The sequence below is a fragment of the Urtica dioica genome, chromosome 8, assembly GCF_054948205.1.
Source record: "Urtica dioica subsp. dioica isolate 48M chromosome 8, U.dioica_male_clone48M_v1_H2, whole genome shotgun sequence".
Lineage (NCBI taxonomy): Eukaryota > Viridiplantae > Streptophyta > Magnoliopsida > Rosales > Urticaceae > Urtica > Urtica dioica.
This window is the reverse complement of record NC_142763.1, coordinates 31220367-31271502: the sequence shown is the minus strand read 5'-3', so window position 1 is coordinate 31271502 and position 51136 is coordinate 31220367. Positions and strand designations below refer to the sequence as shown.

At 36.5% G+C, this 51136-nt stretch overlaps 3 protein-coding genes and 1 pseudogene across 3 annotated transcripts in view; 2 read left to right on the top strand and 2 right to left on the bottom strand.

Annotated features, from left to right (window-relative positions):
- Positions 1-19338: 19338 nt before the first annotated feature.
- LOC149389186 (transcription factor MYB44 pseudogene) lies at positions 19339-20500 on the top strand (annotated as a pseudogene).
- Positions 20501-27451: 6951 nt separating this feature from the next.
- LOC149389185 (UNC-50 family protein) lies at positions 27452-32646 on the top strand. The gene is made up of 10 exons (XM_089624779.1): positions 27452-27690; positions 28896-28963; positions 29157-29182; positions 29935-30025; positions 30575-30670; positions 30946-31014; positions 31217-31275; positions 31383-31505; positions 31981-32052; positions 32154-32646. The coding sequence occupies exons 1-10, from the start codon at positions 27577-27579 to the stop codon at positions 32216-32218; spliced, it is 783 nt and encodes a 260-aa protein (XP_089480905.1). The 5' UTR covers positions 27452-27576; the 3' UTR covers positions 32219-32646.
- An 8940-nt stretch (positions 32647-41586) lies between these two features.
- ATCAD4 (GroES-like zinc-binding alcohol dehydrogenase family protein) lies at positions 41587-44842 on the bottom strand. Its single transcript, XM_089621943.1, has 4 exons — positions 44651-44842; positions 44226-44567; positions 43293-43732; positions 41587-41997 (listed from the first exon to the last, which is right to left on the bottom strand). Exons 1-4 carry the CDS (start codon positions 44740-44742, stop codon positions 41774-41776), a joined length of 1098 nt encoding a protein of 365 aa, XP_089478069.1. The 5' UTR covers positions 44743-44842; the 3' UTR covers positions 41587-41773.
- A 5632-nt stretch (positions 44843-50474) lies between these two features.
- LOC149389183 (Pseudouridine synthase family protein) overlaps positions 50475-51136 on the bottom strand; it is a 3886-nt gene continuing 3224 nt past the window's right edge. The window contains exon 10 of the mRNA XM_089621576.1: positions 50475-51136. This exon is cut by the window's right edge and continues 19 nt beyond it. Coding sequence (XP_089477702.1) covers positions 50781-51136 — 356 coding nt within the window. The 3' untranslated portion in view covers positions 50475-50780.

Here is a 51136-nt window from a genome sequence, read left to right as displayed (position 1 = left end):
TCTCGGTCAAGGGGTTGGCCCGGGCTGTCGCGACCGGCGGAACTGGTTACCTCGTCGAGCTACAAATCGCGGATTCGGGCAGCGACACGGCCGACAAGACAGCTGCAGGTGTTGTTAGTCTGATCGAGCATTTTGGGGAAGTTTTTGACATGCCAATAGGATTACCTCCGCAGCGGGGACATGATCACGCTATTCCCTTGAAGAGAGGAAGCCAACCAATCAGCGTCAGGCCCTACAGGTACCCGCAGATTCAGAAGGACGAGGTAGAGCGGCTAGTCCGCGAGATGATGGAGGCCGGAATCATTCGACCGAGTCAGAGCCCCTACTCTAGCCCGATACTTCTCGTCAAGAAGAAAGACGGAAGTTGGCAATTCTGTATCGATTACCGAGCACTTAATAAGGCAACAATACTCGATAAATTTCCGATTCCCGTCATCGATGAGTTGTTGGACGAGCTGCACGGCGCCACCATTTTTTCAAAAATCGACCTCAAGTCGGGGTACCATCAGATCCGGATGAAACCTTCGGACGTGGAAAAGACGGCTTTCCGCACACACGAGGGACACTACGAATTCCTCGTTATGCCTTTCGGCTTGACCAACGCTCCGGCCACCTTTCAGTCGCTTATGAATGATGTTTTCCGGCCCTATCTACGCAGGTTTGTCTTGGTATTTTTTTATGACATTCTAGTCTACAGTCGGGACGGGTTGGAGCATTTACGACGCTTGGAAGAAGTTCTCCGCACGCTGGCCGATCATCAGCTTTACGCGAACCGGAAGAAGTGCTTATTCGGACAGTCGCAAGTGGAGTATCTTGGGCACATCGTCTCAGGGTCGGGTATGGGCACAGACCCCGAGAAAGTATCGGCCATGCTCGATTGGGCTGAACTCAAAACGCTGCGGGAATTACGGGGTTCCTCGACTTGTGCGGGTATTACCGGAGGTTTGTTAAAGGGTACGGGTCGATAGCCCAACCTCTCACCGATTAGTTGAAAAATGATAATTTCCTTTGGGGTACGGAAGCATCTGAGGCGTTCGTGAAGCTCAAGACGGCAATGTCGAGGGCACCCGTTTTGGCGCTGCCCGACTTTGACCGCCCCTTCGAAGTCGAGACCGATGCCTCGGGGTATGGGTTGGGGGCTGTTTTGATGCAGGCAAAAAGACCGATCGCCTATTTCAATCAGACTTTATCCGGGTGCAACAGGCTTAAATCGGTGTACGAACGTGAATTAATGGCCATCGTCTTGGCGGTGCAGAAGTGGCGGCCGTACCTCTTAGGCCGACATTTCATCATCCGCACCGACCAGAGGAGCCTCAAATTCCTTCTCGATCAGCGTATGGTTACCGAGGAGCATCAGCGGTGGCTCTCGAAAATTTTGGGATACGATTTCGAGATCCAATACCACCCCGGAATCGAGAATAAAACTGCCGACGCACTTTCTCGCAAGATTGAAGAGCCCATTTTGAGTGCAGTTTCTGTTCCATTCACGCTCGACACCGAGAGGCTGCTTCGGGAAGCCGCGGAAAACGACGAGCTCGCATCGATTCGCGCGGATCTGTTGCGGGGATCACGAGAATGGCCCGGGTATGCTATTGTAGGGCAACGGCTGCTTTTCCAAGGACGCCTCGTCCTTCCGCGCAAGTCAGCTTACATCCCTCAACTACTTCAGGAATTTCACGAGAGCGCAGTTGGGGGTCACGCGGGGATGAACAAGACGTATCAACGGCTCGCGGCGGAGTTGTATTGGGTCGGAATGAGGAAAGACGTGGAAGCAATGGTCGCGGCTTGTGACGTCTGCCAACGCAACAAGTATATGGCACAAGCACCGGCGGGATTATTGCAGCCATTGGCACTTCCCGATTTGGTTTGGCAGGAGGTGTCGATGGATTTCATTGACTTCCGCGTTCCGATGGCAACACGGTCATCTTGGTTGTAGTAGACCGGCTCAGCAAGTACTTCCATTTCATCGCTCTCCGGCATCCGTATACGGCAGTGACAGTGGCAGCCGCTTTTCTACGGGAGATTGTACGCCTCTACGGCATTCCGGAGTCCATTGTGTCGGATCGGGACAAGGTGTTCTTGAGCATCTTCTGGCGTGAGCTCTTTCGTGCTCAGAAATCGATGTTGAAGTGGAGTATGGCGTACCACCCCCAGACCGACGGGCAGACCGAGGTGGTCAACCGAAGCATCGAAACTTACCTTCGGTGCTTCGCGTCCGACACCCCGAAGGCGTGGGCGAAATGGTTACCGTGGGCGGAGTACTGGTACAATACTTCATACCACCGCGGCATGAAAACCACGCCTTTCAAGATCTTGTATGGTCGTGACCCTCCTCGCCTCATCCACTACGAGCACGGGTCATCGCCGGTCTCCGAGGTGGAGCAGTATTTGGAAGAGCGCGACCGGACCCTCGAAGAGCTGAAAGGACACTTGACACGCGCTCGAGAGATTATGAAGCGACAAGCGGACTCCCACCGTCGTGATGTGACTTTTGACATCGGCGACCGGGTCTACTTGAAGCTGAGGCCGTACCGACAACGGTCCCTCGCCCAGCGGAGGAATGAAAAGCTTGCTGCACGTTACTTCGGGCCATACTTGGTGGAGGCACGGATCGGACCTGTCGCTTACTGGTTGACACTTCCGACCGAAACGACGATCCACAAGGTTTTCCACGTCTCGTAGTTGAGGCGCGCAATCGGCGACCACGAGGCTTCGTTGGAGCTGTCCCCGACCCTACAGGATAATATGGAGCTGATCATGGAGCCGGGTGCGATTGAAGGCCGGCGGACAGGGGCAGATGGCGGAGAGGAACTGCTAATTTCGTGGAAGAATTTGCCCGGCTACGAAGCCACGTGGGAGAGTCGCGAAATGCTGCAGCAACAGTTTCCGGAATTCAACCTTGACGACAAGGTTGTCGCTGCGAGGGGGAGTAATGATAGAGTCGCAGGCCTGGTGTATCGAAGAAGGAATCGGGCCTAGCGGGCTTAATTAATATTAAGCCTTTTTATTATTTATTTAATTAATTCAGCAATTAGAAATAAAGCCTATAATCATCTGTTTAGGCCTTTTAATTATTAATTAGGAATGAGTCCATAAAATAAAGCCCGTAGGTCTAAAATTGACCTATAGGTTGCTCCTATTATGCTTAGGAGGGTTTTCAGTTTTGATTTGCTTGGTTTAGCCGTCGAGACTCTTGGAGAACATTGTCCGTGTTCTCGAAGGTTCGGACGAGACTTTGTTTGTTGATTTCTATTCAATTATTATTAACGGGGTTTACGATTTGTGGATTCCCGTCGGCATATCCTTCGCTGCGTTTTATTGTGTTTATCGATTTGAGATACATCATTTTCACACGCAATCAATGTGAGACTTTTTCACTTCAACACTGAGTACAATTTAATGGAGCATCATTGAGCCCATCCATCCTCGACCGTTGTGACGAGGGTGGCTATTTAATGGAGCATCATTGAGCCCATCCATCCTCGACCGTTGTGACGAGGGTGGCTATCTTCCACTATGCATCCTCGACTGTTACGGAGTTACAGTTCAGCGAGTGACCTTCCAAGAGAAAGTAGGACATATTTACGAAAGCAACACTTCATATTCTCCAATTACATGGGTAACGCGACTCTGTTGTTGTCAATATAACACAAAAAACACGATTTAGTACTTGCACTAGGGGCTTTTTTTTCCGTAAAACTTAATCATAATAACCGAAAAATTGAAACTAGAGATGTGCCTTGTAAAGTTAAAGATAAAAGACAACTAATGGCATTCCAAAGTGTAAGTCCTCTTCCATATATAAAAAGAAATATAGGAGTTTATACTCGGGTCCCATGAAAGAGTCACATTTTTTGTTGAGACTCATTTTTTTTTTGGGTCGAGTTTTGTCCTCCTTATATCATAATATTGATTCTAAGTTATTATATTTGTTTTTAAAAAAAAATTCTCATTGACAAAGCTATAGCCGTTCAAAGATTTCGGACAGAGGTCGGTACCTCATTCAACAATCAAATGTCCTTAAATAAAAATGAGAAGTAAAAGACACTAACATTAATAACAAGGATCCATTAGATAAATAACTACATTTACAGTTTGACATTTTTAAATATTTAACGTTTCGTAAATCTTATATAAATAACCAATCTCATAAATTTACTGACCTAATCTTAGGTAAATAGTCACTTCTATTTTGTAGGTCACGTCATCTTTATAACTATTTACTTAAAATTTACGAAATGTTGTTTTTATAGCAATTTCAAACATGACTATTTACTTAATTTTTTGTAATAACAATGGTGTGTGATCCCTAAACGACACTGTTCTGTTGGCGGCGGCATGAGAAAGAGAAATGACAATGACATTGTGACTCATGCAAACAAAATACAATTTAGATAGATCTGCATCTTGTTACGTACTTCTGAATCAATTTGTATGGGTTTAATGTAAATAAAGCTGCACATCATATTTTTGTAAAATATCTTGACAAATCTCGAATAGGTCCAATCATACGTTTAGGCCTCGACTTCTTCAGCAGTGTCATATTTAGGTGGTCTAATTTGAGTAGGTTATGTGAAATTCTATTTATTTAACTATTCATTAGTTTATTACATTTTGTTTAATAAAATGTATAAATCATCAATGCTTCTCGATAATTATATAATTCTAGTCGACCAAATTTAACAAGTTCTGAGTAGAGTTGATTCACGCTTTTTATATTTCTTTCTTAAAGTAGACTATTTAGTCCGAACCCCGATCTTCTATCCTCTTTTGGTGTTTCCATTGGTGTCCCTCCAATCAAATAAGTCATGTCATCATTATATTTAATTATTCATTTATATTTATTTAAAAATAAATTAAAATAATTAAATTGGTTTATTTTGATTAAAAGGACACCAAAGGAAGCACCTAAAAAGGACAGATGAGTTGGATTCATTTAGTCTCCCGCTCAATCTATAAAAGAATGTATTTATAAATGAAAATCTAAGTTTTATTTTTCAATCATATTTAGTTCCCGCTACTACAATAAAGTTCGTGGGACTATTCATTAATTTATCACATTTTGTTTAATAAAATATATAAATCATCAATGCTTCTCGATAATTATATAATTCTAGTCGACCAGATTTAACAAGTTCTGAGTAGAGTTGATTCACGATTTTATATTTCTTTCCCAAAGTAGACTATTTATTCCGAACCCGGATCTTCTATCCTCTTTTGATGTTTTCATTGGTGTCCCTCCAATCAAATAAGTCATGTCATCATTATATTTAATTATTCATTTATATTTATTTAAAAATAAATTAAAATAATTAAATAGGCTTATTTTGATTAAAATGACACCAAAAAAAGCACCTAAAAAGGACAGACTACAAGAAATTATAAGAACAGTCACTACATATGGAGTCGCTATTTCATACGGAAGTAGTCGCTGTTGGGAATCAGCGACAGCGGCGACTACATTTGTAGTCGCTGATTCCTTGTCGCGCTTTCATACAGTGACTACAATTGTAGTCGCTGTTGGTTTTTTGTTTTTTTTAATAATATCGATTTTTAATAACAACTGATCTTGAAAATATAAATGATAATAAAAAATAACTGATATTCATAATCATTCACAATTAAAAATATGAACAAGTAACCAAAATATGTCTTGAAAGCTAAAAATCTCCTACATAGTCAATGGTGTTTTGTTAAGTGTGAAACAAAAAAATTCATAGATTATAGAACTTAAAAGAAAGCTAACCACATTTGAAACGAACCCTAATCGTCGTCTTCCTCGTCATTGTCTCCTAATGGGTGTTGAGGCGAGGTCGACTCGATATCTGTTCTTTCAAAAAGAAAATTTGGATCAATCGACTTCAAGTATGCCCCAATCTTCTCTACGTTTGATGCCACCTTTCGAAGACCATCGATCATGAAAGATGAATTCTCATGCGTCGGCATAGATGCTCCATCACCACGTGTATAAAGGAGAACCTTCGCTGGCAACTTTGGTCCGATTCCCTTGGTGTACGAGCGGCCAGATTTCAATATTTGACTCATGATTTCTTTATCTGTGGTGTGATCGTTCGGATCAGTATCGCGTTGTTGTCGGACCCTGTCCATGTGTTCCTGAGGAAAATTCAACACCTTAATTATTTTTCATTCAAAAATACTAAATAAAATATCATCAATGCACATTCAAAAACCAAAATGTAGCTATCATCTCTAAGGAGGAGTTAAAAGCATATATCAACGTTTGATTAAAGCCCTGCTCAACATTCTCAACTGTTAAACTTAGAATCATAGGAACATACAAACAATTTTGCTTAGAATTCTATGAACGCGATGGAAATTTCAACATATCTCCCTGGCTGTGTAATACATTGTGAATCATGTATAATATATCATTACTTGTCCATCATGAAATTAAGTGCATTACCATATATTCTCTACTCCAGCTACATTACTCTTTGATTTTTTTCCTGTTTGCCTTTTGCATTGAAAGAGTCCTACACAAATTAATAGAATGCAGGTGCCAAGAATTGCCCTAATCCAAACTCTGACTAGGTCTCAGTAAGAACTTCAGTTTTTTTTTTTTTTTTTTTTGCTACTGATAAATAACACCTAATAACAGGGAGTTCAATATATCAACTAGAAACTTACATAAGCAGTGTGGGCAGCGATCGAAGTCCACTTCGATTCTTTAAAAGGTAAATTTCTCCACGCATCAATTGGACTTGCCCATTCACCTGTCTCCATATTACGCTGTAACATGTGTTCAAAATTAAAGAGCACAATGATATGCATAATTAGCTCAAGCAGGGCAAAAGAAGATTTCCATAAAATTTCGAAAGACAGCAGTAGATACTCTTATAATTACCATGCTATATCGATACTGCGCAATGGATTGTGACCCTTGCCGACTTTGAACGGCCACACAAGACCGATTTCTGGAATAAATTGCTGACCTTGCCTTCGTATATAGATAATCAGTGTGTTAGACAATATCTTCTTATATACGTGTTAAACATAAACGAAAAAAAAAGTAATTACTCGAGTTATTGGACTCTCCATCCATTTCAAGAAGTCCTCCCATTGTTCCTTGTTGCGACATTGGTCGGGTTTGTGTTCTCTGGCTTTCTCTTCACATTCTCTTGAACTTGTTCAAGCCACTTACTCTTCAAATCGTTCTTCCAATTACAAACCACCTTTGCTGCTTGTCGATGAAGCTGCACTATAAGTTCTTTGTTCTCTGGCATGATAAACACGTCCTACACAGTATGCAGTGTGGAACCCAAAGTCTATTATGTGTGCTTGTGTCGAGAGTGTATGCCATACCCTATTCACGCACTTTTTACACGGACACTTCACGCACATTTCTTTGTTAAGATGTTCCCGAGCAATATTAAAAAACTCTCGAGTTCCACGCCAATACTCCACTGAGGTCCGATGGGTTAGAAATATCCAGCTCTTATCAATTGCCATTTTTTTAATCACGCCTACAAAACACTCCAGTTCATAGACTACATTTTTACTACAATACATAATATAAGTAAATTAGTTACTATTTGTAACAAAATTCCTTAAATCTATAGTACAATAGCTATTAGATACTAAAATTGACTGAACTAGAACTTCTACTCAAGCTTATTGACCACTATACGTATTAGTTATAAAATCTCACTATGCAAATAAACATTATGTATTAAAGATCCAGGATTGCAGCAAAAAAAAAGGAGTAAAATAGAGTCTGGCATACTAGTTTCCAGGAGTTGATCTTGTTGTTGATGGCAAGTTTGTGATCTTTTGGAGATACTAATGGGAATGTTTTTTGTTGTTGTGGTGCTTGCTGCAATTCGATATCAGTCACACAGAGGGTCATTAACAAAGATATACAGGTTTGAAGAAATTAAGAAAACCAAAACGTAAAAGATCTTATGTATAAAAGATCTAGGATTGCAGTAAAAAATTAAAATTTCCAACTACAATTATCAAAATTTGGAGTAAAATCCAATTCCAATTTCATCTATGTACATGGAATTTTAGTTAATGCCCTGTTACAGTAATCAAAGACAAAGATATATAGAGATAAGCTAATGGTATGCAATTTTGCTGAACCACTCACTTTTTTTCCCCTACAAATGCATTTTAAGTAAAAAAAAATGTTCATCTGCTAGTGAGATTAAAATATCATTTAGAGGTAGATGATATGTCTTTAAAATATCATTTACAGGTAGATGATATGTCTTTAAAAAAAAGATCGAGGATTGCAGCAAAAAAAAGGAGTTAAATAGAGTCTGACATACTAGTTTCCAGGAGTTGATCTTGTTGTTGATGGCAAGTTTGTGATCTTTTGGAGATACTAATGAGAATGTTTTCTTTGTTGTGGTGCTTGTTGCAATTCGATATCAGTCACACAGAGGGTCATTAACAAAGATATACAGGTTTAAAGAAATTAAGAAAACCAAAACGTAAAAGATCTTATGTATAAAAGATCTAGGATTGCAGCAAAAAATAAAAATTTCCAACTACAATTATCAAAATTTGGAGCAAAATCCAATTCCAATTTCATCTATGTACATGGAATTTTAGTTAATGCCCTGTTAAAGTAATCAAAGACAAAGATATATAGAGATAAGCTAATGATATACAATTTTGTTGAACCACTCACTTTTTTCCCCTACAAATGCATTTTAAGTAAAAAAAAATAATGTTCATCTGCTAGTGAGATTAAAATATCATTTAGAGGTAGATGATATGTCTTTAAAAAATTTCTTCATAATGTAAGATTGAAAACAGATTAAATGAAAACCTGTGAAGCAGAATAAGAAGCGTTTGGGTGTCGGGGACGAAATCGAAACACCGAAATCAGTATCCTCGTCGTTGCGGTCTGCGAAATCGTCGGAGAAAATCCTTTATTTGCAGCAATATGGTTCAGTTTTGATTAGCAACGTTTCATAAAACAAAGAGTCAATTTAAAATGACAATTATCCAGAAAATCATATAAGAAAAACTCATAAGAACAACAAGTACCAATTCAGCGTAAACTGAATTTCCAACTACAGTTTGAGTATGTTATAATTTAATCAGCCCCCAAATAAAAAAAAACCCTAAATATATAAAATCCCCTAATGAGCAAGATATGTGGAAAAAGCTGAAAATCTCTTGACTTCCGGCAACGTCAAAGATGAAACGACAATCAACTATCACAAATAAAAAAAAAATCAAGGTGAATTCCAATTATGATTTTCTGTGACTCAAATTTATAAGCAAATTCCAATTCTGATTTCAAAAACATAAACATGAATCCATAGAAATAACTAGTTATGGAGACATAATCTCTATCAGCCGTAATAGCAAAATCAATTAAGGAAACAAAAACCTGTGAATGGGAAGAAGGAGTCTGGTCGTCAGCGGGGAAGGAACCAAAAGCTGAAAGCGAAATCCTCGTCGTCGTGGTCTGGGCAATCGCCAAAGAGAAATCCAAAGAGCTCTGAGAATCTTTGTCCGCGTGAGAGATGCAGAGGTTGGTCCCGTCGCCAGAGTTAAGGCGAGGGAGTCGAACGACCGAGAGGAGTATTCACTACGGCGGAGCGGAGAGGCCACGGAGATGCGCTCGTCAAAAATTTGTTCTCCGTCGTCAATTGAATTCAAGACCCATTGAATTCATAGGTCGAGAAAACGCGGGGAATGAATTGTTTATGTGTTTACGGGGCTAAAACGCGGGTGCAGTTGAAATTCAACTATATTTGGGCGAGGTGGGGTTTAGTCTTTAGTGGGTCGAAATTTTACAGCAACTACATATGTAGTCGCCACAGCTTAAATGTAGTCGCCGCTGCTTAAAAATAACCGGCGACTACATTTGTAGTCGCTGTTGGGTTTACGCACAGTGTACTTGCTAGAAGTGATATTTCTTGGATTCATTTAGTCCCTGCCCAATCTATAAACGAATGTATTTACAAACAAAAAGTTAAAATTTATTTTTTCAATCATATTTAGCTCCCACTATAATAAAGTTTGTGGGACTAATTCATGAAGAGACAATGCATGATTTTAGGAAGACTTTTCTCTTCTTATTGTTTTTTCGTCACATAATCATAATAAATATTTACTTAAATTTATAAAAAGTTGAATGTTCAACCAATTTCCAAATTTTGATGGTTTAGGTTATGGACATCCAACATATATATATATATATATATATATATATATATATATATATATATATATATATATTTCTGAAGGACACGATTTATTCACGGCAGGTTGATCATCAAAAGTACACATTTTTATATATGACGAAACATCCTCGTGTCTTCACAACCACGTGCAAATCGTTTTTAATTGCTATCATAATCTTAACCCACAATCCACTGCAATTTTTTTTTTATAACTGATAGTGATAACACATACCTAATTAAACTTCTTTTTTCTAATAAACAAAAGAGGCTTAGCTTATGCAGAATGCTTAGGACACGTCATCATAAAATGGGAACTCAAAGTTCAAACAAAAAGTAATTTTATAATAGTTCTTTGCCTTGGATACGATCAACTTGATTATAGTTTACATATTCGTAATTAGCCAAACATGTGCAAATGCCTTGGAAAAACACATTATTTCATTTGTTTAATACTTATGATTTGTATCACGACTCACAAATCTGCAGAGGCTTATTATTCATTCTCATCTACATTTGATCTACTATTATCTACCACATGCAACACACAGAATCTACGAGGCATTGTTTGTTTATTCATTGTTATAAATTATTCCTATAGGCTTGCTTTGCGTAATGGTGTTTCATAGTTCTTATCCCGTTACGGAATTTTTGTTTTATATTTTAGGGAATATCTCGAACCAACCACCTCTTCCAACACTATTTTTTTTTCTTAAGCTACGAAAAGATGTTAGCTGAAAAATCATGATGGAATCAACTTGCTATAAGCAAGTAAAGTCGATGCTTAAGACCTCCGATTGAGCTAAGCTCCAAAATTTTAAATCATGAAACTCAAAGATCATGAATTTTTTTTTTTACTTGATATGAAAAAATTTCGAATTTTCAGTCTTATATTATCATTGAAGGGCCCCAAAATAGTAATTCGCCTAGGGTCCTTAATGAATTTAGGCCGACCATGGGTAGGGTTGGAGGTGGGCTGGAGGCCGTCTGTCGGAGGATGGGGAATTGAGACTGTAAATGTGAGAGAAGATAGTGATAAAAGATAATGGTGGAGAGTGAGAGGGGCAAAATTGATTTTGATCTAATTATTAGACACACCAGTATCATGTCTGTCTTTTCAACTTAACGAATTAGCCTCGGCACTTTCGTGTGTAATAAGGATGGGGCAAAAATTTCAACACTAAAAAATTCTGCCGAAATTCGAGTGAAATATACGGGACTAGGTCACGTATAAATCATTATATAAATGGTGGTAGTAAATCAGTCCTAAGTCAGAGTGTCGCGCCTGGTACGTCTTTATTTTCATTTTTCGATAAAATGCTTTGTGCGGGATTTATCGCGTATAATACCTTCACGTCTAAAAACTATATGTAGATAACTATAATAATAGCCAAGTAGCAGTTAAAATAACATATTTTTTTTATTTTTGTAAAAAACTTCCGAAACAATTCGAACATTTTTTTTTTATTTCTTCTAGTAAAAGGTTTTTAATAATATCATTAGGCCCCTTGTTTAAAATGTATAAACATAGCCTTAAAAACATAAATAAGTATAACTAAATCACTTTGTTATAAATTATATAATAAAATTATTAGCGTATATTCACTTCATAATATTTATATATATATATATATATATATATATATATATATGTATATATGTTATATAGATGGATACATACTAAAATCACTTTTTATTTCCTAACTATTTAACTTCTTCGCGGGTCAAATACACAAGTAACACGCCTCTAAACAGAATGAAATGTGATGGAAACAAAGGGAATGAAATGTGATGGAAGCGAAAGATTGAAATATGGATTAATTTTCATTGAATCCGATCAGAAGCATAATTAAACACTCTTGATTAATCTATATTTTAGTCACTAGTTAGCGTGACGGTTATATACATAGGAAGCAAACTGAAACGAAAAAATGTCATTATATGATAAATCTTTCTTAAGGACAAGCTGTTACTAAAGTATTTGATAAAATAATAAGAAATTTGTAATTAACTAAGCCATCTTAATCTTAACGTTTGAAATTACGCATCGTTTAAAAAGTTGTGGGAAAATAGCCAAATGTATGAGGTGACAATTGGAGTAATGAGTTAAAATTCCAAAAGTGTCCTTAAATCAATTTAGCGGGGGGTTTTTTTTTTTAGATTCGTGACTTTCTCTCTCTCTCTTTTGATTTTGAATTCGTCACTTTCTCTCTCCTATTTTTTTTCAAACATTTTTTGTTTCCATTTTAACTTCAAAACTCCATATCTATCTCATATGAACTTGAAATCTTAAAAAATAGACCCATTGTGTCGGTTGAAAAATAATTTTAATGTCATAGATGTAGAAAAATCACGTTACTGTTATAGATATGGAAATAACTGAAAATTTTCGGAAATTATCTGAAAATAAATAGAAATTTATTGAATAATTTTAGAAAAGTCATTACAAATACACGTAAACATGACACATTAAACATGATTTTTCATCAAACACAATGGAGCTATTTTTCAAGATCTCGGTGCCACGAATCCGTAGGATTTAAAATCAATCAATTTCGAGTTCATATGAGATATATATGAATTTTTGAAGTTTTTATGAAAAAAAAATGTAGGAAAGAAAGTAGAAGAGAGAAAGTGACGAATTTAAAAAGCTAATATCATAAAAGTAATTTTTATTACTTATCACTTATGCCACATAGGCTGTTTGACTATTTTTCTAAAAGTTTGCAAACATTTACTATTTTCAAAATATGAATATTTTTGTTGACCATTAAACTACAATGCCCAAATAATAATTTGTTAGATTACAACGACCGACCACTAAACATGTTTATCTTTTCAGTCACCATTGATTGAATTCGAGGTTATTATTTTATTAACCTTTAATATAATGATTCATTAGATCAGTTGTGTTAGATCATCTCCAATGAAAACACTAAATTTGATGTAATTTTCACACCAAGTTTAATGTAACTTTTAAATAAAATATAATTTTTTTGCTCTAATGTATTACACTATATCGTACACTAAAAAGAATATTCTAATAATATTCTTTTTGAGTAGGCTCTTTAATCTAAATGCTTTTAGATTAAGTGTCTTAATTTTATTAGTTATTTATAATGTCTAATTAGGTTTATAAAAATGTAATTGTATTTTATTTATCAATTATGTGTAACATATAGTACAAATCAATAATAAATTATTTAAAAATAAAAAAAAATTAATAAAAGTGAAAATTAATAAATTTCATTACACATAATACAACATTTTTTAGGAAATAAATAATACACCATTAAAAAAACATAAATATGAAAATTACATATTACTAATTGAATTCATTTCTATTCATATATTCATTTCACAAATGATCTATCAATGCATCACTTAGTGCAAAATGAACATTTTTTGTCGTTTTTTTAAACTTTGTATTAGTATTTTCTTTTAATAAATAATATATAGTACGGCTCGTGTAGCTCATTTACATGAGTGCTTGCTCATTGTTCTAACGAGTTGACGTGTTTGAAAAGCATAACGGCTAATGTCGATGTATCACGTTTTTTATAAGCGAAAATGACACATATATACCTTGTGTTTTATTGAAATGTCGAGTTTAACCTTTGGTTTTCAAAAATGTCGAGATCATACCCTCCGTTTAACTAAAATGACAAAATTATACCCTTAAATAGACAACAGTGCCACAAATCTTCTTTTTATTGACTTTTCATTGACGTTGACTATAATATTTATATGTAAACACCAATTATCTTTATTCATTCGCGTCGTATATGTAATTTATTTAAAAACAAAAAAATAAGCAACAGTCTTTTAATCGCGAAGAACGCAAAAAGAGGCAAAAAGGTGAAAATCGACAGTTGATAGTCATCAAAATTACAGATTCGAACAGAGAACCCATGATTCAGAGTTGCAATTCGAACACAGAATGAAGTCATCTCTTGGGAGATATGAATTTTATTATTTAATTTCAATTTAAGGCTATTTTTATTTCAAAATTGGAAATTTGAAAATTAGGATACTGTTTTGGATTTGATTCTATTTTTCTTATATAAGAGTTCATATCAATGAAATGGAGATTTGTGACACTATTATCCATTTCAGGGTATAATTTCGTCATTTTAGTTAAACAGAAGGTATGATCTCGATATTTTTGAAAACCAAAGGTTAAAGTCGACATTTCACTAAAACACAATATATAAATGTGTTATTTTCCCTTTTTATAATTATGTAACTCGATATCATTTTACTTTTTTTTTTTAGCATATATGTTTGATGACTTACGCAAAGAATTCATTGGAAGTCGTTTATTGGATTTCATTTTTTAATATCAAGAACTCGTATAGAAACTAAATCAGCTAATCATACGGCTATAAATTAATAAGTCTCACTCTCACCTTTTTTTTTTAATTATTTATTTTGCTTAATTACAAGTTTGTTTTTTAAATTAAGATTGCCGGTGTTGGTAGACCTTTTACCCGTGATAATCAATAAAGTGTACTCATCTTACACTTCTACTTTATTTTTGGTTTACCCATCGGTTCCCATCAAATTTTTTCTTCTTCTTAATATTTATATATTCTTGTTGTTTATATTCAATATTAAATACTTCAAATAACAAAAAAAAAAGAAAACTTAAATCTTTGTATCACCATGCTATTTGAGGTTTTTTTTATTATCATTCGTAAACTATTATAATGTTGAGTACTGATATTAACCACATTTTTGTGTTAGCATTCAGAACCGTATGTGGTTTGATCTAAGGTCGGACTCTATGATCGCACGAAGGTTAGATGTGATGAAGTTCTTCTCTTCTCGTCGTTTTTGTTGTCTCGTCAATGAATCTCCTTCGTACTTCTCGCTTTCGTCATGTTCGCCATTTTCGTCATGTTCTTCACGTTTTTTGGATCTTCGAGTCTACGGGTCTTCGAACTTTCGGGTCTTTGGATCTTCGAGTCCTCGGATCTTCAGGTCTTCCACGTTCTTCGCGTTCTTCGTCATGTTCTTGGATTTTTGCTTTCTTCAACCTCTTTAGACCTCTCTCCGAGATTTGCGTTCAACCCTTGGAACCCCTCTCCGAAGTCTTGCCTTCAACCCGTAAAACCTCTCTCAAACCCATGCTTTCACCCTTGATCATCTCTCCAAGTTTTTGCGTCCTCGTGTTCTTCGCGTTCCCCGTCGAGCCTCCTTTCACGTTGATGAGCGTAATTTATACGTGCTACAACATGTTTCCAAGCTTGAATCTCGCGCATTCTCGAATGAGTTTTGGTGTGTTTAATATGTTTTTTTAGTGAATTACATGTTTGAGGGAGTATTTTGGTGTTAAGGATGTAATCGGAGAAATTCAAGACGATTCAGACACGTTTGGGCAACTTAGAGAGCGAAACAAGAAACACGACGCCCTCTTCTACACAATTTTGAGATTTTGAATTGAATATTTATCCAGTTCCAGAATTGGATACAGCTTTCTCTTAGCTTTCCAACGCATATTATTTGCAAAAAGCAGACATCGGAGCAAGAAGTTACGGTCGATTCAAAATCACTGCACAGCTATCCAGTTTCACCACGGCCCAAAAACGTTGTTTTCGTTAATTACCCGACTTTGAGCGTTTTGGAGCCATTGGATTCAATCCAAAGGCCCATATTATGAAAATAACCTAAAACACCCTATATATATTAGAACTCACATAATCAGAAGTTAAGTTTTATTTTAGGTTTTTATTTAGTGTTTAGCTCATTGAGAGAGGAGGAAAGTCGGAGAGGAGGCCGTTCATCACCATCACCACCGAAATCAGCGTTTTTTTTTTCATCTTCCTCTTTTTGGAACTCTCATTTATTAAGAGTTGTTTTAATTTAGTTTTCATGGTTTGTTCTTATTTATGTTGTGTTTCTGTTCTTGTCGACCCCATGAACTGAACTCCGAGAGGGTGATGACGTAGCAAGTCTTGATTATGGTTATGGATTCTTTTTAGTCAATTGAAGTATTTATTTTCACTCCATCTTTCTTGTTTAATTTAATTATGTTCTTAATGCTTAAATGTGATTAGCTATATCGTTCATGATATTAGAATTTACTTGATGCTTGAGAAAGATTAGGTTGATTTTGCTCATTAATTAAATTACTGTAATACATTCCTAGGCTAGAGATAGCGAGGTTGTTATGGAGTCGTGTGTACGGTCTTGTGTATAATGCTAGCCGTACTTTTAGGAGTTGAGATCAAGAGATGAGATTCTGGCATATGCTTAGGTTGTTATATACTCGAGAAAGATTTAGCAATACCATTACTGTGAGCGTGATTAGCAAAGTAGGCGAGTGTATTTAAATCGAGCGTGAATTATGTGAATCCAAACCATAGGAAAGACTTGTGAAACCATTGCACTTGTTTTTCTCATATCCGTTCATCCACATTCATTTCTTGTTTTATTTATTTTCTGTAAATTAGTTAATAATCATCTTCATCTGTTTGAGTTCAATTCATTGCTAGGTCGTTTGATTTTTGGTTAAGCATAGTCCTCGTGGGATTAAACTCGTACTTATGATTTACTACTTGAGCGACTACGTGCACTGGCGTACGAAAATATCGCAACACATGTGCCTTCAACCCTTTGATCTTCTCTTCGAATCTTCATGTCATCGCGCTCTTCTTGTTCCTCGTAGAGCCTTCGAATCCTCTCGCACCTTCACATAAAGAATAAGAAAGCGTGAATCTAGAAGGATGCATAGGGTTTTCCCTTGCCGATCGCTCCGACGCTCAAAATTAGTCGTGTTGTATTGTCTTCTTGGTGAATGATTCGTGCTCGTCTCTATCTTTTCTAGAGAAAAAAAGTTGTGGTGTGAATTTGGTAGAGTTTTGACAAGTCAATAGAACTTCCATTTGGAAGAGAGTTGGATGGGTATTTATAGAGGTTTGAGACTTGCATTGGTTATAGGTTAGAGGCGAGATTTTCTCTATGGCAGAGGAGATTAGTGGCGACATCTCACTTGATGGCACCATGGGAGTTGGCGGCGTGCCAAGTTGGCAACCACAAGAGGGTTCCAAGGAGCCTTAGAGGAGTTGGAGGGAATGATCAGGGGGTTAGTGGGAACATGGTGCAGAAATGGTATTTGATGGCTTCTTTGGAAGGTTAACATCAAGGCTCTCAAGATGAGGTTGACGACAAGCTTCTTCAGGAGTTGGCCGCATCAAGTTGGCGACATCATCAGCTTGGCAGCAAAGCTAATTAGGTGGCCAAAAATGAGTTGAAGGCAAGACTGTTTTGTTGGCCAAAATGAGTTGAAGGCAAAGCTCATCAGGTGGCCAAAATAGGTTAAAGGCAGAGCTCATTTGGTGACTAAAATGAGTTGAAGAAAAACTTTGTTTATTGGCCAAATTAGGTCTAAGGCAAGGCTCATTTGGTGATCAAAATGAGTTGAATGCAAAGCTCATTTGGTGGCCAAAATGAGTCGAAGAAAAACCTTGTTTAGTGGCCAAATTGGGTTGAAGGCAAGACTCTTTTGGTGGCCAAATTGAGTTGAAGGCAAAGCTCATTTGGTGGCTAAAATAAGTTGCGAAGGGAAAACTCATTTGGTGGCCAAAATGAGTTGAAAGCAAAGTTCATTTCGTGGCCAAAATGAGTTGAAGGAAAACCTTGTTTAGTGGCCAAATTGGGTTGAAGACAATGCTCTTTTGGTGGCCACAACGAGTTGAAGGCAAAACTCATTTATGGCAAAAAATGAGTTGAAGGCAAACCTTAGGTTAAAGGCAAAAGTTGAGTTGAAGGCGAACCTTGTTTATTGTCCAAATTGGATTGAAGGCAAGGCTTTTTCGGTGGCCAAAACGATTAGAAGACAAAGCTCATTTGGTGGCCAAAATGAGTTGAAGACAAACTTTGTTTAGTGGTCAAATTGGGTTGAAGGCAAGACTCATTTGGTGGCCAAAATGAGTTGAAGACAAAGCTCATTTGGTGGCCAAAACGAGTTGAAGGTAAAACTCATTTTGTGACCAGAATCAGGTAAAGACAAATCTCAAGTTAAACGCAAAAATTGAGTTGAAGACAAAACTCTGATTGAAGGCAAGAGTCAAAGTTGACTCAAGGTTTGACCAAAAGACTTTGTTTGTGGGCTTGAGCTTTAAGTATGGGCTTGTCTTGTCATTTTTGCTCTCGAGTCTTCATTTTTATCTTGTGAAAATGACGGCATAAATTTTGAAAAAGTAAACATAAATTTAGGTATTTTACTGAAAAATTGAAATTTTGACTATTTTGTTAATAAATAAGTTTATAAATTTTAAATGATTATTTTCTATAATTTTTCTTTTAAATTCGAAATGGTTTAATTCGTCTAGCTTTTTTTTTTTTTAATTATAAATATATGGAATGCGGATATATTTACATCTGTTCAATTTCGTTGTCGATTCCACGCGATTCTCTTTGTTTTATGCAAAACTATGGTAACTAAATTAATGATGGCACACAATTAATGACTGGAAACAAAACCGACTCAGTCACCACCAGAGCAAAATAGTCTGTTATGGAAGTTCGGTGACCGCCTCGTGTCGGTCACCCTATGGCCGTTAGTATTTCACCCAGCGCCAGTTTTACAGCCTGTTCTCACAACTTGCCAGTGATGATCCGTTTTCCCATCCCTCGACCGTTCTTGTCGTTTTGTACACCTCAGCAACTTCTTCCTCTCTCTTTCCCTTTCTTTCTGTTCTTTTATTCGACATTATGACAGAGAAAGGAAACCAAAATCCCTCACGTAATGGAATACAGCCTGGCTCGGTCAAACTTATCTCCTCCATTAACAACTTCCCTCTCTCTCAACTTCTCGCGGTATATTAACGAGAAACCACGCTCTAGTAACTTCCGTAACCGTACGCCTCACGAGAATGGGGGCAATAACTGTCACGCCCACCCGAGAATTTCAAATAACCTATTAAATTATTGTATTTTTATTTTTTTTCGTTTTTCGCCGAGATTTTGTGAAGAAGAAGCGACACTCCCCCAATAATTAAATAAAAAATCTCGACGCCGACGTGGCAATAAACGGGTGGTTATAGACAGTTGTGTGTATACGTACGTACTATGTAACCGGCAAAGGAGTAGAACCACGCCCACTTCTACGCAAATTCGGTTAACCGGCTTTATCAGTTACCCGAACCGTCTCTTTATAAAACCAAATCACTCAGTTTTATCTCTCTAAAACACAGAAAATAACTCTTCTCTCTTCACCGAGCTTCTTTAAGAGAGCGTCGGAGATTTTTTTTCTAGGGTTTAGCTCGGCCAAGGTTTCGACAATGGAGAAGGTTAGAGGACCGTGGAGTCCGGAGGAGGACGAGCTTCTGCAGAGACTGGTGAGGCGGCTCGGCGCGAGGAACTGGTCGGTCATCAGCAAGTCGATCCCCGGGCGATCGGGAAAGTCGTGCCGTCTCCGGTGGTGCAACCAAATCTCGCCGGAGGTTCAGCATCGGCCGTTCACGGCGGAGGAGGACGAGATCATCCTCTCCGCGCACGCAAAGTACGGCAACAAATGGGCGACCATAGCCAGGCTCCTCGACGGACGTACGGACAACGCCATCAAGAACCACTGGAACTCAACTCTCAAGAGGAAGCACCGATCGTCTCCGCCGCCATCGCCGCCGTCTCCGTCGAAGCGCCTCGCCGTCTCTCCCCCGGAAACGTCGTTCGCCGCTCTCGGATACAGCTCGGATGCGTCGGAGGCCGGCGGCGACGCAACCGCCGCGCCTCCGGTGATCCGGCCGGTGGCGAGAGCAATCTCGGCTGGTTCTTACTTTCCTCCTCCGCTGGGGCAGAGCGACGCGTACGAAGAGGTGTCGACGAGCCTCAGTCTCTCTATGCCTGGATCCGGAATTGCAGAGCCCAACCCTAACCCTAACCATAACCCGAGCCATGAGCCTGAGCCTGAGCCAGAGCCAGAGCCAGAGCCAGAGCCAGAGCCTCCGAAATCGACGCCGCTGAGATTCGGACCGGAGATTCGGAACCTGGTTCACGAGATGATCCGAAAGGAAGTGATGGATTACATGGCCGATATCGAGAAGAGCTCAGAAGTGGTTAGAAATGTTGGAGTTAAGCGCATTGGAGTCACAAAGATGGATTTAGTTGAGAAACCATGAAAATACACATAATCAGGAATTTCGTTTGTTTAATCGGCAACATAGGCTACATAGAGAGTAAAACTTCCTCTGTTTTATTTGCTATGCCTTTTCTTCGTCTTTGAATGAAAAAAAATAATTTCGAGGCCGTTTGTAAATAATTTAGAGAAGTGGAAAAACAGAGCAAATATATTCCCAACGAAACAATGGGTTTTCTTTTGTTTTATTTGGTTACTGACTCATTACTGTAAGCAATAGTTTGAAATCGTTCGCAGAAAGCTTTAGAAATTGTTTGTTGAAACTTGAAACGAAGAAGCTGGAAAATAATTTACAGATTTTTGAAAACAGCCACAAAACAAAATTATGACGTCACGGTGAATAATGGTACGGCAAATGTACTGATGAGCTACGACTCTAGTGGACCAGATATTTTTCGTTTGGAAGCATCGCTACGTCGCTGCCTGCGTGGTGGTGTGAAATTGCCGTGACGTGGCCGAGATAATATTGTTTGAACTTTGAAGTAAATACAAAAGACCGTTTCGAGATTATGCAGCTCTGCATCGATTATCTTATAGAATTCTTATGTGCTGAGAAAAAAATAATATAAAATGAAGTGCAAGTAGAGATTATTCTTTATGCATTATTGTTAATGCGTTTTTCTAATCAACATTTACGAAACACGAGTCGGGGTGCGAGCTTGCGACGTGTAGCGATCTTAGGTTGTAGGCATCGAATCTTCTATGGCTCCGAATGGATCGTAACGGGTCGAAGATATCTTGTGGCGTTACGACTGTAGTGGAGACCTTCGGGTACTCGACGTGGCACTCAGAACCGTCCGTGGTTGGATCTAGGGTCGGACCCTATGACCACACGTAGGTTAGGTATTGTGAAGTTCTTCTAGTCTCTTCGTCCTTGCCTCACCGGAAAGTGGTTTTCGGCTCCGCGTCATTTCGCCAATAGTCGGACTTCGTATTCTTCGCGTTCTTCGTGTTCTTCAACCTGAGAATCAAGAAATATGAACTAGGGGGCGCGGAGGGTTTTTCCCTGACGCGCACTCCGACGCTCAACATCATGGATGCCTAGAGGGTAGAGAGAGGAAATATTTTTAGAGAGAGAAGTTAGAGAGAGAAGTTGTAGTATTTTTCTTTGCTTAGAATGAGTTGTTGTTCTTCTTCTTCTATATCATGGATGATATTTATAGGAAGAGTTTAACTTTAACTTTTCTCAAATGGTGGTACACTATGTGAACATTAGGGGCTCAGAGCCGTTAGAGGCTCAGCCTCCAGAGCCGTTTTGCGGCTCAGCCTTCAGAGTCGCTTGCTTGTCGTTTTTTTTATTAAGAGTGTCATTTTTCACTTGTGAAAAATAACGACATAACATTAACCCCCCAGTTTCACGTGTGACTTGTCGTGCGAGAAACTTTATAGTCTGGGAGAGTCTTTTCTTTGCCTTTTTTTTGTAGATGGCCTTTGTGTATGCTCGTCCGAACCGCGAAGGGTCTGACTATATGCTTTTTGGCTTGCTTGTCTGGATCGCTGAGATTCGATCTTCTTCAAGTTTAGGTGAAATTTACTCCTAGTAGTGCAACATCCTTAACCGCTTGCGCCCGGGTACAATCTCGATTTTTGGCTAAACGCGCTCAAACCTCTTGGATCGGGGCTTCGCCTATCTTTGGATCGTTCCGCAGTGCTCTGGGTACGGGGTGTTACACCACTTGATGATGATTTCAACCAAGCTATATGAATTCGGGATCGAGCGACCCAAAACCACGAAGGTCGAAATGTGTTTGGAGCCACGGGGGCTTTGAGCGACTCGATCACGGGGATCGAGCGACCCTAGACCACGGGGGTCAGGATTTTCGGAGCCACGAGGGCCTTGAGCGACTCGATCACGGGGATCGAGCGACCCTAGACCGCGGGGGTCGGAATTTTCGGAGCCACGGGGGCGTTAAGCGACTTGATCATTGGGATTGAGCGACCCTAAACCATGGAGGTTGAGTTGGTGTTAGAGGCAACAAAAGGAGGTCGTTTTTCATTGATAAAAGTCTTTCCACTGAGTGGATTACAAAAGGTTTCCCTTCGTGGGGAATTACATGTGGTGGGACAAAAACGATGGTGATAAAATGGAGAGCATGTTGGGTTTGATCATCGATGCGGATCTCGTTCTTGCTTGGATGGCTTCTAACTTTTAGGTAACAACGTTGAGAGGGGCTCTTACCCTTTGAGCCCCGTTCTCATCGTTCCCCTTGTCCACTGCTTTACCATGTCGACTTGTCGAGACTTCGGCGTTGTTGACCATTTTGAGAACGAACTCTTTCAGTTCCCCTCCTTGGATTAATGACTCGATTTGTCTCTTAAGATCGATGCATCCGGAGGTCGGATGCCCGTAACATTGGTGAAACTCGCAGTACTTGGAACGGTCTCGTTTGGCGGGGTCGCTCTTTAGAGGCGCGGGAGCGGTAAACTTGTCGCGTGCCAACGCAAGGATCCTCTCAGGTGGGGCGTTCAGCGGGGTGAAATTTGAGTGGTCTCGAAACTTTTCCACCAACAGATGCTTCGAGCCGGTATGGGATCGTTCGGCAGTGTTGGTTCGTGTCTTCCTCCTTTTCCAGTCATCGGAGTCATTGTCATCTCTTCGGCGGTTTCCATGGTCGCTTGTCCTTCGGATCTGGACAAACTCTTCCAGAGTGATGTACTTCCCGGCCCGGGCCGTGAGCTCGGTCATTGTCTTCGGCTCTTTCTTGATCAACGAGCTGAGGAAGTCACCAAGTATAAGTCCATCGAGAATGGCAGAAATGGCGTCGCCTTCTTCAAACTTATCAACCTTGTTTGACTCATCAGTGAACCGTGACAAATATTCGCGAAGAGATTCGCTTCTCATCTGCCTGACTGTCCGAAGGTGGCCTTTTCCCAGCTTCCTCTCTCTAGAACCGCTGAAGCGAGCGAGGAAGTTCTGTTGCAGCTCTTCGAAAGATCGAAGGGTTTCGGGCCTTAGCTTGAGGAACCATAGGTAGGCGGGACCACTCAGAGTAAGGCAGAACGCCTGACACATGATCGCTGGTGAGTGTCTCCCCACTCTCATCCATATCTGATATTGTTGAATGTCACAGAGTGGATCGGCCTTTCCGTCATATGCGGGAATGCGTGGTAGAAGGAAGTCACGTGTGAAATCCTCTGCGAGGATATTAGCTGTGAATGGCGAAGCAACATCTTCCATCATGTTGCGGACGTCGGGCGTAAGGATTTGAGTTGCTCTAATGCCTCGTACCTCGTCCCTCAACTCTTGGAAGAGTGTCATCATGTCCGTGTTGTCATTGGGGGTCGCCGCGGGGGTAACTCTTATCCTGCGTCCTCTCTCATTAGACGCTTGGTCGAGAGCCGCGATGTGTGGCGGAGTCGAGTTGGCAAGGATTGGTCCCGTTTCCGCTCGAGGGTTCACTGGTTCAATAAGGGGAGGATTCTGTGGAATCTCTCTTCGGTCGTTGAGCCTTTGCCTCAAGCCTTCGTCATGGCGGGGAGCGGGTCTCGGGTTGTGGACGCGCCTCAGTGGTGCGAACCTTCGAGCGTCCCCGCTATCTCCCATGTCTTCTCTGTGGCCTAGGCGATCGAAGGCGGACAGACGCGAACGATCCGTTCTAGCCTCAGAGAAGGAGCGAGAGCTCCGTGAGGAGGCCGGCTGGTTTTGTGGCCTTTGTTCAACGATTGTTCGGCGAGCCTCGCGGCGTCGGTGAAGTCCACGAACTCCTCGTGCCATTTCAAGGTGATTGTGGCCGATGTCCCGAATGCTCGGATCGGGGGCGCCGCCGCTTTCCTCTTGAAAGGGCTCGGGGGCTTCTCCTTCAGGGTTGTCGTCAAGGCCTTGCTCCGAATCTTGAATCTCGGGTCCCAATGGGACGTACTCCGATGCATCTTGCTCGTCAAATATGTCTTCGGCGACGGTGCCTCGACCCTCGATTCTCCCGACAATGCCGGCGAGGCGGAAGAGATTTGTCTCGATCTGTTCCATTCGTGCGTCTCGAACGGGTACGGGGACAGCCTCCTCCTGAGAGGTGTCATTTTCTTGTGCTTGGCGAGCTCGGGCCCGAGTGTTGAATGCTACGCTTCCCGCCGGAGGGAGGCCACCCTCGGAGATGGCTAGGTGGCTAGCCATTTGTTGTTGGTGGATCTTATGGTCTTCCACGAAGGAAGCGGGTTTGCCGGTGGGGAGCTCGTGGTTGTTCTCGAGATCCCCTCCTTCTAGCGCCAAAATGTTAATGCGTTTTTCTGATTAACATTCACGAGACACGTGTCGGGGTGCGAGCTTGCGACGTGTATCGATCTTAGGTTGCAGGCATTGAATCTCCTATGGCTCCGAATGGATCGTAACGGGTCGAAGATATCTTGTGGCGTTACGACTGTAGTGGAGACCTTCGGGAACTCGACGTGGCACTCAGAACCGTCCGTGGTTGGATCTAGGGTCGGACCCTATGACCACACGTAGGTTAGGTATTGTGAAGTTCTTCTATTCTCTTCGTCCTTGCCTCACCGGAAAGTGGTTTTCGGCTCCGCGTCACTTCGCCAATAGTCGGACTTCGTATTCTTCGCGTTCTTCGTGTTCTTCAACCTGAGAATCAAGAAATATGAACTAGGGGGCGCGGAGGGTTTTCCCCCGACGCGCACTCCGACGCTCAACATTAGTAGAGGTGGGGGGTCTCATCTCGTCTCTAGAGGGTAGAGAGAGGAAATATTTTTAGAGAGAGAAAGAGAGAGAGAAGTTAGAGAGAGAAGTTGTAGTATTTTTCTTTGCCTAGAATGAGTTGTTCTTCTTCTTCTATATCATGAATGGTATTTATAGGAAGAGTTTAACTTTAACTTTTCTTAAATGGTGGTTTCACACTATGTGAACATTAGGGGCTCAGAGTCGTTAGAGGCTCAGCCTCCAGAGCCGTTTTGCGGCTCAGCCTTCAGAGTCGCTTGCTTGTCGTTTTTTTATTAAGAGTGTCATTTTTCACTTGTGAAAAATAACGACATAACAATTATTATTCCGAGTAATTCGAAGGAGTGATGGATAGCAAGCTCAAATCAATGATGGAAAATTCGCCTATATTTGTCTTTTTTTTATATTTTTTTTATGCTTAGATTTCCTAGGATTCTTACGGGTAAAAGAAATGTAACTCTTGTTTCGATGAAGATTTACGGAAGTTTGAATCAAGATATACTTGTGAAAACCAAAAATCGACAATACAAAATTTTTGTCGTCATTTCTGAAAAATATATTGATTAATTGTACGAATAAAAATTGACATCTAATCATTCGCTCAAATTATAGATTAATAGAGAGAAATTGTGGAAGAAATTTTCTACATGTTATATTAAACCGAGTAAATTTACAAATATTTATAAATCAGGACAAACGTAATAAACACAGGAGATATTCTCACCTAATTACATAGAAAACATACTAAATACGCAATACAAACAAACTCCTATGTATGAGATATTCCTAAGATAGCTGTTAAGGTGTGATGTCAGCTTGGTTGGTAGCAAAAGCGATGACGTGATAAACTGAGTATACCATCTATACATGAGCTTGCTGCCGATTTTCAACAAAATCAAAAGTGGTTTTCAAAGAAGAAGTTAAATTGGAGGGATAGTCACTTTTAAACTCATTTAATTTTGTTTTACTGTGAAACAAAGATTTATTGGATTATATGTAGTAAATAACGAATAACAATTAATCTTTGCATAGGATTAGACTACTAGACTCTACATTCTTGTATTACGTATTCTTCTATTTTCATAAACTCTCCCGACCTCTATGTCTTGTTCGACTGTAATCGAGAGTGCATTGTTCACCAAACTCGAGTTTGCGGATATACATGAGGACATTTAGGCTATGAGAGAAAAGAGGAGGGATGGATTATATATGAGGGATTTGGAGGGATGAATTATACATTTGCTTTGTTTGGTAGGAAGAGAAAAAAATGAAGGGATGAATTTGTATCCGTGGGACCCACCAAAAAACTTTCCCCTCCATTTTGGAAGGATTGTAGAAATCCATAGCAATTTATTCATGAAAATTACATTTATAATATTTATTGATGCAATTTCATAGTATCTAATTATTTTATACACAATTTATTTTCTAAATTATTTTGGATGTGAAACAAAAATGAGTAAAAATTAAACATAATTTTAAAATTAATGTTATATACTTTTATTTATGTACCTTGATTATATATTTAATATGTAGACAATATAGTTATTTTACTCACATATTTTACAATATATAAATATTAATATATATATATATATAAATATATATTAAATTGTTCAAATTATTTTTGGATAAATTACACAATTTGATCTCATATAATAAAAGAGTTATTAATGTCATTAGTATAATAAAAAAATAGTCATGTTTTTCTTTATTATTTATACCAAACAACAAGTGGATGGATTTTAATCTTTCCTCTTAACATACCAATTAAGTTTTTAGAAAGATACAATCCATCCATTTATTTTCCTTCCATTTCCCTCCTCTTCAATCCCTCCTTCCATGTTTCCCTCCTCTCTACCAAACAAAGCCTTAAACACTCTTTATCTCGTCATATTGATGACGTGTTTATTAGTAATCACATTATATATATATATATATATATATATATATTATAATTAAAGTAAGAATTAGACGAAATGTCAAAAAATATATCATTTTCCGTTAACACTAAAAATCAGAAGAAGATCCATACGGAGTAAACGCAAACGAAACTATAAGAAGCGAAAACAAAAAATCAAACAAAACGGTAAATAACTAGCAAGAAGTTGTAAAAAAAAAAAAATCTCGAAATAAGAATGCGAAGCGGTTGGGTAAACAAAAAATAAAAATGTACTTCTTTGGAAGCCTTTTTAAAGGAGGAGGTCATGCAATTTGCCACCTCTTTAATTTTAAGGATTACACCAAAACTATGAAAATTTAGAACTTTTTTTTACCAAAATTTATTATTGCTTATGATTTCACAACTTTGATAAGTTATTGACAAATTTCTTAATAATTAACTGTGTTTATGGACAAACGTTGTAATAGTTTTGGTAAAAAAAAAAAAAAGAGTTTTAAATGGTCGTAGCCTTTTATAATATTAATTGAAGGCAAATAATTGGGCCAGTTTTCCAGTTCTGGGCTTAATCAAGCCCCTACTTCATCAAACGGGCCTAAGTCAGTCTTCACCGTCGTCGTGGTGCAAAGCTTACCTGCCATTTGAGTCACCTCGGACGAACCAGAGAGCTCTCGTCAAAGCATTCACAGAGATCTCCCAACAACGCCAAGCAAAGATGTTGCCAACGGTCTCCAGAGGACGTTCTTCTTCTTCCTCATCGTCTTCTTCGTCTTCCTCTACATTTCGAACTAACCCCGTGTCCGTGCAGTACCTTCGCCGAATCATCAAGGTCTGTTTCTCTGGATCTGAACTCTGAGATTGATGTTTCCGCTCGTTTTACTTTGAGCACTGTTTATTCGTGGCTAGATCATTCGATGCGCGAGAGTTTCGGTCTTGGACCTCGAATATCATCCTTATTTTTTATGTATGTATCGCCGTGACAATATGATTGGAATTTTCGAGCTCAATTAACGTTATTCACGGTTTTAAATTCGAGTTCTTAAACATTCTATTTTGATGTGATCATGTGGTGTAGCTGAGGGAGTTTACGCGAGCTTTGCCTTTTATTGACTTTAAGATTTGGAATTATCGTATGATACATTTTCTTGCTCTGGCGCTTGGAAATGAAGTCTCAACAATAAGATTCTGAGTTTGGATTTTGGAGTGAGGACTCAATTGGCTTTAAATTCCCCTGTATTTTTTTTTAATCGCGTCAAGGGATCCAGATTAGATTGGCGTTTATAGTGTTTCTATATTTTGCGCCACCCTCAAATGGATGTCGTTGCCTTTTTGGGGTTGTCAATGATCTTATTAAGTTCAGGGACTCGTATCATCATCTCTTTGGAGTACATGTACAACAATTTACTCTTTGTTCTTAGGGTCCTTTTGGGGGTTCTTTTTAGTTGGTTAGAGAGTGATCAAAGGTCGCGAAGTTTGTCTTAGCCCGTAGCTTCGTTCATAAGTTACCTAGCCCAAGGAATAGTTATTCATCGTGGTACACTTCAGTGACATATTATACGGGGGATCAACATGGGAGTCTCATATTATCTTAGCTTCTGATTGAGAATGGATTAGTTTTTTCTGATCCTTTTCCCAGATTCATAAAAATTTCAATGTCGTCCTTTCTTCCTAGAGAATTGAAGCCCACAAATGGAAGACACGAGTGAATCCTTCATTTAATGCTAGTTAATGGCTTCCTTATAAGGAGTCAATAAGAAGGGGGTTATCAGGGTCGAATTTGCTAGTATTGCCCCTGAATAAAATTAGCCCACTTTTGGTGTATGCGTAAACTTGTACATCTACTATTTTTTTTTTTGTGTTTTTTGTAATTCAGTATCACAATTATTTTATTTTGTATAAATTAATGGAATTCAGTATCCTACAATTATTGGAGGATTTTACTGCTCTTATGTTTACATTTGCAATTTCAAACTTAATTTCCTGATATTATGGTTTTGCTTATGTTTTTCATGTTTATTTTGATGATTATTCCAGTGGCAACAAATGGATATTGAGTACACGTTTTGGCAAATGCTTCATTTATGCACATCACCAAAAGTTGTGTAAGTTCAAATGTTTGGCTCATCGTTTTTGTAGCAACTTCTCTTTTGTGGCTCAACTATGGGTTTTTTTTTTTTTTTTTTTTTTTTTTTTTTTTTTATTTCTATGGATGATGAAAGATGAAGTTTCGGAGGAAAAGTCACCAATTTCAAATTGTATTTGTGTCTTGCATGTAAATCTATGCTGCGGATTCAGTTATCAGCACACCAAGTATCACAAGCGTAAGTTGTCTATCCATGAATGTACCTTCATTACATTTGTATAGTTTTATTTTTACATAGATGAATGTTTTAAAATATATGGGTTTTATATTCAAGAAAAAAATTCATTTATTTCTGTTTCAAAAGATCAAAGGGAATATATCTCAACAAAGCTTAAGATTTTGTAGTCCAGACTTGTGTTTTAATGTTGTAAAATTGTAATTACTGTAAAAGTATGTTTCGATATTTGATCATATGAATATCTAAATTTTTTTGAGTTTTAAACTCCCCTAGCATGTTCACATACTATGCAGAGTAGTGTAATACGATTCAGTGCTAAATGTGGTTATGTGTATCCTCACAATTATTAATGAGATTATATGTTTGCAAACCTTAGGAACTGAGACTTAGGTTGTTGTCTTTTTAGATAAATGGGACAGAAAACACTCATTAATTCCCGTGAAAATATGTACCGAGGAGGTTATCATTTATAACTGGTAATCTTACTGTAGAGTGGATTGGAATGATTAGCTCATTTATTCTGTTTAAGCAGAACGTATACCATATGATGAGAGAACCATGTACTTAGTATTGAGAATCAATGTCGAAGGAGCTTGTATTTTTGTATCTGTAATCTGCCGAAAATTCACTTCGCAATCTCTGTTTAAGTACATTTTGAATTTATTGGCTATAGCGTCCCTGCTCATTATAGAACTTCTGAATAAGAATTCGATTTATACTTTGTGGTACTAAGACATTTTAATACATTGCAGAAACTAAAAACCAATGGGCACGTGATGACCCCGCTTTTGTTGTGATCTGCAGCCTTCTACTTGTAGTGGCAACGATGTCATATTGTGCTGCGTAAGTTCATTATATATAGACACATATGAGCAATTTATTTATTTATTTTTTCAGTAGAAATAACAAATTTGTAGGAAGAACTCCATTAGAAGCTTACAGAGCACCAATCTCAAATGAGATCTAACACCAAAAAAATTTCTAAGATTGGTACATGTCACATATTGGTGAATAGTTTATGGCTCAATAGAATAATACACTGTAATTCAACGCCCTCGAGGTAGTTTCATCATCTCTATGTAGCTTGTTAAACAAGATCTTTTATTTTATCAGCATTGATTTGCTCATAGGACCTGAGAGGTAGGACTAAGCCGTCGGTCAGTTCACCATTGGTGGAGATTCAAATGTTTTAAGGATCTTCTCTGTCTTCCAGTGTGTAAATACCTAGGTCAAAACTCCCACTTGTCGTTTCTTCTTAAAAGAGAAGAAAAAACTAGTAATTGTTCAATGGTAGGCTCATCCTAATCTAGAATAGTAGAACTCATAATCATGTTCGAGAACTGCTGCTTATCTTGTGTTGCTTTTTATTTAATCTTTTTATATTTTTTTCAGGTATGATCATAGTGTCGGACATGCTGTTTTTGTAGTTATTTCGGTGTTGCTCTTTCATTTTTTATCTGTAGGGATACTTCTCGCCACAATCTGCTGGTAAGACACCACTAATTGCTGACAACATAAGCTTGATGTATGGAATCAATTCAAGTATTTTTGGGTGCTACTATGATGAAAGTTTCTGTCTCTTTGGCCATATAACATTGGAGCTAGATGAAAGTTTCAGCCTCATTTTAGTTATTCATAGAGCTTATGCAATTTTTCAGTCTCATTTCTACATGAAAGTTCCTTTTTTATGCTAGCGGAATCCAGAGTCTATAGTGTTGAACAACATAGACAATGTAACGGAAAATTGCTCGATGTTAATACAGGTTCTTCACTAATTCCTACCTACGAGAAGAAGCTCCAAACAGTCACGTGGTCGAGCAACGAGTTGAATGGCAAGTTTTATCAACTCTTTGTGTACTTAGTTAGCTACCGTAGCACAACATGAAATTAGTTTTTATTTTATTTTATTTTATGTGAAGTATTTGTTTCTATTATCCCTAAAACAAATAATTTTATCTTATGATTTTATCATTCAATCTACTTGTTTCTGGTCTCTGATATTATCTATTTTTGGTCTTCTTGGGGTCGCTGCAGGCTGTATGCATTTGATGTCCACTGCAACTCTTTCTTCCCAATGTTTGTGCTGGCTTATGGTAAAAAAAAAAAAACGATCGGAATACTTTATTTGTTCCTTTCTCTTTCACATTCAGATTGATGGATTTTATGCACCATAATGTAACTGGTCTCTTTGGTTTTGCAGTGATCCACTATTTTCTCTCTCCAATTTTGGTAGCTCATGGTTTTATTCCAGTATTGCTATCAAACTTGCTATTCATGGTGGCAGCTTCGTACTATCACTATCTCAACTTCTTAGGCTATGATGGTAAGTAAAACAGTTTCTCTCCATAGGGCCTAGTGGATAGGACTTTTGTTCGAGTCATTGCGTTATAAATGGTCATTAGAAGTTTTCTTATCTGGGTTTCCCGTGATGAAAAAAATTCATTGCCACCATTTATTGAAATAATTGTGTCCGAAAGATGCGCATTTGGCTACTAATTCAAATTGAAAACTGCCTTTCGTTAAATGTGCAGTTGTTTTGGTATTATTCTTGTTAACATTTCTCTACGTTTGCCATGAGCTTTTTTTTCGTTGGTATTTTGCTAATTCATTAAAGATACTCTAGTATTTATTGTAGTTAATGACAAACCCTCGTAGTATTGAACTCTTGCATTTAATAAATCTTAATTTTCTCGCTTTCCATGAATAAAATGTGAAATTGTTTTATAGCAAACTTTAATATGATTCGACGATCACCTTTAACTTTGTCTATTTCTTTCTGTAATTTTTTTTTCAAGCAGTACTCCCCTTTCTGGAGAGGACCACCATATTCCTATACCCAATCGGTGCTGTCATCGTTCTTTCTCCGATTTGTAAGTTTTCCTAGACTCTCTCCCTTTGCTTTTGGCATCTCTAGGCTTTGCCATATGTTTTATATGTATAGCCTCACCAAAAAATCTCTCATCTGTTGCAGTTATTTTGATCGGCTTTAATCCCTCAAGATACTTTATGAATATCTACTTCAGTCACCGATTATGATTTTATTAGGACCGGAGAGTAAAATGAATGAGGTGGGTTCGCTAATTCAAAGTCAACATCATCTTAAAAAGATGCGCTTTGGAGGCTTCATTTTTCTATTATTTTCTTGGGAAAAAAGTGGGCATAGGAATTTCCACACAGCGAGAGAACTTCTCGGAAAGATATGAGGCTTATAATACCTTGTTGATTTTTGTTGTGTGTTTCTCTTTACCCACAAAAAGTGAAGGTGGTGGTGAAGGAATTAGGGAGTGTCCAAAGTGTTTCTTTTTTTGGGTGTTTCGGAATGTCAGAAGAGTCGAAGGGAGGGTAGGTTTTACTGAAGTTAGGGATTTGAAATGAATATTCTTATATCAAAGTCTCTGTTCTGTACAATGAACACATTTTTTTGACAAAAATATTATATAGATGTTGGGGTCTCTTTTCACTGAGTTGTTGTACCCTCGTGTCTTACCAAGTTTATGTTAATATAATTATAAAGAGAAATCGCGTCATCCAAAAATGAACAAGTAAGCTCTCCATAGTTGATTGATTAAATATAGGTTCATTTACTATATCGGATGCATTTCTAAATTTTCCGGATTGCGTTGCCAAACCAAAGTTTAAGTTTAATATATTAGCATGTGTGGTGTGTGGATAGCTCAAGTAGACGTAATAATTTAGCCTAGTGTTTTTCTTTTTCTAAAATAATTGGTGAACACGTGGCGTGGTAACGTGACTTAAAAACATATGCTTTTCGGTCGTTAAAAAACGAGGATTGTAAACTGACGATATATTTGTTTATCTTGACCTTTGTGTGTTGAAAACCTTGCTTGACAATGATATCTACGAATTTCAAAGCGATAAGGTGGGATCAAAACCAAGTATAATATATCATTATCAGTTACCAACCATATACACCAAAACTCAATGTTTTCTAGCATTAAATATTCTCCACGATCGCTTACATTTTTTTTGCTTCAAAAGCCAAGTCGGTCTCTTTCTCCATCACAATCCAGTTGCCTAATTCCTCCAAATTGTTGTGTGAGATATATATATATATATATATATATATATATATATATATATATATATATATATGTACTAGCTGTTGGGCATCCTCTAATTATGTATTTTGAGCCAAGATAGACAGATACGTTTCATAATTAATTGAGATGAATATTATATCCCACCAAAGTATTTGGACTTTAGTCACTCTACTACCATTTCTAGTTTAATAAATCTTGATTTTAAAACAACCGTAGGTCAAGAAAAGAAAGAAAAAGGAAACTAATGGCTCGTGATCTTCTTAGATGAAAAGTAAAATAACTCAAAATTGTATAGCTTTTACAAAGTCTCTTAATCTTTTGAATGTATGCTTAGCAGAGTCGACGAGTTCCCTAATCATAAAAACAAATATAATTAGTTTCATTTTCTTGATGCATAGATGTCAATAAAGGACGAGTTATATTAACCAAAAGAAAGGTGAGTGCCTTCTCTTTATTGACTTGATTTGTTGCGAACGAACAAATTTATAATAATATGCAAAATTTGTTACTAACAATTAGGCTCGAAATAATTTTGTCTTGGAGTTATTCATGTAGCGTGAAAAAAAAATATTACGAAATTTTTAGTGCGTTTCCGTCTCAGCTATTGAGTTTGTAGTTTATAGTGTTGATTTTCATGGATCTAGAGATGATCCGATCCAAAACCCACTCTTTTTGTAGTAACGACCGATTTCGAGAATTTGCACAGTTCTTATTTAATTATGTGGCAACATATGTCTTTGTATGACTAGTCTCATTTCGGTTACTCGATTTTTCCTCTTGAACGTGTTTGCTCAATAAGTTTCACTCTTACCTTACACGCTAAATGTTACTCTACAGCAAAATTTTTAGATCAAAATGTATTAGAGATCAAATATTTCATAGGTGTCGTTTATGTCTATTAAACGATAAACACGATATGTTGTTTTTCTTTTATTTCTTTCATTGTATTTTCATTTATTTTCTTAATGTCTCATGGCTATATAAAGCCTTATACTTGTACTTTTCTCTTTAAGATTGGAATAAACATTTTTCACCCTCAATCATTCAAGATGAGAATTAGTTTTTCCCTAATTCTCAAATCCAATTTCTATATATCATAACCTAGAAATGTAATAAAATGTTGTCAGCTAAAATATCTAGTTGTACAATCAGGGACGAAGCCAGGGCTAATATGCGAAAAAAAAAGTTGCGGAGAGCTAATTTGTAAATATTTGGGATAAATTAAAAAAAAATTAAAAACTATGAAAAAAGTGTAATTTTTTTAGGGGTATTATAACACCCCTGAGCACTATGTGGCTTCGTGCCTATGTACAACAACAACAACAACAACAACAACAATAATAATAATAATAATAATAATAATAATAATAATAATAATAATAATAAAAACAATAATATTAATAATAATAATAATAATTTAGTAACACAAATGAACCTATAAGATTTAGATGTAGCCACATTTTGATGAAGTTTTGGGAACTATCCACATGTTCTAACTTATTCAATTTTTTGTCTAATTTAACCTTTAACTTATCCGCCTAAAAATCCTTGTAATTATTATAAATAATTAAAACAAAAACAAATCAATGACGCATGTTAAATGGGATCCGACTTTCAAGAACCAATTTGATATACTGACTTTCTTAATTAAAAATAAAAATTTCCACAAATTTATGAAGAACTGCACAAGATTTTTTAAATATAAGCTTCATTAATTTTATTTTTTTCCAGTTATTTAAAAAAATATTCATTTATTTCCATAAAATTTCAGAAAATTTCTTGTTATTATAGAAAAAATTACATAAATTTACAGCTTTTCAAAGACAGAGCTTGGAGTATTTGGTCCGCGTGGCATTGAGAAAAATAACGACGATAATGATGACCCTGAAGTTTTGTTATTCCTTGACCTCGAAAACACGGGTCAAAGGAACACATAATCGGCGTTCGAGAGCGGGTGAGAGAGAAAAACGTGGTTCAAAATAAAAAGGGTGAGTGAGAGAGAGAAAAAAAATTAGTTGAGGGCTTTAGTTACCTAAATCGTAAAATTTATTTTAAGATCAGCGGTGAAGACCACTTCTCGCCGGTGATTGAAAAATGTAGCAATGACTGGATTCCGGCGAAATTCTACGGCAGTAGACAAGACCTTTCATCCAACACAATAGGTATATTTTTTAAGCTCTCTTCATCACAAATCCGTAGGACCGTATATCACTCAATTTCGAGTTCATATGAGGAAGATATGGATTTTTTAAGTTTTGATGAGAAAAAAATAAAGAGAAATCATATGAGAGAGAGAGAGAGAGTGACGAGCAGAAGCAAAAAAAAAAGTGAAAAATAAATGCGAGTCATTAAATGCAAAAAAAAAAAAAAATTCCTTTAAACGAATGACAAACTAAGAATTTAAAATGGATTATTCGATTGCCACATCAACAACTTGACTATTTGTTAAAGATTTTGGAAATAAATTTCATAAACTGGGCCTCAAAAGTAGCAAAATATCAAGGCTAGACTCATTAGTTGGAAAATATTTAAAATTGAACTTTTGTCCATAATTCGGACAAAAATACGCTTTCAACCTATTTATCTTCTTTCTCTCTTATTCCCACTATTCATTCTCACTCTAAAACTCAAATATTCTCTCTAGCTATCAAATATCTCTCAAATCCTCTCTATTTTGGTAGATTTCGTGGAATTATGGTACGTTAACTTAGTCCTTTTATATAAGTTTTTTTTCTTTTTCCCGAATAGTATAAGATGTAGAATATAAAAGTCGTTCAGATCTGATTTAATCGTGAAAAAATCTAGGTTTTAACCATAAATACGATAAGATACGATAGGATAAGATGAGATTTAACATGTTTTTCGATGAAATTCAATAGATTTATAAAAAAGTACGATAGGAATTTACATGTTAGAAAATACGATGCCATATGAGGACGTACGACGCCATATGAGGACCTACGATGCCGTACGATACAATATAATGAGATACGATTGAACAATGCTATATACAATGATGTGTTAATTTTGCTTAATTTTGGTTGTTTTTGCAATTTTTTTTTATCTTGGTTAGCGGCATTTGGAAGAAAAAAAAACACTTATGGATGTTCACGAATGCTGATACATATGCTTTTGATGTTTCGAAAGACATAACTTATACAGAGTTAGTGGATAAGATATACGAGATGATCGATGTAGATAGATTCACGTTTGACTTAAAACTTGAAGTCCCATACGGAATGGGTACGATTCCGATGGCTACTGCGATTTTGAAGAACAATGCTAACATTTCGTATTATATTAAGCACATAGATCGTACAAGATTCTCACTTTGTGTAGGCTTGGTAACGAAATAGACTGTAGCGTCAAGTCCATATCGAGGAGTATCTAAAGGGAAAAACGTGATGGTTGAGGAATTGTCTTGCTTTGAATTGAACAAGAGACGGAATAATCTTATTATCAACGATTGACACAATGGTTCTATAATCAGCAACGGACACAATAGTGGAAAGACGAAGATGACTTGTATAAGGGTGACGAAGATAACGTGTACAAGGGCGATGAAGATAACGTGTACAAGGGTGACATACATGATGAATACATAGTGATCGAGATGATGGATACAATAGTGACAAAGATGAGGAATTTGAAGAATTCGCGAACCCTGAAGAATATGAAGAATTTGTAGCAAATGTTTCAGTACCCTCGGCTCATCGTCAATCATAATTTGAGCCTCCTATAATAGGGTTACCAATGGAGTGCCTGGAAAGCGCATGAGTTCATCCCCGATGATGTTGTGAAGGAAGAACCAAGTCAATATCCAGATTCTTCTGCAGGTAATATAAATTAGTTGTACTTAAATTCGCAAATGAAATATATTACGTTATTATAATTTAAACCATTGAAAGTAACAGGTAGCTCAAAAGAATTATATCTTGGGCAGTAGTTTGAGAGAAATAAAGAATTGAAGAAACATATCCACCTATACGCTCTGAAACATAGTTTCGAATTTAGAGTGAAATCTCCTTAAAAAAGGAAATGGTATATCATATGCAAAAATGAGAAATGCACGTGGAAGCTGAAGGGAATTGTGCAGTGGTCTGATATGTGGCAGATTACGTCTTACAAGAATAGATACCGTTCGCGTGTGGTTCGAACAAAGGGCCATCGAGGAGCTGCACCATGGGTCATTGGTCACGTCTTCAAAGAAAAGTATACAATTAACGCTTTGGCTGAATATTCGGCACATAACGCCAGAGAGGAAGTCAAGACAAGATGGGGTGCTAACATATCGTATATGAAGACTTGAAGATTCAGAGAGCAAACTATTAGGTACGTGAGGGGTACACCAGAACAATATTATCATAAGTTGTTGTCTTGGCTATATATGTTGCAGTAAAATAATTCTCAGACTTTGACTGACTTTGTGAAAGACGTTGATAAATTCAAGTACGCTTTTTTTTTCAATCGGGACGTGTTGTAGAGGATTCAATTCATGTCATCCGGTCATGTCATTGTACAATGCATTTTTTAAAATAAAATATGGTGGATAGTTGCTCTGCCCAATTGCAATGGATGCATTTGGGGTCGTAGACAACGAGTGTCAGGCTTCGTGGATTTGATTTTCAAGGAAGTTGAGAGAACCTATAGGTGAAGACGTAACAGATTTGACGTTCATATCTAATTAACATGTTTGCATCATACATGGAATCGAAGTTCTGTTCTCTGGTATCCATCATCGAGTATGCTACCATTATTTACAACTGAATGTACAACTTAAGTTCAAGACTGATCATTGTCGTATTAAACTCAATGCTACCGTTTATGCCTTCAGTAAGACAACACTCGAAGCTCATTTTAGACAGTTGAGACGGAAAGATTTCGAGATGGAAAAGTATTTTGAGGAAGTGCGTATTGATCGGTGGGCCAGAGCATTCTTTGCTGGAAAACGGTAAAACTCTACCTTTGTCATTTTGAATTTTATAAGAATGATATAACTTTGCTAATATGTTATTGTTTTGTACGTATTAGGTCCGACTTAATGACAATCAATAATTCATAAAGCTTCAACGATAAGACGAAGACTACTAGAAAGTTTTCCATTGCCACCTTGCTTAAGTTCATTCGATTCACACTCAAAACTTGGTTTTTCAATCGAGAAGAGATCGCTAACAAATTGGATACAAAATTGATGACTTAATGACAAGCAATAATGCAGACAGCTTCAACGATAAAACGAGGAATGCTAGAACGTTTCGCATCACCACTTTGGTTAAGTTCATTCGATTCACACTCAAAACTTGGTTTTTTTTATCGAGAAGAGATCGCTAACAAATCGGATACAAAATTGAAAACAAAGTTTCAATACGATCTCGGTCATCTGAATAACAAGATATAATACGTCACGGCGTATGGACTTGGTCTATATGAGTGTCATGTCAAAGACGTAAGAAGGGATTTTGATGTAGATTTGTTGGCGAAGAGTTGAACTTGCGGACTACCACAACTATTAGGAATCATGTGCAAGCATGCCAACGCATCAGCACATCATCGAAGTGTCAAGATCTACACATTATGCAATCCGTTTTATTTAAAGGAGACTTGGATGGAATATTACAAGGAAGCGATATATCATGTTGGGAATGAAGAACAATGGAACGAAAGAGATGAGCTACAAATATGAAGGTTGACTTACCTAATGATTTATAGAAATATATTAATTTCATAGTAAATTTTTTTTCTAATATCTGGTCCAGCTTCATTCTGTGTAGTCTATGACCGACTGTTCGTACTCAAGGCATGCATGATTATCCCCTGAGATATCTTCATTTCATTCCACATATATCCTCCGTCACAAAAAACTAAGCGGGATCTTTCGGACTAGTGGGATCTTCTGGACAAGCGGAATCTCCTTGTGCTGGAGCTCTGGGACGAAGAGGTTTGCATTGCAACAATAATATAACAAACTCAATTAAATTTAAGAAGCTATTCATGATTCATAAATACTTTTTCTCTTTTATTTTCTAATTAATGACACCTGATGAGGAGGTCGAGGAGTTTCTGAAACATGTTCAGCGTCGTCGTCTGATTCTTCATCGTATTCGTCATGTCCGAACACGCCAGCTTCTTTTGCAGTTCATGCTACTAGGTAAATATAATCTTCAATATTATGTGGCTCCACGACGTCATCGCCCTCCACATATTTCGGATATAGAGATTTGCGAGCCTGTGTCTCTAGCAATGTGGTCTCAGCATCTGAAGAATGCCCAACTAAAACACAATAAACTTTATAAATATTTAAGTTACTAGTTTTTTTGTATTTAAGTTATAAGTAGCTACCGTTTTCTCGGAAAGAATCTCATCGACGTCTTTGCTCATAATGACTACGTTGCTTGACCATGTATGCATCCTCGGCACTTTCTTACCAGCATTGATATGGAATTGTATTCCGATCAATGAGATAGCCTCGGACGTGCAGTAATGAACGATGTGCAAATTACCCGTCAACGTATACTTGGCCTTCTTTTGTGTCACACTCGGCTTTTACTTCAAGTTAACCTAGAGACTAGAGAAAGTCTTGGCAAACTGATATTTCCCCAACACATGGTGTAGAAGATGGAAGGTCTTCAACGATACGCAAATATTTCTCGAATATTTTTCTTCGATGTTTTTGTTGCCCGGTTGTCCAAGTAGATACCCTATAACGAAGACACAAAGACCAAGCTTCAAAGTATCGTCCGGATCTTGGAAAACATTTAAAGCCGTGACCAAGTCACTGAACTTGGGACTTGAAACCCATTCAGATGCACTACAATCAGCCTATTGTTATTGCGCTCATCTTGCTCATCTTTAGACGGACCATCATCAAGACTTAAGTCGTATATCAAAGAATATTCGAGGCATCCAAATCTCACTCTTTGTCTGCTTAATCTTAAATGTATCTCTCCCCGTGTCGTTGGATCGATCTTACGCTAAAAGGACTGTGTATCAGAACTGGAGAAATATTGAGTTCGCTCCCCCCTAAAAAATTGCTCGAACAGAGTTCTAACAAGTCGATCTAGGAGATCAAAGTCTACAAATTTTTGTTTTAGTCTTCAAGACACTGGTCGTCCCACCATACGTGATTCGACCTGTGAAAGCCACGTCGTAAATAAACGTCAATTCATTTTGTGTGTTAGTGGCTTTTATTTTGGCATTTAGAGAACCAACCCTATAAAGACATACGGCATAATTCACCCTTTCCTATTTCAGGCATTCTAAATAAAGATAAAGAAAAGAACCAGACGTACATTCACAACAAACAATCATAAGCGATCCGTAGGTCATTCAATGGCATTCCTATACCGCCGGGAAGTTAATGAATTTATCCTAAAAAAGAAAAAAAAAACCAACAAAAATTGATGTTTGTATTGTATAGCATCGTACAAAATCGTATAACATCGTAGACTATTGTACGTCATCGTACAACAAAAAAAGTTGACTAAACACAAACCAATTGTTTACCATCATACAAATTAAGAATGTCATCGTATACTATAGCATCCCATCGTAGATTTTATGTAGCTCATCGTATCCTATCATATTTTATCCCCAAATTCAAAACTTAATTTTTCAAATCCGATCTAAATCATCAAATAACTATTCTAACTATCCTATATGTTTTTCAACACGTGAAAATAATTGAAAACAACAAAACACTGACTTCTTATGGCATTTTGAGAGCTCGAGTTCAAACCAACTCCGACACCATAGTCTACCCTCGTACGACGTCGTCTGATCCCTACGCCGTCGTATTTTGTCGTACACGGTCGTATCCTGTTGGAGGGTGAAAGTGGAGAGAAACCGAGGAGGGCATTGTGAGTGTGAGAGTGTATGAGAGAAAAAATAAACATGAGTTTATTTGGTCAGAAGAGTATTTATATCTTTTTTTTTTTTGAACAAAAATCAATTTTTAGATATTTTCTAACTAGGGATCCAGTCTTGATATTTGCTACTTTTGAAGCCTAGCTTATGAAATTTTTCTTTGAAAACGTAGGCTAAATCGAAAATCCTTAGTTTGAAATGGGCGCCTAGTGTCAAATCTCTTATAATAATAATAATATGGGCCGGATGCACGTTAGATGGAGGAAGCTATGTCCCCTACTTTTTTTTAAACTCTTTTAGTCATTTTCCATTTCTAAATTTTTGTAATAGCTTTTTATTTGATCCTTTTAATAATAAAAAAAGTAGGAAACACCCAAAAAAAAGTTGCCAAAGAAGTTGGTATCTTTCACTATCATTTAGAAAGTCAGTCAAGTGGTGAAATGCAACCACAAGCACAACACAACGAAATCGCAATACACATTTTTCAATAGAATTAATTTAATTAAACCACAAATGTCACACATAAAAACAACATAAACAACCACGACACTTTGAGCAAATTCAAAAGAAGAAGAATACAAGAAAAAGCAAACATGGTGTTTCCACATAATTTGTTGTAGGTATTTCAATATGTTTTTTTGTTTTGTTTGTGATAACATGTAATTAATTAGTTGTCAAGGGCTTTCCAGTCTTGAGGGTTGCTTCCGGCAACATCAACGACGAACCGATACCTTACGTCGTCGTTCTTCTCGAGGCGTTCAAGAGCTGTGTTTATGTAATCCATTTTTATTATTTCGATCGTCGAAGTCAACTCTTTCTCTTTGCAAAACTCAAGCATTTCTTCTGTTTCCTTCATGCTTCCAATGAAGCTTCCCGTGATTGACTTCCTTCCTATATATATAAATACACAAATTAATATTCCTCTCCAATCATGGAAACAAATCATAGAGATTTTTATTTTATTTTATTCAGCAATAGAGATGGAATGTTACGGAATGCAAGGGCTAAAATAATATTATTATCATTATGTATATAACGTAGGAGTTTTTTGCTGTGGCTTGAATTAAAAGATATTATTTGATTATTATGCCTTGACGCTCAAAAATTTGTTTTCTATATTATATCTTACTCGATTTCAATGTTAGGTATATAAGGTCTTTTCTTTATCATTTGCTTTAGGAAAAATGATATGAAATAGCCAATTCAAACTATGATTTTTGCAAAATAGCCATAGTTTTATTAGGTATAGCAAAATAGCCAATTGAGAGTACTACGACTTTTAATCCTACCTCGATTAATTTTAATTTTCATAAAGCTTACATTCTATCTTTATAGTTCGTTGGGATTAAATTTAATCCAACCTAGATTAATCTTACTTTGGCTAATTTACTTATAGTTGACAAACTATGGCTATTTTGCAAAATGTTAAGTTCTATTTGGCTATATAGCCGCTTGACCCTTTGCTTTATTATCCTAATATGGATGTTGTCAAGTTGTTATGTCCTAAAGGAGTCGTTTAGTTGAAAAATAAGAAAGTGTTTCGGGTACGAAAATAAGAAAAATTTCATCAAAACAAGAAAATATGTCACACTGAAACTAAAGCAATATCCTAATCATATAGAAAAACCAACTTCCAAATGTTTATGTCATTTAAAGCAGTTTGTGGTTCCCATGCAACCGAAAGTCTCTATACTTTATATTTCTAAATTATTTCAAACTGAATGAAATAGTACCCAAAAAATATAAATATTAAAAAAAATAACTATTTATAGTTGAAAAGTTGGTATTTATAATATTAGTAAATTCGAATTTTTTTTTTCTCTCAAAACCAACCAAAAATATAATTATAACAAATGTATTAGTGGATCTCATAAGATGTGTCAACAAATCCATAATATTTGTTAACATGTCAATAAATCACGGATTTGTTGATATGTATTACAAATTATGAATTTATTGATATACTATGGACCCACTAATCCCCATCAATTTTTACTAGTATTCAGATTCAAATATATATATATATATATATATATATATATATATATATATATATATAATTTTTATTCTTATAAAGCTCCTCTCTTATAAAAACTTATTATTTTTTTCTTTTCTTTTTATATAAACGACTAATTTTAATTCTCGTCTAAGGCCTTGTTCGACCCCTAGTTAATATTAGAACGTACCGAGCATGACCATGGGGGTGATGAACTGAAGGGGAGTGTTGATAACGCCCATCAAGATCAACTTGCCGTCGAGCTTCAACATCGAGAGGTAGGGCTCGAGAGGGTGGGCCACGGGGATGGTGTCGATGACGTAGTCGAAGGAGTCGAAAACGGCCTGCATTTTCTCGGAGTCAGAGCCCACAATGTATTCGTCGGCCCCGAGGTGGTCCAAGGCCTCCTCCCTCTTCTTGTCCGACGAGCTCACCACCGTCACGTGGTGCCCCATTGCCTTCGCGATCTTCACTCCCATGTGGCCCACTCCTCCGAGGCCCAATATGCCCCCCTTGAGCCCGCTCGCCGTCAGCCCAAAGTGCTTTAGTGGGCTGAATATTGTCACCCCTGCGCAAAGGAGAGGCGCCGCCTGCTCCGGTACCATCCCCTCCGGAATCTTCACTACGAATCTATAAAAAAAAAAAATTATATACATTAATATGATTATCAACAATTTTTCATACCCTCTTTAATAAGTATTATATCTGGTCATTGATTCTTCTTAATTATTTCTTGTATCAATTTCTTTTGTATTGTATTTCAGATTTAAGATCCTAAAGTCTAATTATAAGAATGAGACGGTCTTGAATATTTGATATGAAAAACCTTAAAATAATTCAAAGAACCCCCCCACCAACTTTTTGTTGTACCCAAAAAAAAAAAAAAAAAACTTACCATCTACCATGTACTACATCATGTTTTCTACTCAATTGCCAAAGATACAAAATGTTAATCGCCCCCAATTGAAAAAAAAATATATATAAATATATATTTCCAGATGAGCATGCGTATCTTTCCTAATTAATTACTATATCGTACGATTATTTAGATGGAAGACCCATAAATAATTGATCTGAAAGCCAGAATGTGAGGGTAAATTAATGAAAAAGAAAGGGTACATACTTTTGATCAACGATCATGGCCTGAGAGAAGCCGCCCTGGGTGGGCTTGCCGTCGGACCAGACGTGGTTGTAAGACCAGACTTTCTGGTTGCAGTACTGCTCGCTGTCGGCCTTGCAGGGCTTGCAGGTCTTGCAGCATCCGACGATGCAGCCCGCTCCGACCACGTCGCCCACTCTGTACTTGCTCACACCGGATCCCACCTCCAACACCTCTCCCACCACCTCGTGCCCTGGCACCATCGGGTAGTGAGACATTCCGAGGTCGTTCTTGATCTGGTGGATGTCCGTGTGGCACACCCCGCAGTATATCACCTTTATGTACACGTCATCTGGACCAGTCTCCCTGAACATATATACATATATATCTTATTATTACTATATATATAATTAAAAAAAAACAAATGAATATATGTATATATTGTATACCTGAGAGTGTAGGCGTAAGGAGAGAGGACTCCGGTTGAGTCTCTGGCTGCCCATCCCACCACGCCTCTCTTTGCCACTTCGTTGCTTCCCATCTTTTCTTCTTTCTTGTTTGTGTTCTTTTGAAGGTCACACAGAGAGAGAGAGAGAGAGAGAGAGAGACAGAATTGTGGGTGGTGCGTTTCTCTCAAAAGCAACAATATATATATACAACTATGTAGTGAAAGTGTATGTGTGTATCGTATATGGGAAATGGATTAGCGTTACAGAGGGGGGTAGGTGAGTGGGGGAGGGAATTATCGCCTGTCTGCTGCTGCACTGCACCACAAACACAACACCAAGGGGGTTTTAGGTATTTTAATGATTGGGCATCACCTGATAAGAGAAATATATACTAGATAATCTTAGATGGTATTTTTTAATTATTATTATTAAAAAAGAGGTATATTTATAAAAGTAAAAAAGGAAAAAAGATGAAAAGTTGATCACACTGCAAATATACAATTATAACAAGAATCGCGACTAATCAATCTTTTTGGATAATGCGAGCCACTATCGGATTCTTCTATATACATTCAATTGTTGCATTCAACAAATTATTGCATTCTCGGATCCTTTCGTTCTTGGGTTTTTCGACCGAAATCCAATCCGCTCCTATAGAAAAATAAAATCAGATCTAAGATTCGAATATAGATAATGAAATTAAAACTATATAAAATGTTACAAAAATCAAATTTGTATATCTGAATTATTGAAACATCTAATACAAATAAAAAAAAATATATTTAAAATTCATCAACGATATCTCACGCAAAGACTTGCAAAAGAACGAATCTCCATTGAAATACACTAAATTTGATGTAAAATTATACAATTTAATGTAAAAACTACACTATTTATAGAGTTTTGATGAAACCATTGAAATAATTCAACACCATTTTATGAAGTTTTAGAGTTCTCCATTTTAGGATTCCCAAACATTAATTAGTAATAGCCAGCATCAATATAATAGATAAAGTGTAATTCAGGGTCCTTAGTCTTCAAGACCCTACTTGCCCGAATCCAAATCTAGATGCCAAACAAACGGAAGACGATCTGGACCACCGATGAGCTTCCCGGATTATCAAATCCATACTTGATATAAGGGCACATATGCAATAATATGCTTTTGAATTCATTTAAATTATATATTGTTAAAGTGAAAGGAAGAAGCATGTTCCTATTACTTTTCAATAAATAGTCCATCTCTACTATTCACAAGATTTTAATGAAATTATTCTGAATATAATAAGGAAAAAGACAGTCGAATAATTTCATTTGGTTCTTATTCTATACAAAAGAATCTGCACATACATTACAAAACAATATATGTACAATAAAATAATATAGTTTTAATATGGAAGATTAAAAATAATATAGTTATTTATGAATAAATTGATCTCATATATAAAGAAAAATATACGCCTGACAAAAATTTTTATAGAGAATAAAGAACGGACAATTTTTCTAGAGCAAATTTGAAAATAAAATGCTTATTTTATAAGAGCACATAATTATGATTTACATTACGGCAATTTTCTCGAAGCTGGCTCTTATTTGCTTGTTTTTCGTGTATATGAAAAGTCTTGTGAGAAAAACAGAGGTTTTCCCCTCCCTCAAAAAAACAAAAAAACAAAAAAAACAAAAAACAAAACAAGAGTTTTCCGGCTTGTAAATTGTCCGATCTTCATACATAATACTCGTGAAAGGTCAATACTTTTGTCTCTTGCCTATATATGCATATAATTTTATATGGGACCCACTTAGTATTATGTTCCTTCCAATCCTAGTAGTAGTAGTTGACTTGATTCTATCACCACCAAATTGGTTGCACGTTCTCTCGGGGTAGACACGGAAGCATCTGATTTTTTTATTTTTAACTAAAAAAACCTCATGCAAACGTCATTTTTTAATCTTAAAAAAAGACAGAAAAATCAATATCGCGGGAGTTGGTGAGCGAAGTTTTATGAATGCCCTCAGGCAGAGGAGTTGATAAACTCGATGTTAACGTTCAAGAAAACTTCGCAGCATATAAATGGAATGAGATTGAGTCCTCACTAAAGCAGTTTAATTTAGTGTACTTTTTAGAGTCGTAGAAAACTGAATTTCTTTGTTTTCTATATAGTGGTTTATATAAAAGTTTCACCTTTCATTGAAAAACACAAACCAGCATTGAAACTTGCTTCAACGTATTTTGCTTATCACATAAACAGTAGGGAAAATATAAACCTTCTAGTTTTTAGAAGGAAAAAAATTTATTTTTACTAATCAAATCATCTTCTATTAAATTTTTAATTAAATTATTCAAATATTATGAAAATAACACAACTAATTTCTACGTCTTGTTTAATTTGACATATTTTCTTATTTTTTAGATAATTATGCTAGAATTTTAATAGAAAGAGTTTAAATGAACTATATGACTAGCTCTCTCAAGTGACGGAACCTGAACTTTAAGTTAGAGGGCAAATTTGAAAGAAAAAAATCAAGGGGAAAAATTTGAAAAACTATATAAATTTGAGAAAAAAAAAAATATAAAAATATTAAAAAATTTAGAGTAAAATTTACAATTTCTAAAAGTTCAGGAAGAACATTTGTCCTTCTGAATATGAGGGGGTTCAGCCACTGGCTCTCCCTAGTTTTATAGCAAACTTTTTAAATATATTGCAATAATATATATTTAGCGTAATGTTTATGTTAACTGAGTAAGTGTAATGAATCAAAATGACTAAATGAGTATAATAAACCTTTTATAATTTTTTTTTTTACAAAGATGACTAAAATTAAAGAATTTGATTGTTACAGTGAAACTGTGTTTTTTAATTCATTATAGTTTTTGAAATTATAAACAAATTATTAACTTTGTAATTCGGTTTATGTTGTTTAGTATGGATGTCATTAATTTTTTTCTTTGTTTTTTTAAATTTGTTTTTACAAAGATGACTAAAATGTAACAAAATAAATAGTACAATGACCATATTTCTAATAAAATTAATTTAGAGACCAAAAGGTCACATGTATATGAATTATTTGACTAAATAAATATTTTATTTAATAAAAAAAGGTTTTTTTTTTTTTTTTTTTTAATTTAGTCGAGCACCAGATTGATCACAATTGATTTGCCAACTAAAACAGAAGATAATACAGGGAAATATAATATATTAAGAGAATTTAGTAGTTTCTAAGTGCTAAGGAGGCCAGCTGTTCCCTCGCACTACATGTTCATTATCTACAATGATTGAGTAAAAATCAACGTTTGAGGTAACGCATAATAAAAGCAAATCATGGCTGCTATATTATGCAGCATATAAGTAATATTCCAATACTTTTTTTTTTTGCCTTTTTGTGCGTCTGTGCGAGCAAATCAGTTGTTTAATTAGTATTTTTTTTAAGGGTATCTACTGCTAATGAGAATTAAACCGACAACTTTCAATTTGGAGATGAGTAGAACTATCACTAGATCAAATTAAGTACTACATCATTTCTTGTACTTGTGAATCAACACGAACCAATAAGGGTGTGCACGATTCGGTCCGGTCTAAAATCGGTCAAAAAATCAAACCGAACCGGTTTAAAAGGTTTTAAAAAAATTAAACCGGATCGAACCAAATAAGAAAAAAAAAACCATACCGGACCAAACCGGTTAAAACAGTCCGATCCGGTTTAAACCGTTTAGACCGGACCGTTTTGGACCGTTAGACCATTTTAAATCGGACTGTTTTATTTTAACCTATTTTTATTTATATTTCCTAACATAATATTCGGTCCGGTTCTCTTTTAGACCGTTCTAGACCAGACCGATTTAGACATATTTTTTTAATAATTTTTTTATTTAAATACTAAGCGGTCCGGCCCGGTCTAAACTGCGGTTTAAAATTTTTAGACCGGACCGAACCGTTTAAAAGTTCAAACCGGACAGGACCGGACCGGTGAAATTTTAAACCGTTTAAAATCGGACCAACGGTCTAAAAATCAACGGTCCGGTCCGGTTTATGGTTTTATCGATTTTTTTGCGTCGTCCTACGAACCAATAACTTAATGGAGCAAGTATTTATTTCAAGCTTGGGCAACTAATTAAAGTAGGATTTTTGGCTCAAAGAATCTTTAACATTTTATGATAGTGTCAGTTTAGTCCTTAAACTATTTTTTGAAGCATTTTGATCCTTAACCTATTGATTTTGTAGCATTTTGGTATTTGTTAGATAAAATATAGTTTATTTTATGAAGTTATGTACTTATAAACTTAAAACATGTTAATGTACTAAAATAAATTGTTAATTTTAAAAAATAAATTTATTAAATTATATGTTGATCCTAAAAGCACTAAAAAAGATTATACAATATTATATCTTTAAAGCATTATGAATGTTACTTTTTTTTTATACTTCTTAAAATTATAAACAAGTTATTTTAGTTTGTAAATACGTTTTAAATTGATTAAGTGTCGATTTTTATAAAGATTATATTATTTTTTTCAAAAAAGATCAAAATGCTACAAAATCAATAGATTAAAGATCAATATACTTCAAAAAAAAAAATTAGGGATCAAAACGCCATTATCATAGGTTAGGGACTATTTGCACCAAAAATTCATCAAAGTAATACCAAGTGGGCAAATATTTGCATTCTTTGGTTCCTTATTTAATTCCCATTTAAGAACTAATAAACTATCCCTAAATGATTTTTTTAAAAAAAAGAGTATATAAATCGTAAACCGCAAAGCGAGTCATATTGATATTATGATAATGTAATCCCAGTCATGAAAAAAGAGAATATTGCCAACTTTTTCTAGGTCTAGTAGGTAGAAAGAGTTCATCAGGATTGTACAACTGTTCTAATTTGTTTTAAAAGAAATCAGATAAATTACGCAAGCTTATTTAGATAATGACACATTGTTATACTTACAGGAGATAAGCTTCGACGTTGACTATATGAGAAATCTCTAGGAACATTTCCATGCATACATAATTAAGTAAATTAATATTGCTAATTAACTAACTTTAGATCCCTACACTTGATGATTAATTGTTCCACGTCATGAATGTAATGCTGTCTAAACTCTTTTAATTCAATGCTTACTTCTTGATTTTATATATATTTTAATTTCCTTATATATATATATATATATATATATATATATATATATATCAGTTCACCTACCTCTTTTTAACATTTTGTGATCAATATTAGTAAAGATGGTTTCAACGATCTCAAGTCAAGGCAATTACATTAGTAATGCGATAATATTATAGAAAATAAAAAGATAGATGATGATAAAGTTACTTTATATTTGTAGGGACACCCAGATCAACAGTTATATTGTCATGATCACAAATCTTATTCACTTGCAATCCCTCTCAAGTGAGGTAAGTTCTGGCGATCCTGATGAATAAATAAAATAATTGAGGTATGCGAGTATTTTCCAATTCCACTCTAGAGATAAAGCTTAGTCAACAACTGAAATTAGACAGTCATTTTCATCTTAAATGCCACGGTAATTATATATGATGATCATTTTTTACTTGGTAGGTACAATTGCGCCACCATGCAAATAAAATATGAGATTTATATTTCTCAGAAAAAAAATTGTATGAGATTTAAAATATGCGAGATGATAACGTTTTCAATTGTCATTCATGTTTGCCACTACCGACTCAAATCATAGAATTGAGTTGACCACCACGAAAGAAACCAACTGATCATAGAACTGTTAACAATGAATAATATGCGAAAATTGTTATCACGATTCCATGATGAAGATAATAGTTCTAATTCCCTCACTTTCACAAAATTTCAAAGTAACCATAATTTGCCCAGCTCTGTCCACTACAGATATTTTTTTTTTGCTCACAAAGTCCATTACAGATCTTGGTTCTAATCTTTCACTTCATTTTTTTACTTATAATGACAAGGATTTTCCAAAGTAGGAATATTTTTTTACCCAGAATACAATGGGTAAATCAGAGCACACAAAGCCACATAACTGCTCTCTCTTACTAATAATAATAATAATAATAATAATAATCTAAACTACAACATAAAAACCACAGAGAGAGAGAGAGAGAGAGTGGAGAAATACTTAAACTCAGCCGACCTATTCGGTGCCGTGGGAGTTAATAATGTCCCAACTTGTTTGCATGTAAAGAGGCATAGGAGCGTCAAACTCAAGGCTCTGTATCTGCGAAAGATCACATTCCGAACGCAGCTTCGCGTGTTCCAAAGCCTTTGAAATGTTAGGCAACACCAATTGTTTACAGTGAAGATGTAATCGGGGCTGTTTCTCTGTGACGCTTCCGCTTTCCAAATTCAGGCCAAAAGGAAGGTTTTTCATGTTCGGGATCTCTTCTTGGTGACCTTTGTTTTCGGGACCATCCAAACACAAAGGTTTCCAATTTCTGTGAGCTTGCCACCCATATTTGTAGTCTCCAACTATCGGCGTTCCCAAAACCT

What these genes read in the sequence shown, in the direction of transcription:
- LOC149389185 (XM_089624779.1), top strand. Translation starts at nt 27,577, where the DNA reads ATGTTGCCAACGGTCTCCAGAGGACGTTCTTCTTCTTCCTCATCGTCT. An exon ending in GCACACCAAGTATCACAAGC is followed by an intron (nt 29,183 to 29,934) that starts GTAAGTTGTCTA and finishes AATACATTGCAG; the next exon opens with AAACTAAAAACCAATGGGCA. An exon ending in ACGATGTCATATTGTGCTGC is followed by an intron (nt 30,026 to 30,574) that starts GTAAGTTCATTA and finishes TATTTTTTTCAG; the next exon opens with GTATGATCATAGTGTCGGAC.
- ATCAD4 (XM_089621943.1), bottom strand. Translation starts at nt 44,742, where the DNA reads ATGGGAAGCAACGAAGTGGCAAAGAGAGGCGTGGTGGGATGGGCAGCC. An exon ending in CCTTACGCCTACACTCTCAG is followed by an intron (nt 44,568 to 44,650) that starts GTATACAATATA and finishes ATATATGTTCAG; the next exon opens with GGAGACTGGTCCAGATGACG. An exon ending in GCCATGATCGTTGATCAAAA is followed by an intron (nt 43,733 to 44,225) that starts GTATGTACCCTT and finishes TTTTTTTTATAG; the next exon opens with ATTCGTAGTGAAGATTCCGG.